The sequence below is a fragment of the Desmodus rotundus genome, chromosome 8 (genome assembly GCF_022682495.2).
Source record: "Desmodus rotundus isolate HL8 chromosome 8, HLdesRot8A.1, whole genome shotgun sequence".
Lineage (NCBI taxonomy): Eukaryota > Metazoa > Chordata > Mammalia > Chiroptera > Phyllostomidae > Desmodus > Desmodus rotundus.
In genome coordinates, this window is record NC_071394.1 from 14069686 (window position 1) to 14141774 (window position 72089).

Below are 72089 nucleotides of genomic sequence, written 5' to 3' on the forward strand. Positions count from 1 at the left end.
CAGGCATTAATGTAACACCCATTTTGTTATAGACATTACGCCAGGTGCCGGAAACAGAAAGTGGACGAGACACCCGGCCTCTGGCTTTGTAGAACTTACATTTTTGTGGTGGGAAGACACTAACCACAGTTCAGAGGCAAATACACAAATGACTTCAAGTCATAACAAATGCCAGAAGGAGAATACCTGTCCCGTTCTGGGTAGAGTGGTTAGGAAGGGCATCTCTGAGGACACTACAAATAGGGGGGACACTTTGGTGGGAGAGGGAATAATTACTGTATAACGACCCTAAACCTGGAAGTATTCTGTCTTCTCGGTGACTTTTGTCATAGATGGAATGTTTGTGTCCTCCCCCCGACATTCGTATGTTGAATCCTAACCCTCAGTGTCATCATGTTGGGGAGCAGGGCCTCGGTGAGGTGACTGGTCATGAGGATGGAGCCCCAATGACTGGGGTCAGTGTTCTTATAAATGAGACCTCACAGAGCTCTCTTGTCCCTTCTGCCATGGGAGGACGCAGCAAAAGATGGGTGGCCATGACCAAGGAAATGGGTCTTCTACAGTCCCTGAGTCTGCTGGTGCCTCGATCTCGGACCTCCCAACCTCCAGAGTGTGAGAAATAAACATCTGTTGTTTCTGCGCTGCTCAGCTCGTGTGTTTTTGTTGCGACAGCCCCCCGCAGACTGAGACAGAATCCGTGGGGATAAGGCTGGCAGCGCATCAAAGGGCAGCAGAGAAGAAGCCTGAAATGGGAGGCAAAGCTTCATCATTCAGCGCATTATGAGAGGGGACCTCCAAATGCCCCAGGATTTGTTTATATAGACTTGCGTATTTATTCTCACATGTTTAAACTTCAGTCACCTTCAAAGTACACGTATCAAGGCCTTTTTACCATTACTCAAAACAGGTTTTGAACTTGTTGATTTGGATGCCTTTCAGTGCTTCTGCCGTTTTTGTTTCACTTCTTCCACAGCAGTAAAATGTTTCCCTTTGAGGACTTTTTTCATACGGGGAAACAACAAAAAAAAAGTTGCTCTGGGAGATATCGGGTGAATAAGGAGGGTGGGACACAGGGGTCATGCTGATTTTGGTCAAAAACTGCTAAACACTCAGCGCAGGGTGAGCAGGTGGCTCATAAATCAGCCCTTATGAAACAGGCAAACGCATTGAAAGAGTCTTCAAAATAATATTCAATGAAGCCAAACACAGCCTCTCACAACAACACCCGCTAGTGCAGTGATACAGATGGGTTCCTGGAACACTCACCTAGTGGGGGAAGCCTGTACTACAAGGGGCCCGCCCTCCAGAAGATAATTCCATTTTTTGAGGGAGGGTCTCTCCCTATAAAGGTTTAGCCAGGTTTAGAAATTTGAATTTTGTTCTAAAAGCAACAGGAAACCACCACAGGGCCTTGAAACAGAGGAATTAGGTGACTCTGGTGTACATTTTAAAAATACTTTTAATGTTGGATGGCTTCACAGTGGGCAAGAGCCAGCCAGCGTGGAGCTGCCTGGTTAGGACACTCTCGCAGTGATCCGGGAAAGTAGCAACGGTGGTCTGGTCTAAGGCGTGGCAGTGGAGGTGGAGAGCAGGACATGGGTTCCAGGTGTCGTTATGACAATGAAGAGGACGTGGGGGCAGTGGATGTGAGGGAATGAAGAGGAGAAAGTGGGAATCGTGACTGCATCCTTGGCTTGGGACTAATCCACTGGGTGGGGCAGAGCTGCCACTTCCAGAGTGAGGAGAGGATCGGAGGAGGGAGAGGGGCTGATCTGGGAAGTAAATCAAGCCAGCAGTTCTTTTTAAGACATGCTAAATTTGAGATGTCTATGAGATAATTAAGCACAAATACTCTGTCCCGGCGTGGGAACAAATCAGTGTTATTTTTTATTATTAATAACAGCCTTAATATCTTTAGTGAATTATTTTGCTTGGAGTGTTTCCTTAGGAATTCTTCACTGAGAACTTAAGATAATCATATGAGACTATTCAAAGATTTGGGGATTCTATTTTGGCTAAATATCATTTTATGAAGAATCAATCGAGTGTGCTACATGTCATAATCTGTTAATTCTTGAAAACCATGGTTTAAAAAACATACACACAGATAAAATATGAATATAAAATCTTGAGTGGCCAAATTGAAATGGAGGCCTCATTTTATTCAGTCAGTGAAATTATACAAATTTGAAAAGCAAATGATAGCACACCAGTTTTTATCTTAGTTAACATATACCAGAATTGAATTAAGCCAATGGATTTCTGTTAGGTTCTAAATTACATTAAACAGCAGCATTTTTGAAAAAGCAAATGATGTAACACCTTTCCCTTATGCCCTGAAACATTTCATCTAAATCAGTAGAGAGACAGATTCATTCATTCACACTGTCACTTAAAAATACAGATACAAGGCCCCAAAGTGAAATCATTCAAAGTTACTGTTCCCTCAGCAATTATAAACTGCGTTCAGCTGACATTTCTAGCCTGATCAGACTAGAGTGTGGTGCTGGAGGGATTGTAACTGAGACTAAATGATGTGAAGGCTTGCCTTTCTTTATTATATGAATAGTATAATGCATTGAATTTTCTTGTTACTGTTTCAAATAAAGAGACAAATAAAACTAAAACATGCTCTTTAACTACATCGTTACTTTGTCAAAAGCCCAGATTCTTGGTTTGAGCTGTAATGACTTCATGTTCATACACTATTCCCTACAAAGTGCTAGGAATACATGAGGCAACCAATGAGTAGTTTAACATTACACTTGAATCTGGTCACACGTGAGTTAAGTGGCCATCTATCCAAGCTTGCTTGGGACTGAAGGGCTTTGGGGCATATGACGTTTCAGTCTTAGAACTGTGACTTTTGGGGACAAATCTGGAGAAGATGTTCACCGTTTACCAAACTTGGTCAATTATGACTGTTGAGCTGGGGAAGCGTTGTCTTTATTTTTAAAATTTGTTAGTACCCTCCCTCAAAACTGATTCTGTTGATTATTTATTTACTTCCAGCTTTATTGAGTTGTAATTGATATATAACATTGTGTCAGTTTAAGGTGCATAATGTGAGCTATATAGAGAGATAGCAAATGGTTACCATAGTAATGTTAGTTAACACACCCATCTCCTCCCATCATCATTAGAACTTTCTGCGTGGTAAGAACTTTAAAAATCTACTCTTATAGCAAATTGCAAGTATACAATATGGTCTCGTTAACTACAGTCACCATGCCAGCACTTTTTAATCTATTGATTTTGAGATTTTTAAATCCGTAGATCTTTAAAAATATCTAATAGATTTTATTTGTCTATTTAGGGCACGCTTTAAGCTGGGACTGTGTCTTATGCCCCTGATATGCTTGGGATCTCGGAATAATGCTCGCAATAGGCACTTGATGCATAGAGGTTTAATGGGACGGCACTTTGTCAAGAAAAAGAAAGGGAGACCGACAGATACCACGATGTTGGAGATGTCTTTCTTTTCTCCAGGTCCCTGACTCTCATATATACATGGAAATGGAAAATTACTATAATCCATGCTTTGTAAAATTGATCTTGGGAATGAAAAATATGAGCAAGGTTTAGCTCCAAGACTAATGCACAAAGTTTTATGAACCAGGATGCAGTAGCTTGGTAATAAAAGTATGTTCTTAATCAGAGCCAGAGTTTGCTGTGTTGTTATAACAAAGCCAATTTTCAGCCCCTTTTCCCTTTCTTCTTCTCTATGGAATGAAATCTCTGTTCTTTAATGTATTTTTCAACACTTAACTGAAGCATTAGATATGTAGGTTTTAATAAAATCGAAACTGTTCCTTTTCATTAAATTTTTATAAATACATCAAACTAATCAAACCAGTTAGTCTACATTCTTGGCAAAGCATTCCCTGCTCCTTGACACAAGGAAGTAAAAATACATAATATATATAAAGTAGGGTTGGGTCAACACCAGGTACTGTATTATTTGTTGTCATTTGAGACCAAAGATCAGAAAACTCCTTTCAGCATACATATTCTTGTTGGCTGTGTTATTGATTCACTGAAGGTGACGCTAATTCTACAGACAAAGGTAAAGTTTTAGAGTCAGTGGGAAAGGAGCGATGCAGAAATATTAGTGGGTGGCCCTTCGTGTCGTTTAAGAGTGGGAACTGAGGAAAGCTGTTGCACAAGAGCATTAGGTGTGGGGCGCTGAGTGAACAGGTGTGGCTTTTATTGCCACGGCAGGACAGGCCTCTGCTGCTGCGTGGGTTTGTGTGAAGCACAGCGGAATGACGAGACAATTTTACCCCCATGGTAGTTGTGTCTCAATTTTTATAACATTGAACGAGTTTCATGGTGGCGGATACTCTCAGATGACTGGAACTATTTATGTCAATCATAGTTGTTTATTTTAATGCAAAAATGTATTCACTAGTAGTTTTTCATGCCTGCCTCCAAACAAATACACATCTTTTTTTTTTTTTTTTGCTCCTTTTATTTAAGAACTCTGCATTTAGAAGAAATGTCTGAATTAAGGTATCTGTTATTTGGGAATTATAGTTAAATTAACACTAATTTTGGTGGCAATTTGAAATGAGTTTAGAGAGGTTTTGATGTGTTGTGTCTACCCACTGGCTACTAGAATGATGTATTAATTTCCTACTGCTAATGCAATAAATTAAAATCGGTGGCATCAAGCAACACCTTACATGTAGTTCTGAAGACAGACGTAGTGAAAGCGTATGTCCCTGAAACACACACAAATATGATCAGAGAAGGTCTTTTCATAATTGCCCCAAACTGCAAATGCCGCAAACACACAACGGCACATGAGAGGATAAACCAAGTGTGACAGTGCCTAACGTTGCAAACTACTGACACGCGCAACCGCACGGAGGAGTCTCCGAACATTACGCCCATCAAACGAGGCAGCACAGAAAAGAGTACACGCTGTGTGCTTCCGTTTATATGCAGCTGTGGAACAGGCGAACTAACCCAGCCACAGAAATCAAACTGGGCTTTCACAGACCGCAGGGCTGAGTGGGAACGGACCCCGAGGCCTGTCTGCGGTAGCGGGTGTTCCTTGTCGCGATGAGGGTTGGGCGCATGGGACACGCATTTGCCACAGCTCATGGAGCCACGTTTGTAAAGCGTGTGAATTTTAGTGTATACTAATTTTTCCTTACTAAGCAAATAGAAATAACACAAATGAAATATATAGCATTGTTCTAATTTTGTTTTAAATCATATCAGTAAATTCTGTTTTCCACACATTACCAGAAGTACATAAATTGATTTATGAGCAAGATTTATCTTCAAATGGTAAAATCATCAATATTTTTGTTTCTTTATATTTTCAATATTTAAAAAATTCATATTTTATAATAGTTACTTCATAAATAGTACAATCACACAATTGTCCATTCTATGATATGAGCATTTGTAATTTTTGATATCCAATTTATATTTACTTATTTAATTTGTATGTTATTATTGACAGCATTCATTATATTAATTAATTTATCTTATTTTTATATTTATAACATTTTAATTTTGTTTATTGTGTATTTTAGTTATATTTTATTTTTTATTTATATGTTAATATTATTTACTTTTTGAAATTACACTTATTTATCATTTTATCCCCATAAGGTTTATTGGAATCCAAACATAACTTATTAGTATAAGAGTTGTGTAATAATTAACACCAATAGTGAAGAGTGTCCTGAAGAAACCAAGCCTTGGTCTTGGGAAGCATAGCAGAGCTTTGTAAACGCTGGGTATTTCTAGGGCTCGTCTCCTTGCCTCCCTATCTTTTTTTCCACTCTATGTACACTTTCAAGTACATAATTAGTTAGTTAAATTCATTAATTTCTTTTTCCTTCCTTTCCCCAGTCTCCGTCCTTTTCCTCCCCCCCTCCTCCCTTCCTTCCTATATAGCAAGAGAGCCAGCTATGCATTTTTGAGTTTTTGTAAGGTAACAATCATTATTTCAACAAGCCTTTTTTGAGCATCTTCTTTGTGAAGTTAGACTAGGTGTGAGTGAGAGACAAAGATGAACAAAACTGGTCCCGTCTTCAAAGCTTTCACGATTATTATCTAAAGATCATTCTCTAAAGAGCACAAATTATGTTAGTCATTGTTTTCCCTCAAATGCATTACAATTTCATGGCCAAAAGCTCTTAGTTCGTGTACTTTGGAAGTGCCATAGAATATAGTGTGGGTCAAATATTTCTCCAAATCATTTTCAGTCTTGACATTGAAATTTGTTCGTAGGTGAAATTTCAGAATTTGAATTTCATTAGTGGCATCAGTCTAAAATTTCTGTATCAAAGTCTTTGTCAGGATTTCTTTCCTACTCTCATTCTGTTTGCTGCATCTCCAAGTATCTAAATACAGCTATAATTTCCTGTTGTTAAATAGTAAATGAATAACCTCCTCCCTTTTTTATACTGTATGATTTACACCTTTTACTACCTGTGCCTGACAGATCACACACACCTAGTATATATTTCAACATCAAACTCATGGCTGCCTTTGTGTGCAGGGCACAGAGAGGTGCACAAAAATGAGCAAGAGTAAATGAGAGAGAGAGAGAGACGGAAAGAAAGAATATGAGAATGATGATGAATTACGTTTGCTGAGAGTCTAAAGCAGAGGGCAAATAGCATACCTTAGAAAACCAATGAGCTTTACGACACAGTGGCTTTAAGCTTTCACTCAGTAATCCCAGTCTACAGACGATTCCTCTTCCGAAGCAAATAAAGGAACCAAAGAAATTAAGGAAGACACAAACAAATGGAAGCATGTACCATGCTCATGGATTGGAAGAATTGACATCATCAAAAGGGCCATACTACCCAAAGTGATTTATAGATTCAATGCAATCCCTATTAAAGTACCCATGACATATTTCACAGACATAGAACAAACACTTCAGAAATTTGTATGGAACCATAAACGACCCCAAATAACTGCAGCAATTTTGAGAAAGAAGAACAAAGCAGGAGAGATCACAATACCTGATATCAAAATGTATTAGAAGGCCACTGTAATCAAAACAGCCTGGTACTGGCATAAAAACAGGCACATAGACCAATGGAACAGAACAGAGAGCCCAGAAATAAACTCAAGTCTTTACAGTCAATTAATATTTGACAAAGGAGGCAGGAGCATAAAATGGAGCAAAAACAGTTCTTCAAAAAATGGTGTTGGGATATCTGGACAGCTACGTGCAAAAAAAATGAAACTCGATCACCAGCTTACGCCATACACAAAAATAAATTCAAGATGGATAAGAGTTAAATATAAGTCGTGATACCATAAAAGTCCTAGAGGAAAACATTGGCAGAAAAATCTCAGACATTCCATGCAGCAACATCCTCACAGACACATCCCCTAAAGCAAGGACATAAAGGAAAGAATAAACAAATGGGACCTCATCAAAATAAAAAGCTTCTGCATGGCTAAAGAAAACAGCATTAAAATAAAAAGAGAACGAACAGTATGGGAAAACATATTTGCCAATGATACCTCAGACAAGGGCCTGATCTCCAAAATATATAAAGAACTCACACGACTGGACACCAGGAAGACAAACAATGCAATTAAAAAATTGGCAAAGGACTTGAACAGACACTTCTCCAAGGAAGACATACAGAGGGCCCAGAGACATATGAAAAGATGCTCAGCATCACTAGCCATCAGAGAGATGCAAATTAAAACCACAATGAGGTGCCATCTCACACCGGTCAGAGTGGCCAACATAAACAAATCAACAAACAAATGTTGGAGAGGATGTGGAGAAAAGGGAACCCTAGTGCACTGTTGGTGGGAATGCAGACTGGTGAGGCCACTGTGGAAAACAGTATGGAATTTCCTCAGAAAACTACAAATGGAACTGCCTTTTGACCCAGCAATTCTGCTGCTGGGATTATACCCTAAGAACCCTGAAACACCAATCCAAAAGAATCTGTGCACCCCAATGTTCATAGCAGCACAATTTACAATAGCCAAGTACTGGAAGCAGCCTGGGTGCCCATCAGCAAATGAGTGGATCCAAAAACTATGGTATATTTACACAATGGAATTCTATGCAGCAGAGAGAAAGGAGGAGCTTATACCCTTTGCAACAGCATGGATGGAACTGGAGTGCATTAGGCTAAGTGAAATAAGCCAGGTGGTGAGGGACAAATACCATATGATCTCACCTTTAATTGGAACATAATCAACAAAAGAAAAAAGCAAACAAAATATAACCAGAGACATTGAAGTTAAGAACAATCTAACAATAGCCAGAAGGGGGTGGGGAGGGAACAGTGGGTAGAGGGGATTACAGGAACTACTATAAAGGACACATGGAGAAAATCAAGTGGGAGGATGGAAGCGGGGGAGGAAGGTGGGTTTGGATGGGATGGGGTGGAGGGATGAGGAGAAAATGCAGACAACTGTAATTGAATAACAATAAAAATTAAATTAAAAAAAATGCCATGACCAGCCATTGAGATAGTTAAGGGAGTCAAACAATGATGCACAGAGGTAAGTGGCAACTCAATAGGAAGGAAGTTAAGGAAGTAAGTAAGTAAATAAGTAGGTAAATAAATAATAAATAAAGTTTAGTCACCAAAAGACATCTACATCAGTAAAAATCTCTAAATGCCTTAAAAGTCCCCAAGGCAATATTTTCTAATACAAGACCATAATTCATATTCATAATAACCACTTCAACTATCAAAAATGTTTTTACATTTAGATCTTCTTTTGAAGAAGGAATGCAATTATAATAATTTAGTGTATATATTTTTCCTCCCAAATAGTTAACAGTTTAAGAATTTGATCACTGAACAGGGAAAATTCCATCAATCCAGCCAGACTTCTGTGAAATACTTTACTTTCTAATAACTGTAAATAACATAGTGACTCGCTTTTCCTGGGGTCTAGTTGTATGCATTTCTTTCTTTCTGGATCTCGTCCATTTAATTGCTTCCTCCTATTAATGAGATTTCCTTAGTTAAAGGCACTGGTCTAAGTACCAGTACTCAGAAAGATTAGCCTTTACTGTGTATTGGGGAATTGCTTTAAGTTTACCATAGTTTGTCATCTTTAGTGACAGTCCTTAGAAGCCCTTATGATAAATATTGGATTCTCAAAGTTACTTCACAGTCAAGAATATGAGTTGTTCATATGATCTTCCACTTGCAATGTTCAGTTTCAACCACTCACTTGAAGTTTTTTTCATTAATTCATCCAATTTTTCTGAATTATAGCATTTCTTGGCTACTGATACCATCAGTGCTTCTGAAACTCTGAAATGTAAAAGCACAGGGCTTTATAAGTCTTTAAAAATATTACCTGTTGTCTGTTTTCCCTATTATAATTCTTTAGAAAAGCACCAAACTTGATCACAATTTGGTTTCCAATCCATATTTGGTGGCTTATTGTTTAGGGCTTTTCTTTTCTTTTTTCTTTTGTGTTTCCTTCTAGGTCATTCTAATTCATTCCTCTTTCTTCTGTTAGCCCCAGGGGTCCTTCCCTACGAATACAGTTTTTGTGGGATGCCCGTCAGGGTTCCCTGGCCTTCCTAAGCTAAGAGGTCTTTGAATGTCTCAAAGACCAATGTCTAAATTAGCAAAAATGAGTCATACAGGAATGTGGGGAGATTCTAGATTTTATGCTATCCACCAGAGTGAGGACTGGTAATAAAGTATTTTTTCTTTATGTACTACAATTAGGTGATTATCTTTGAGTTATTCCCATTGTCTTCTAGTGCAAATGGCTTCCTCCATGTGAGGAAGGAAGCTGTCTGTGACAGCTGCAGAGTCCACCCTCTTTGTTGTATATATTCCTAGAGGGGACAGACACAAAATCCCTTCCATTGTGCATATAGTAAGCCTTAAAAAAAGTGTTTGGTCTTGTGCTTGAGTCCCACCATCATTCTTGAACCAATCACAGAGTTTGGAGGAAAGAAGCTTATCTGATTGGCCAGCCTAGAGCATACCCCACCAATGGAAGGAGAGAGGCAGAGTAGCATGTTTGCCTACCCTCTCACAGCTGCATGGTGGAAGAAAGTGTGGAGCTGATTGCCAGTGTCCATTATAGGGAGTATTTTAGGGTTCTATGTTAGTATAAACCTGGCTTTATTTGTAGTATTGACCATATAAATTCTACATTTAAAAAGTGCTATATTGTGTCAAGTGCCCATCACTTAGACCTGTAACTTGGTAACAAATGTCTTTCTTTTCTAAATGGAACATGGTAACTTGTCACCCTGATTGTAGATTGACTTTAAAAAAACAAACAAACACAAGTCCGTTCATAGTGCCTGACAACTACAAGTAACAACACATAAACAAGGAACATGAAAAATCAAGATCACATAAGAACAGAATCATTTGAACAGTAGTGAAATCTATTCTAAATCCATTAGCAAAGCTCCAGTAGGTACCAGTAATGAGTTTTACAGCACCTAGGTCGGACACACCAAACAAGCTGCTAGTTCACCGCACAGGATTCATTAATCATTTATGTTGCCTGCAAAACTGGTCTGATAAATGGGCCACGCCGGTAGTGGAGGAGACGCTGACCCGTGGGATTCTCAGACCCGAGAACCAGACAGATGTTAACCACCAGTGGCTGCGGTAAGAAACTGAGGAGCGTTGGTACAAAAAGAAGGAAAGGTTAGGAAAAATGACTGAATAGTTCTAGTCAAACACATGTTTCTCCACTTAAGGTACCTAGAGAAATGGCCAGATGCTTAGCCTAAACCTTCCCTGGAAGCTTTCTTCTCTGCCTTGTAAATCTCCTGTGCTGGGCTCGCCAGGTACTTCAGCACTTGGTAAGCCACAGCGACCCTTTCCACTGGCCACAGGGTCTTGCAGAGAGCGGGCATTTGGGTTATCCCTGCGCGCTTCACCCGCCACCCGTTGGTGTAAGCGCTTACCTAGCGTCAGACGGGCTCTCCTCCACGTTCTTCTCCCTTGGATACCTTCTGGTGCCCCCGTCAGATTTACTCTCTGTTTCCTTTCCTATCCTCTCCCGCTCTTCAGGGAGGTGAAGTATAAACAGTTACTTGTCGAAGGGCCTCCTTGCTTTCCAGCTTTTCCTGGTTTCAGCTAGTGAGAATCACTGGCAGGAGATCAAAGGGAAGGACGTGTTGAGTAGTACAGTCCCAGTTCCTTCCCTGCGGGATCACGTTTGGGCATCCTATGCCCCAAATTCTTTCTCTGATGTGTAGTCTTCTCGTTGACTTCTGATAACCACACCCCGTCTTTGCTTTCAGAGCAATGGGTATTAACGGCGCTCAGTTGCTGTCAGTCCCTAGTGTGTTACATTCTATCTGTGTTTCCCCCACTTTGCCCACATTTTTGTTCATAGACCCTGTAAAGAACTTGCCTTATCCATTTTCTGGGCACCAGCTGTTTCCTGCCAGCACCCTGACCAACATGCTGGGGAAATAAATGGAGTGTGGGTGCCAGCAGGGGACAGTCCTGGATGCAAATCTTGACTCCATCATTTTCTGTGCTAAGAGGAGAAAGCCAAGTATCTATGTTTTCAAATCCCAATTTCTTCTTTATAAAAATGTGGGTAATAATAAATTCTCCTTGATAGACACACAATCTGCTTCTACTGCCACAGGGAGAATCAATTATTTATAGCTTTTCTGTTTAACGCAGAGCCTGGCACATACTTAATGCTTATTATGTTTCGGTAAATGAATACATTATTTTATGAGAGACAATATTTTCTCATACTGATGCACTTCCTGGTAGATTTGGCAGTCATTAATCAGATGAGGCCTCTACAGCCTTTAGGAAGAATATTTGTTGAGTGAGAACCAGCTGAGCCCCATCCGAGGAACTTTCCCTGGTGCCCCATTCCATGGGTTCAGCACGCACCCTAAACTCTCAGTCATGCAGAACTGAACTGAGCGCAAATGAAAGGTCACAAAACGGGGTGATGGGATGTGCAGGTGTGCAGTATTTTGGTCTTAGAGCCAGGTAGGCTAGGGTTTAGAGACTACCTGACTTCCTAGTCAATCAGACTTACTGTAAAGTGGCACATTTGCTAATTACTCTGCTGTGCTCCATGGTGACATTTCAAATTTGCTACGTAACAGTTATATAACTTTATATCACACTTACTGTATACCAGGCTGGTTCTAATTGCCATATATATATATATTTATATATGTCGACCCATTATGCTCTGATGTAGTTACCCTTTCATTAGCCCCATTTTCTGGAGAAGGAAACTGAAGCACACAGAGGGTGAGTTACTTGTTTAATGTTCCATGGCCAATACACGGTGACATCAGAACCTGTGTAACTACCAGCTTGCTGTGCCTGTAGCAGAGACAATGTTATGTGTTCACTGTAGCTTTTCCTTTTCCAGATCACAGACAAAGGCTACATTTCCTAGGTTGCTCTGCAGCTAGATAGGGCCCAAGGACTGAGTTCTGGCCAGAATAAAGTAGGCAACCATGAAGTAACTCCTCCCCCTTCAAGTCTTGGCTTGTAAAGGCCTCCTGTGCAGTCTTCCAGCTCCCTCTTTGTCTTCTGTGGCAACCTAGAAAGCCAGGGGTCCCACATGGGACCACTCTGAGAGGGAGAGTCTGCCCAACCCATTTCCAACCATGAGGGGAATGAGAAATTAACTTTTATTGCATTAAACCACTGTGATGTGAGGATACGTTTACTTGAGCATACCTTGGTCTATCCTGACTAATAAAGAGATTGGTATTTTGCATTAAATTGCTTTAAAATAAAGCTATAATATATGGCACTGGCTGCATTGTTAGGTAACAAGATAGTCAACTTCAGAGGCTGGGATATATGAGAACCTAGTTATCCATTTTATACTTTGGAAAAGCAATTGGAAAAACTGTTGCCTGTAGTATGCAGTTGGGAGACAAAGTGCCTTCAACTTGCAGTTTTAGAGGAAATGCATGAATATGATAAAAATACTAGTGTCTATTGGTTATTACTGACTGCCTTTAGCAAGGTTATTTACAAAAATTAGGAAAGAACTGGCCAATATATAAGTAGAATTGAAAGAAAGTAGATAGAGTCCAGAAATTGGGGCATTGCTATGTTAAAAGATATGAAGTAGTTAGAGATGAGATATTAGAAAGCATTTAAAAATACTAATAAAATTTCTCAGTTGGATGAAGTGAGCTGGGATAAAGATTAGATGAAGAATTTAGGCTTCCCACCTGTGGTTCCAGAGAACCCTAAAGAAATGGCCATTTATTTAAGAGATGGGGTAGGGCAGGCACAGAGCAAAGAAGTAGAGGAATATATCAAGTTTGAGAATTCTTCCTATCAGAGAATTTTTGTGTGGTTGCTGGCACGTGGGACCAAAGGCGAGATCAGAAGCGTAGTAATTTTCAAAGAGATTGCACTGCTAAAGAAACCACAACTCCAGTTTAGAAAAACATTTTGACTGTATGAGACCTAAAACAATCCCTGGGGCCCAGACTTTTGAGGAAAAGAGTCAGGCTTCAAAGGCTGTTCAACCCCCAAAGGAGCCACAGTGTCTAACACCCGCATCAGACATGGCCAAGGAGAACAATGAAAATGGCTGATGGCCTCGTCAAATTGCCAGGTACAATGTGTCAATTCAACAGCAATATGTTACTTTAAATGATAAAAAAAGCCCTTTTCACCTCAAAAATGTCAATCTGATAAAAAAATAGACAATAAAATCACCCTGGATATTGCAACAATTTAAAATACCTCGTGGCAGTTGCTTCTTGGAAAATGAGGATGGAGAGTTCCTGACTCAGATAGTGTCTAGTAATTGTCCAAACACTGAGGGAAATGGAAATTTCTGGCAATATGCAAGTGACACGGGAACAATAGGACTGATTTCTGGCCAGCACTGTATCCCCATGGTCTCACCCAGGGTTGGTTTCAGTCAGCACGGCCTCGCTGATTGGACCGGGGTATTCAGCGCAGCGTGCCCAGGAGCAGAGTGCACAGGAGAAATACTGTCTGCATTTCTCTACTCCCAGTCTTGCTTAGACGCCTGGTAGACACAATGTTTTATATTAAAATAAACATATTACAGTGTGATTTGATTGTGACATTTAGATGAATTTTTGAGATAAGTTAATGGAACTGCCAATATATTTATTTTCGCAGCATTGACGTACTTCAGCTGCCCCGGGCTGAATCACTTGGCAGGAACGAGTTTGTGAGTCTAAATGAACTGAGCAAGTGGGAGAGGAGCGGGAACAGAAGGAAGGAAGGGGTGTGGGAGGCAGCTTGCAATTTCATTAGATGGGTATTGCTAGCTCCTGATGCTTATATGGAAAATCCCGCTAGTCTTTGGTCACTGGGCAGGACAAAATTCAGGCCTGGGACGTCTAAGAATGTGTGTTCCAAGTAATTGTGACGTATGAGGCCTCCTGGGCAGGATGAAGGGGGGTGACAATGGCCCACTATGCCCTTTAGAGGGTATATATAATATATAAGTATATAATTATTAATAATGCATTATTAAGAATTATGTGACATTAATAATTATATTAATTATAACATTTTATTTTACGGATCTCACAGGAGGTTCCTCAAAGACCTTCGATGCCAGGACATGTGAAGATGAGGCCCGCACTCTTGAATTACTCCCGGCCCCCTTTGCTTTAGCAATTTAGAAAGCTCCTACAGTTAGGAGTCACACCTCAGTCCTCTCTTGGTATCTGCCAGAACCATCTCTGAAGACCTGGAAGCTCCTTCTTTGCCTAGGAGGAAGTGTGTAGGTATTTTATGAAAAGTCCCTACAACCAACTCAGTTGTCAAAGTTTCTCCTTCTGTTTTTCCCACCTTCTATTTTTTAGTAAAACTCTCCTGGGTCTAATTCTGGGTTCGTGTTCCAGTGCCTCATATATAGTTTTCACCATTCTGCCTGGTTTCTTACTCTGAGGCTTTAATAGGACTCCCCATACTAATCCTGGATGTCCAAAACTTGCTGCCTTTCTAATTCTGAAGCTCTTCCAACTTCCTTGTCTATCCTCCTTCCCCAAAGCCCTAGTATGGCAGCATCACCTCTGCTTGCTGAAGAAGGGCTTTGGATTTCAGTCCCAGTGCTGCGCATTGTGCGCCCTTCAATTCCATCTCTGTCTGGCTCCACTACGTTCAGGGACTCAGGAGGCTGAATTTTATTGCCTACAGCGAGTGGTTCCATTACTCGGTGGATTCTGGCTGAGACTGGCCAATGGGAAGCACTAGTGGGAAAACAGAAGGTTAGTGGAGGCAGGAGTCAGCTAATGATCCCTTGGCTTCCGTCCCTGGCTGGTACAAGGTTGTTCTCTTACTTCTAAGGCCATAGCTGCTGTCAGGGAGCTCTCACGTGTAGCTCTCTCCAGGTCTGGTAACCCACCCCTCCCACTGGCCCTCCATGCCCTACTGTTATTGCCACCCCCCCCACCATGTTTCATCACTCCTTAACTCTGCCTACACCTTTGTAAAAAGTTTCTCTTTTTGACTTTTCTCAATTACCTCATGTACATGGGCCATCTCTTTCCTGCAAAGACCCTGCCTAAAACACACCCAGTTCCTAGAACGCTGCCCTGCACATGGTAGGACTAGGGGGCACGAGGCAACCTTGAATTTTCTTCCCGGATTCACCATTTGTCCGGTAGTTACCGAGAAACATGCCCTGGTTGTCTACCATGTCCTGGACACTTTGCCTTGGCCTTCGTGCTGCAAACATGAATATGTCTGGTCCTTGTCCTCAAGAGAAAATGACAGGACAGGGACATGTAGAGCTGTGTTGAGACAGAGTCATGGAAGAACCCCCTGAGGATCTTTGGGGAGCTGAGAGGTGTGAGCTGTGTTCCATTGGATGAGTGACAGGTTTCTACGCAGACAGCATGGAACCATATGTGAAGGCAACATACACAAACCAGAAAGATGAACCTGTTGTGGAAAGTTCTAGTACATGTGTAGATGTGGAGGTGTATACCTGGAAGGGGACGGCAAATGCTGAAAATGTGGGTAGAAGCCATTGTACAAAGATGCATATTCATTCATCAAATATCAAGGTTTTGTGGTGTGTTACGTTATGAATTTGTAGCTTTGTGCTGGACCATAGGAGTAAGACACAGGATTGGAGCTAAGAGTTCTGTGACTGTGTAACTGTAAAAGTTAGACATTTATTGTCATCGTGGAACAAGTGATATTTTATTCTTAAATCAAATAAAAACAGCATATTCTGTCACAGATATCACAGAAGTAAGTGGGAAAGAAAGGAGTCATTTAAAATTGCCAGGGACTCGTTTTCCAGCCTCAAATACCATTTCTGTGGCGCAGGGACCTGAGTGCTTTCAGAACCCCAAACAAAGGACTTTCCATGCTCTCCAGTGGGACCCCAGGCCATGCTTCTGTCCAGCAGTCCTCATGTGCCCTTCAGGAGGAGAGCCCCACACTTTCCATCTTCCCATCACACGTCACACTCCAGCCCAGGGTCACTTCGCTCCAGCCCAGGGGACCCCATTATGTCATTTTTCCTGCTCTCAGCCAGAGCAGGTGCTTCTCAAGGTTCCTTTTAAAACCTTCATCATGTTGACTTTTAGTATTTTCACACAGAGCCCCAAACACTGTCTCTACTAGAATCATTTCCTTGCTGTGAAGCTGTATTTTTCCTTGACTTCTGAGGGGCAGGGGGAAAAAAAGGGTAGACTCCAGAATTTTTGAAATATCTCTTTGTTCTCTTTGAGAAATGGACGAAATCTTCCTAAATCTAAAATGTATCCCTGACCGCTGGAGGTGCTGTGAAACAGCAATGTTTTTACACAGTTTTTCATCGTTTACATCCATCCACCAATGTGTGTGTTGTACACACAGCTAGTAACCCAGGGAAGTTGGGTTGTGAGAGGTCACATAGAACACGAGTGGCAAGTCAGAGCAGAAACTCAGGAACTTCCAATAGCCCATCACAATGTGGTGTGACCGGACGGTGCAGTGGTTAGCTACGCAGGCACTGGGCTGGCCGGACTGCCCGGAGTCCCAGCAGGCTGACTTCAGGGATGTTACTTAATCGCTGTGCCTTGGTGTGCTCATAGGCAAAATGGAGATCAAAGTCATATATGCCCCATAGGGTTGATTTGGGGATGACATCAAAACCACCTATAAAATGCTTGCTTAGCATAGCACTTAAATTGTATCAGTTATTATTGTAGTTTTGATTGACAATACCCCAACTCCATTCTTGATCTTCTTGTTTCAACTCTCCTTTGAGGGCATGCTTCCTGAAGAGAACCTACTTCTGGGAATATAACCTAAGAATTGTGAAGCACCAATCTGAAAGAATCTGTGCACTTGTACGTTTACAGCAGCATCATTTACAGTGGCCAAGTTCCGGAAGCAGCCCAAGTGCCCACCAGGAGATGAGTGGATAAAAAAGCTGCGGCACCATGTGGTGAATTGTGGAGCAATGGAATACCATGTGGCCACAAAAAAGAAGAAAATCCTACCTTTCATGACAGTATGGATGGACTTGGAGATTATTATGCTATGTGAAATAAGCCAGTCAGAGAAAAGACAAATACCATATGATCTTGCTTATGAGTGGAGCCTAATGAATGAGATAAACTGATGAGCAGAATAGAAACAGAGGCACGGATACACAGAGCTGTTGGGGGGAGGGGGAGGGGGCTGGATGAAGGGAGGTGAAGGGATGAGGTAGAGAACATACATGCATGACCCGCAGACACAGACAACAGTGTGGTGACAGCCAGAGGGAAGGGGGAGCAGGGGCTGGGAGGAGGGGGGGCAATGGAGGGGAAATTGGGGACATTTGCCATAGTGTCAACAATAAAAATAAAGGAAAAAATATTATCTATATGTGCCATCTCTCTTTCTACTGCAGCCCTTCTCCCCATCAACCCAGCTCTACTTCATTTTCATTACAAAAGTGACAATCTATAGCAAATCTGGGCTTCACTGAGCATCAGGTATAGGTCACCAAGAAAAAATAAGGCAAGAGAACATTTGCCAGGTGTCAAAGCTCACGCATGCACAAGCACAAGAATATACTCTTTCTTGTGAGGCAGTGGAGTGGGTGAGTGTGCGCAGTGATACAGGAACATTTTGCCACATCACGATGAGTCAGCCAAAATGGACGTATATAGGCACTTCAAGAGATGCATCCACGTTCCTCGTCAGGAAAGGGCAATGAGGTACTTTACAAAAAATTCCCTTGTCCAACTCATTTCAGTGTATCTTTGAAGAGCTGTTGTGTTAAAGAGGAAGGAGGTGTAAAAACAGAATAGCTTTATAGATCTCATCCTCCATAATAGATCAAATCTCGGGTCTCAGTGCGGGAGACATGATATTCAATGAACCCAAGGGGAGTCCTGCCCATGAGGCCAGAAACCTGATCTGTCTTCCTTTCCACTGTGTCTCCAGCCCGCATCACGCTGTCTTTTAGCCCTTGTTAAATTCTCCACAAACGTACCTGATAAACTAATGAGTTAATGAACTCTACTACCCACCTGTGCCAGGTGTTCACCCTACAGGTTTCACGCACCTGGACTCTGATTTTGACTTCACTGTCCCACTGGCCCTGGACACCTGCCCTGAACCCTCTCAGTGGGGCTCACCAAACCATCTGCCTCTTAACAGCCTCCTCCTCTGGGGCTTGAGACTTGACTTTGACTTTGAATACAATTCACACTCTACATCTGTGCCTCTCATGCCTTTATCAACTTAAAATTTGGATTCAGGGGATGTGGGCCATACCATTCAGGTTTAGTGAAGTGGGTGTAACAGGACAGCCTCCTAGGGAACCAGCCCCATAGTGAGGATGGTGCTCCCTAGCCCATTTTTCCCTTTATTAAAGTTATCAATAGCAAAAGGCAGGGCAATGTGTAGAAACTGAAGAGAAGCTCACTCTAAGGAAAAACCTTCTAATGAGGTTAGCAAATTACCTAAAACACAAACTTCAAATAGGGACCGCGTTACCACCTGTGATGGGTATAATAAGAGAATGCCCAATATTTATGAAAAGATTTGTGTGTACAAAATCCATGGCAAATTTCTTCCTTCCCTTAAATCTCCATTTGAAATGACATGACTTTTCCCTTCTCAGATTTTAATGGATTTAGCTTGACTCTGAAGACCTTACAATCTCAAGGTAATACAAGTCAATGATTTTTATTTTGAAACTTAAAAATGTTTCCTTTATGTAATAAACATGGGTTCGGATGAACTGCATCTTTGAACAAGATGGTTAGAGAATCGACTGAATTCAGCTATGGACCTCAGCTTAATTCACTTCAGCAGCACAACATTCGGCAGTTTATTTACTGCCCTGAAAATTTTCTAGATGAAATTTTATCTAGAAAAGAAGATAAAAATACACCTTTTTACATTTCCACACACATACATATAACATCTACATATGTGTGCATATATATAATATCTATATACTGTGTACATGTTTTTTATTTGGGCAATTTTTTATATATATTAAAATATGGCTTGTTTCTTTTCAACATGTAGCTGGTAGTGATGTCTGCTTTATTGTATCCATATACTGTGTCAGGCCTCATTACATATTACCTCCTTAAAATGTCACAACACCTTGTGAGGAGGAACTATACGGAGTAGGAAAACAAGGTTAGATTGTGGAAAATATTTCCCTCCGAGGGCTGGTAGGTGGCACAGTTGGCACTGAAATTCAAGGCATCGTGACACCAGACCTAGACTCTGAATTTCAAAGTGGAGCACTCAGACCCGTGTTACCCTGCATGGAATCCAACCGCAACTCCCCACAAACCTTTTGTCTCGGTCTGTGGTGGATGCACGGGTGCAACTGCTAGGGTAACCTTTCCTATTCCACAGATATTTTATTATCGCAAGAAATGCAATCCAGAGAGCTGAAAATTAATTTGTTAATAATCAAAGCAACTCATATTTGGGTAACACAGATCCAGGTAGATATGAAAAAATACATTACAAAAAATTCCAGCCATTTTTATGGGTGAGTTGTCCAAAGTCTAATCCATGATTGTGATATTGCTCTCAACACAGAATGTACATCTTTCCAAAGTGGTTGGGCTACGACTCTGGACATAAGCTATTTCCTCTTGTCTGGCTATTGAATATGCTGCTTTGATATGTCAATGTGGTGAGACTGTAAACATATATATTTTAAATTTTGTTCCCCTGGAAACGTTAAGTCATCCTTGGGAAGCACCTAGATATGTTCCTAAAAAGTTGAGTATAAAAGTTCAACTTTCGAGAATAAAATCAATTTTAAATGCTACTTACTTAAGAGAATTCTCTAGTAAATTTTTTTATGGGGCAAAAAATTACGTGCTTAATTTTATTTAGGCCAACTGTTGATTTTTATATATCTGCTTTGCTTTCCCTGCATCCGTAGTTACCTGCAAAATTATAGCGAGGCTGCACTAAGCTCCCCAACACCAATGCTGTATACAGACATTAGTGAATAAAAAAGTAAGCCAGTGACACCATATTTGTAAGGCAAGTTTCAGAATCCCCAACGTTTCTGTTAATGGGCCCTAATCTTTAACTTTGGAAGGTAATCAAGAGACATTATTGGAGCCTCTGCTACCACGAGGGAATTGTGCATGAACTTCCATTCAGTATAAGAACAATAAACAGAAACTGGAGAAAACACTGGCTTGGCAGTTTCAGTCAGCAGGCTGGAGTCCCACTTTTCCCTCAAATGACCTAATTTTGGTAAATTGCGTAGCTTCCTCGGGCCTCAATTATCTTCATTGGGAAAACGGCAGTAAAAATGTCTGCCCTTCGTACTTCCCAAAGTTTATCAAAATCACATGAAATATAACATGTGAAGGTATTTATTTTGTAAAGCACAATGCAGGGTTCATAATAAATCTAATTAAGTGTGTGGTGCCCTCAACCTTTCTTCCAAGCAAGGCGGAAGGATGAATCCTCCTCTTTGAAGCTCTGTCGTCTTCTCTTGGAAGCATTGGCAGAAAAGAAGAGCCATGGATAGAAATGTTTTTGTTATTATTATAACAGTCATAATAGAAATAATAACAGCACTTACAATACACACCACAAATGGTCATGTTTGGGGGTCTCTGAACAAATTAGAACGCAGCTCCCAATAGAGATCCTAGACCAGGTTTCCTGTCCATTCCTTCTCTCCTCTCTTCTTTTCCCTTTCTTTCCCCTGACGTGTTTCTAGATTCTTGTTCCTCATGTTCTTGGCTGGCATTCTACCCAAAGATAAAAGTTTTGATACAGTGTTCTCTTTGTAATTTTTATTAGTGTCCTGGCTTCAACATTCATGTGCCACAGTCTCAGAAGTCTGAATAAATAACTAGCTTACTAACTTGATGAGTGGCAGACGTTGAAGGCATTCCTGTGATTGAGCACAAATGAATGAGGTTATTAATGGGAGGTCTTCACTTTGGTGTTATTGTGTCCTAATGACATTCAATAGGGTTAGAACCTTTAGCACTTTCCCCAAGAAGTGAGAAATAGAAAGGTCATGATTTCACTTTGGGTTAAAAATCGATTCGATGCCAACTTTTAAAAACATAAAGATATCTTCTAAGGTTCCAGCTCTCTGATATCTGTTGAAATATCAGAACATACAGTGACATTGGGTCCTTCGTGGCAAAAATAGCAGCCACTGAGGAGCAGCTGGTTACTTTAGATGGGCAAGCTGTTTTCAGAGCACCGGGATCCCCACCTGTCCCACCTCAGTTATTTATGTCATCTGTACAGCCCCTATAATACTTGAGTGTGTGACCCTCGTTAAACTCACAGAAATAACCTAATTAAATCCTGCCTCATAACCGGTTAGTCATGGGTGAAATCATGAACAGATGGTTTAAGGTGAACATATGTTGTTGATCTGTTTCTCTAAGTTCATTAACTGCTTTGCCAGCATTTTAAACAGTCTAATCATATGCCTCAAACTATAACTGGAGCTGAAGTTTAAAAGGGAATAATCTAGAGTTTTTGTTGAACTGTTTATTTTTAGATTCCAAATGAAAGCTGCTTAGGGGTTTGATCTGTAGTTCAAAGTACAATGACACCAGCTCAGCGAATGTGAGTCCTAGGCATGTTCCAAACCCCGCACTTGACACATTCCCGTGATGTCAGAGTACTAGAAAGGGAATCTTTGCTGTGGGGTTTTTACAACATACAGTTTTGAAAAGTAAATGTCCTCCCCACAAATGTCACTGCATATTAGAAGTAGAGAGAAGGGGACTTAAAGACTTGATGTTGGTAGTGCCTGGAAGCTTCTAGAGTTTTCTGAAGGCTTCGCAAACCCCATTCATCATTTCCCATGCCCAAGGGAGGAAAGTTGATATAAGTCAACCTAAGACAAGGAAAAATGGAGCCATATTAATAGGAGGGAGCAATTTAGTAGGAGGATTATAAATAATACTGTTTGGGAAAAGTTCCCTTTTCCTCAGATGAGAGAGTTAATTATCTGAGGGTCTGGGATTAAGTTGCGGGCTCACAGAAAGGGAGCCAAGACAATGGCTGGACATTCTTCAGTGACGATTATAGACCAGAAGCACAGACAGGGTCTATGTGATTCCATATGGTCTGGAACAGGTCACTGGGCTAGACGTTCGTGGTATAGATGTTGGGGTTGAATCGTTTCTGTTTGTGTGAATGACAGGACATTGAATGTGTGTGTGTGGCTATGATGAATGGCCAAGAACTGGAGATCTCAGACTCAAAGACACATAATGTCTTGGGATTTCTAGAAAACAGAAGACCCTCTTGTCTGACTTTGGGCAAGGGCAGATTGTCCTAATCTTCACCAACCAACTGTCCAGTCACTCACTGGGCGAGGTAGAGAGTGGCTTAGGGTTCTAGGGAGAAGGGGCAGAGCAAATGCCAAGAGAACAATTTATTTGAGGTGTAAGCAACCACCTATTGCCCAGCCAATAAATCAAACTCTCTCTTGAGACCCATGTAAGTTAGCAATCTGTTGGCTCAATAATAAACCATGTATGAAAATGTTTAAAATTGTCACTGAAGAACACAACAATGGAGATTCCAAAACCTCAATTAGCATTTCCCACCTGTCCTGAGTCCGAACAAATTTAGTGTAACTAGGAAGAAAAGGATGGATAAAAAGAACAGCAGTGGTAGTCACAGGGAATGACCAGCGTGTAGAACAAGGGAAGTTACTTTTTCTTCTTGACAAACTCACAGACAAAGTACATGGTAAGGTGGCACTCTGTGTCATTCCATCTGCCTGAGCTCAGCATTTCCACACAGTCCTCTTGACCATAGGGGTCGCTGGGCTCCCCCTCCTTCCAGTTGCTGTAGTTCTGCAGAGGAGTGTTGTCCGTGAACACGTACTGCCCCTCCCTCTCTAGGTCATTCACCCCAATGAAGACCCGGAAGAAGCCACTCTTGGCGACATAGTCGGCGATGAGTGAGTTGGCGGCTTCGTCCTTGGGCATGGCTAGCATGCCTCCCCGGATCCTGCAGTGGGTCAGGGATTCCCTGTAGCTCTTCTCCTCTTGCACAATGTAGTAGAATTTCTCATCCGTTTCCCTAATCCCTGCTATGACTTTGCAGAGAGGAAGAGTGAAATTATGTGTCTCAAAAAGAGAAAAGGCAATTATGTAATATTTCTGGATTTAAATTCATTTTCTCAAGATTCTACAATTATTTCGCAAGACCCTATGATGAGGTTGGCACTGGTTTAATATTGTCTCCACCCTCCTAGTTATCAAGTGGAGAAAGAACTCCCACCGCTTGTCCTTTCTAACTTCCCACATGACTTTGAAGCAGAGAGCTATTTTGACACAGACTTGTTACATGAACTGCCACCCAGCTCGTCTCAGACTATTTTCCCATCCTAGTTTATGCTCTTGCCAAACTTACCGTCCCATGAGCGTGCCCTCCTCTCTTTCATTTCCATGCTTTTCATGCCTCAAAATCCTTCTCACTGCTTGTCTAGCTGGGACACTCCTACTTGTCCTTGAGAGCTCAGTGGCAGTGTTTTATCCCATAGGAGCCTTTCCCTGAACAGACACCCAGGACTCCTCTCCCCCATGTCTGCACTTCATAGTACTCAACACAGTCTAGTCTAATTGTCTGTGTGTCTCTGCTACCAAACAGCGAACATCTTGAGGACACTGCCCATGTCTTTGCCACTCTGTAGCCTTGGTGCTTCCAACATTGCAAGGATGGTAGAAGCTCACTGAACTGATATGGGGATAATTCAGAAGTTTCTCCACTTCGGGACAAATTCCTGGGCTGTGAACACATGCATCTACTGAGATTGCTTACACTTCACTCCAGCTACCCGAAGTAGACTGAGCCACTGACAGAATTAGGGACTCAGAATCATTCTGAGCTCCTAGGGTGGTAGAAATGTTTTGGACTTCAGGGGCATCAACATATACTTTTTAGGGTTCACAAATTAAAATTCACAAAGAAATCTGTGACCACGCAAATGTTAAGAACTATTGCTGTGTGCTGAACCTCTCAGGCTTGGTTTCTTCACGAGGGTCCAAGTCAGGTCAGAGACAGTGCCTTGTGTGCAGGTTATAAGCAGAACTATAATTGGGGTCATTAGTTAACACTGAGCATTCCTGGTGCCCCTCGTAATACAAGATGAGGGTGACCACGAGATGGCATCTGTGTGCTTCCCATAATGTGCAACCAGTAGAGCTGGGTTGCAATAAATGAAAGCACAACAAAATGAAGCCGATTGTAACACTAACAACAGTAGTTCTCACATTCATACTGTCTCAGAAGAGAACATAAGCCCCACTTTAAAGGCTTAACTACTAACTATAATGGGGGAATGGACAGGATTAATAAAAATGACTAATATAAAAAATTGTGACATTTAAAGAAACACAATATGTCCCTGTTGATTTGTATTCAAATCCCTGCTCCACAGTTCATCAGCTCTGTATCTACGGGCCAGGTCGTCTTTCTAAGCTTCGCCTTAATCATAGCACTTCCCTCATAATTATTAATATTCCAAGTACTCAAGAAAACAGCTATTGTTTTTATTATTCCATGTTTTGAGATGGTAGTTCTGTCTGAATCTTGCTGTCCCTTTTTATTCTGAAGGCATGGCTTGCCAACTCTGAATGTTTCACCATCCCTCTCTCCAGAAATTAACTTTTTCTACCCATAGTTAAAGCAGTTTGCACAAATATGTGTAGCGGACTTGAAGTGTCCTGGAGCTGGAGTGGACTACTAGAATTTTGAGAGACCTTTAAACTGGTGGATCTGTCTCAGTAGCACTTTGCCCAACCCAAGGTATTTCTTGCTAGAAATAATGGAATTGCAAAGCTGAAAGAGGTTAAATCAATAAACAGCACAAAGCAAGAGAGAATATGCTCACCATTTTTGACGAACTTCATAGATGTCTTGAGGCGAGCGACACTAATGTCCAGTTGTCCAACAACTTTCCGGTATCTTCCACAGTCACAGACAGTCCCTTTTAAATGACAGAAATTGTGAATTCATGTTGAAACCCGTGCATATCCGTTGAGAGAGGCCATATATTACTCTCTCTTTCTAGTCTTTCTAGTCTATGTTTCTCTGTGAGTAGCTATACTTTTAAAGTTTTATTTTAAAAAAGGTTTCTGGTTTACACTGCCTTTAGGAATTCAGAATACATCTTTGAACATATGTTGAATGAGTTAACACACAGGTCTAAACCATCTTTTTGAAAAGAGGAGTAAACACGGCCAACCACTGCAGACACATTGTGGACCATTTGGCATTTTGTTGAACATAGGGCACAACGCTCCAATTTCAGAATAAAATCTTTACAGCTTTCTTAATACATTCGCCTAGCCAGTCTTCTTTTCTGGGACTGCATCGTTCACTCACTGGCACAACTCTCCACGGACAGAAGAAACCGTTCACGGTGAAATCAAATGCAGATTCTGATGATCCACTGGAGTAGAGCCTGAATGTTTTGAGGACTAAGTTTAAATCTTGTGAATAGTTCCAACCTATTTCAAGAACCAGTTGTTGCACTTGTGGGTTAGTTATGATTTTAATTTCTGCCATTCATTCTCCTTTGCTCATTTACCTTTTCAATCACCCACTGATACTGTGGCAGAGAGGGATTGTAAGGGAAATAATGTGAAATTCAAGTGAGTCTATTCTTTTTTATGTACTGGCTGCTTCATATAAACATTTCTGTTTACTTTTTTTGGAGGTGGTTGAAAAAGAAAAAGTGTATTGGCCAAAGCGGGGGAATCTGTCGCTTTATTTCTCCCTATTGTCAGTTAAATAAAAGGAATTAAAAAGAGTTCTTGGAATCAGTCCTTACTATACCCCTGTTGACAGAAACAACTGAAGCCCCCAAACAGTTTGCTTTCTTTCCCTGCATATAGCACTGGAAATAAAGCTCTCAGTCCTTGGGGAGAAGGTCCACGGCCATTGAAGGCATGTCCTATAACCACGGGGCCTTTCCGGGTTAGGCCAATTCGCTTCCAGCCAACTGCTGGCCAGTGTTTGGTTGAGATGCTGGTGGAATGCGAGGCATGCTGGTGTGGCCCAGGGTTGAGGCCACTGTGCATTTTCCCCTTGGTCCGGGAGAACGAGGCTGCTTCCTGAGGCATTGGTTTGGCTCCCCCACAGCAAGCGTGATGGGATGGAATGTGCCATCATCCCCTTCCCCAGGGCTTGGAAAGTCACCAGCAAGAGAGAGGAAAGTTCCCTTCTTCTCCTTCCTTTCCTCTGAATAAAATCAAGTCAGGTACCCTGAAAATATTCTTGTTTTCTCCTAAAAATGGAATCTATACTTTCTGAGATGAGTACCTTTGGAATAGTGCCAGAAGTCAAGGAGAAAGACCAGCAATCATACCTGCTTTGCCTTTTCCTCCAGGAATCCCGGGCAAACCCTTCTCCCCTTTGTCACCTGAATAGAAACAATAACCCCGAAAGGACAATGAAAACAATGAATCATTTTGGACAGACATTCTCTTATGTAGCTACAATCAGAGAAAACCGTTTTTACATTTAATTTGCAATACATCCCACCAGGATTCCTTGGTTTTATATAAATAATTTGATTTCGAGTTGGCTGCACAGGTACAACTAATCAAACAAGTCATAATTGATTTATATTGAATATAGAATTCCAGTAGTATGTGTAAGAAACATTTAAATTTGTCTTGGCTATCCTACAAACATGTGTTTATAATGTGGCCTTCTAAGCAAGGCTAATACAATTCTCTGAATGTTTTTAATTTTAGAAGTACCGTTGTTTTGTGTGTATATGGATCAATTGATTAACACATTGCAGTTTCTACTTATTATGCACTGAAGTTCTGCCACAAGGCTTTGCCCTTGAATTTTCAAAAACATGTGTTGTGCTTTTTCAAATTAATTCAACAAAAATTTACTAGTTACTTACTCTGTTCAAGACACAAAATGCTTGGTCCTTTGAGAAGATATAAAGAGGCAAAATTAAACTTCTAACTTGAAAGAGTTTACACATTTTTAGAAGAGATGGGATGTATGAAAATATCTATAGATAGTGTCAAATATGTTATACTGAAATATGAACCTTGATAATTTTCCATTCTGCTCTCCTTTGCATGTGACCATTTTCTTATTCAGTCAGAGGCATCCACATAATAATTCTCAGAGCATCAGGATGAGTAAAGCAGAGAGGAAAAAAAATGTTGATTTTATTTTTTTACTTCAAAATAAGCTCTTAAGGCCACATCAGACACAATAATTAAAAGCAAACACTCTTGATTTTCAAGAGGAAATGTCTGGCTGAACTCCTTGAAAAGTAAGAGAGAAGACCCTGATCGGAGTAAAATAGTGTTTATGCTTCAATGGTGATATGGAGACAGAGGAAGAAAGGGCCCGGGAGGGATGAATACAGGATAAAGGTCACCTGGGCTAGAAAAGAGTGTGTGGCTTACCCTGTAGGCATTTGGTGTGGGCAGGAAATTGGGTACATGATCGAACAGGCAATGTGAGGGGAACAAAGCCAACACTGAGGCTCCGTCTAGCCCCGTCCTTTCCTGTTAAAAGGGGAAAAAATGGGAGCCTTTCCAAAACCCATAGGGTGTCCTGTGTTCCCCGCTTATTAGCTATTCTCTTCATCACTGTTTGCTTGGTGCTTTAAAAAATTTAAATAATATATGTTATTCAACCCATATATCCAAAATATTGTCATTTTAACATATAATCAATATGAAAGTATTATTGGTATATTTTGCATTTTTTTGGTGTTCAGTCTTCAAAATTTGATATATATTTTACACTTAAAGCACACCGCAGTTTAGACGAGCCGTATTTCGAGTGCTCAAAAATCACATGTCGCTAGTCACTGCAGCATTGGACACTTTAGCTCAGTGCTCTTTATTCACAGTCCTGTGCCTATTGACTGTTGATCATGCAGAAAGGCACACGTGCTGGGGCCCCAAGGGTTTGCTGAGTCTTTCCACGTTGACCCCTGTGGGCACTTTTCTCTACAGTGATGCCAGTCATCTAGGAGCTCGCCAAGTGGAAGGAGGTGGTCTTTGAAACCCAGAATGCAGTGTAAGTGTGTGGGAGGACACCTCAGTTGCTTGCACTTGGAAAAGATGAAAGACGGTGGCACATATGACAAAAGAATGCTGTTAGTATTGTAAGAAAGACCTTGCACGGAGATCGCACCCGGGAGAGAGCTAGGCGAGACAGTGCTCCGGCCGGAAGGAGGGAGGAAGGCCCTCCTGACCAGATGGCACTGGAGCTTGGTTATGAAACTTCAGCAGGTGAGTAGTGAGTACGGGAGCAAGAGAGGGGATAATGCCCAGCAGAGGCACGGGTGGGAAAACAGTATGGAAATGTGCCAGCACCCTGACGAGGAAGATTCATCTGCTCCCCTCGAAGCTGTGTCCTGCAAGTTCTGCATTTTTTACATGTTACTTGGAAAGAGAAAAACAGATTTTGAGAACATATTAATGAACGAAAGGAAAGATAGATTTGCTAAGGGCCAATCATTTGTCAAGTACTGTTCTGGATGTACCGTATAGATGTAATCCTATCAAATCCAGTGAGCCAGGTCCTATATCATATTCTCTCTTTTCCCATTGCAGAGGTTGAGGATCCAAGAGGCAAATGAAGTTGCTCAAGGACATCCAGCTATTCAGTGACACTTCTGGAGTCGCAGCCCAGTCGTTTCTGACTCCCCAGTTTGTAGCGCTTCTCAATGAGTTAACCAATGTTTTCATGAAGAAATTAAAGTATTTGGAAAATGTGATCAAAAACTGAAAGGAATACCAGTCTTTAGCACCACCGAAAACAATGTAGGCTTGAAAGATCATATGAATATGGTTTAATATTTAATTATTTTAAAATGGTGCATTTTCTTTATATGTAAATCCCTTTCAATTTAACAGGCTGAAAATTGATCCTATATCTGGGCTCAGCCCAATGATGGGACATGAAAGAAGCATAAACACAATATTTTCTTTGGAAAAATGATGTTTTTTGAAGGAAAACAAAGCAGCCATCAGGGACCAAGGACATGGCACAGTATCACTATCACGTACTAACAGAGTACGATGAAGAAAGTGCCTGGTAGGTATTTGGAAAAAGAAGGCAAGATGGCTGTGGGTCAGGGTCGAGAAGGCTTTGCTGAAGCAATAGCTTGTAGCTAAATCTTAATGGTGTGGGAAGCAATTCCTGAATTGATAATTCACTTTTTGTTTCTGAGAAGATGTAAGCACTGTGGCTACTTTTCAGTATTTTTACACGAACTCCTTTCCTTTTTTACCCATGGAAAAGGCAAAGTAGAGTGGTGGAGTGAAAGACTACGCAAGTCTGAACACTGAGGACTTGAACCTTGGCTCTGTCATTTACTAGCCAACTGTGGACAGGTTACTTAATTTCTTTAAGCTGCTATTTCTTATTTTTAAAGTGGAAATAAGCATACCTAATACCTAAGATCATTAAAGAGGACAGATTATATAATGTTATTTTATCATGGGCTTATCTCTGTGCTGGACTCACAGAAGATGCTCAAGCAATCTTAGCTTCTGCCTCCCAAATCAGAGTAATGGTACAGGTAAATATAGCAAGTACCAGGCACCTGATGGAGGATGTGAACTTTTCATGCCTATCGCCTGCAAACAAACTCTGGTATAAAGCCATACACAAAGCCTAATTTTGGTCTATGAGTGGAAACGTGTTTGTAATAACTGTCTTAAAATTGAAGAGTTAGATGTTGCATTTAAACAAATAAAAAATCATAATGCTTTCACTGTAAAAGGACTATTGACCTTAAGTAAAAACATTTATTTTGCTATGAGATTTAATTTACCTATAATAAATTATTCCTTCTCATTCGTGACATGAAATATTGACATCCAGAAACCTACCTGTCCATGCAAGTGACATTAAGGTCAGTCCAGAAAGTTGAGATTAATCTGAGTCAGTGAAAAATTTAGAAGGGCCATTGACAAAATGAGGACCATAAATTTCAAAGTACAGATTAAAAATGAAATTAATCCCGGTGAGCCAGAACACTGAACCTCCATTTTTTTGAAATTTCAGGACATGCTCATAAATTTTGATGGCATATCTCTGGAGAAGAAAGAAATCTTAGTCAGTGGTGGAAATTGATGCTAAAGGGAAGTGGTCCTTAAAAAAATAAAGGGTAGAAAAGAGAGCTACATTATAAGAAATAATATATTTAGCATTCATTTTTTCATTCTTAATGAAACTAATATTTAAAAAGTTCCTATCATATAATAAGCATCAGGATAAAATGATTGAAAAGTAGGGTACCCACATACAGCTTATTTTTATGTAAGCAAATCGACCCACTAAATCTTTCATTCATTTGTTCCCTCTAGAAGTTCACAGAGGCAGGGCTAAATGGACAAGCTAATAAGGCACGGCAATGAGAACAGCGATAGAGGAACGCACTGGGGTTCACACACCTGAGTGTGAACGAAGAATTGTCCTGAAGGAGATACGGTTAGTTTATCATTTCCAGGCTTACTTTTCCAAAATTTGTGGAAGTTCATCCACTTTGACACCCAGAAAATTATGCTAAAACTCTGGACCCTTCCTTGTCTCTGTCATCTACTGCCCTCCCAGGTTACCTAGTCTTAATCTATGACAGGATTAAGACTTGGCTCAAGACTGTTAACTCCTTTTCTCTTAGTTGGAGTCTCATCTAGATTTGACACATTTAAATCTAGGATCATGCAACATCTTGAATAACTCATTGAAAAAGGAAGTTCTGGTGTTCTGGGTGTGTGCACGGCAGTGAATACCCTCCTCTTCCACTTTTGCCGACTCCAGGACAATACTTGGGATCTTAACATCATCTAACAGGGACGCATCTCAGAAATCTTGAAGTCCAACATTGCACTATTTGGTGACATCTTTCCATCCCTTTCACCAGTTGTTCAATGAAGCTGCTGCAGTCAGGAACATATCCACGATGAATTTTATCTAAAGCTTTGAGGAGCCCTCCTTAGGAGAAATAGTACCAAATTACAATTGGAAAAGTGGTTATACAAATGTGTACGTATAGAAAAAGAAATAAAAACAAATCGCTAAATTTTAAAAGCAGACAACCCACTACAAAGTACACTAAAAATCGTAATATTTTAACTAATAAATGAATTTTGTGCCGCTGTAATTCTTTTTTATTTCATACATCATGGGCCGCATGCGTTTGGCTGCATTCATGAATATCCAGTTGACCTAGCACTATTGATTGAGAGGCTCATCATTTTCCACCGCAAAGTAATGTCAGCTTGGCGTAAATCAAGTTTGGGAGTCCGTTTCTGCATGCTCTAATCCTTTCCATTGATCTATTTGTCTCTGCACTAAATCAATACTATCTTCATAGTTGTAGCCTTATAATAAATGTTTAAACTCAGTGATTTAAGTCATCCAACTTTGTCTTTCTTCTTCAAGAGTTTCTTTGGGTATTCTTGATTCTTTCCATTTCCACACAAAGTTTGCATGGGCGTATTAAATTTTGAAAGAACTACTTCGGGGACGTTGGTTGAGATAGCATTGAAGCTATAGATTATCTAGGGAGAACTGACATCTTCACAATACTGCGTCTTCCTATCTGTGAATGTAGTTTTACCTCCATTTCCTTAGACATTCTTTAATTTCTCTCATTGTCGTTATGTAGCATTTGTTGTACAGGGCTTACATGGCTTTTTAAATTTATTTGTATAAGTTTGATAACTTTGTTGCTATATATAATAAATGGCATCTTTTTAATTTCATTTAAAAATTGTTTCTGGTATGTAGAAACAAAATTTATTTTTGTATGTTAATCTATCTAAGAAACTTAATCCAAATAGCTGATCTCTAGATTCTTCTGTATTTTCTGGCTATGCAATCATGTCATCTGCAAATAATGACCCTTTTATTCCTTAATTTCCAATTATTATGATTTTCATCACTTGTTCTTGCATTTTTGGTCTGGCTAGAATTTGTTCTTTAATGTTTATTGGAATTAGTGACTCCAATCACTAATTGGAGGCTGTGCCCACCATCTCCAATCTTAGGAGAGAAGTGTTCAATGTTTTATCATTAAATATAGTTTTCAAATAGTCTCCTGTTGATGTTCCTTTAAGTATGAAATCTGTGACCCTCTATCCCTAGTTTCCTGAGATTTTTGAAACATGAATGAGTATATGCTTAATGACATGTTTTTCAGAATTTTCTGGAGTTCTAACTGGAAATTTCCATTTTTGAAATAAAAAGGAGCAGCATTTCCTAAGGCCAGTTTTCTCTGGCCGCCTGGAATGCACCCTGGGCAACTCTCCACTCCAGGCTCTCAGACTCCTCCTGCTTCCTCACTTACAGACTGGACCGGTGAACGACGTTGGAAGGGAAGCAGTAGGTATAGAACGCACGGCTTACCTTAGAGCGGTTCCCTTCTCCTCCAGATTTTGGACCCTGAAGTCCAATTCAGTTTAGCAGCCTACTCATGCCTTTAAATATGTTTGGGGCTATTTTTTTTTTTTGACACAGCTAGTCATTCTTCACAGAAAGATTAATGCAGGCAATTTTCTCATGGCCTGTAGTAGAAACCTGAATTTTGTGTCTATTGTTAATAGTGTAAGAAGTTTCTTTTATCTTTACAACTTGTTATTGGTAATGTAGGTAAACTAAGAGTATTGTCAAATATAGGAATACTTCTATAAGGTCTTTTTTCATTTATAAGCTGTTAGATTTGGACAATTTTCTACACACTAGCTCTTGCCCTATACATTTCACAACTTGTTTCTTTTCCACAATCCATACATTTCTTGTGCCAGATGGCCCAGGGCATGTTCATAGCATGATCTGATCTCTGCCCCTGCCCCCCACGCCCACCCTGGAACTTTTTCCTCATGACTTTGGAGAGATCTGCTCAGTCCATGGTGGGCATAGCCTTGGGAGCTATTCCTTCATTGGAATTGTTAGCTGTATGTGAAAGTAACTGCAAACTACATAACTAAGTTCAAAATAAATATTTCTCTCACTCAAGTTCTTCTTAGCTAGCTCCCCAAATACTTGACATCCACTCTAAAACCCAGCTACTACAAGGAGGAGTACGACGGAGAGACGTGGAAGCAAAAGGAGACAGTAATGTGAACCTACGCATTCTCAGTGGGGACAATGGCACCTCAAGCATGCAGCAGTCAGTTCTTAAGGGGAAATAAAACCTGACTCTAACCGCAGTCCGTAACAAATATATTGCCTGTGGGTGATGGTAAAATGTCATAGGTGGGGGGGAATTAGGAAAAATGCCTAAAAATCTTGTCAGGGGGCAATATGTCTAAAAAATTTTGTTGGGGGGCATTAGCTTTCAAAAATATTGAGAGGCAGTATCTTAACCAGCTGACGTTAAAATGTCTTGCTTTTCAACTTTACCAAGACATATGCAACTATTGCTAAGAATCCTCTCCGGGTCTTCGGAAAGACCCAAGCAAGGGCGGGGCTCTGAAGCCAAAGCTTCCTTAGCGTCATGGTAACACTGCCGCCATCAGCTCTGCTGCCGGAGTCTTGAACTCTTCTTTCCAGTGCACTGCCCTCCATCCCTGCCCTCCAATGCAGATCCAAGGAAAGTTCTTGAAGGAATGAGTTGAAAGAGAGTAAGGAGAGAAGTACTGGACTACAAGGAGCCAGGAGAGGGGGCACATCCTCCGCTTAGACCCCATCTATCAGCCCGCTCATCGGCACACACCACCGGCCACTGTGAGGCACGTGTTTAATTACACAGCTGCACAAGCACGTGTGGAAGCCAGGGAGGGTACGACCAGGCTGCAGAATTCTATCGCCTGCGGTACCGAGTTTCCCCTGCCCTGTGCCTTTGCACAACTGCCTCCTGTATCGCCCCCAAATGCCTTTCCTCATTTCCATAAAGGTCTTCCTGTTCTTTAAGACCTGGGTCAATTCTTCACATCAGTCCCGTCTACTCTCCCAGATGGTTCCTCAGGCAGTCACAGAGTTAATTCAGTATTTTAATTCTTTCTGAAAAAAGTCCTATATTTCTAGATAGTCTGTGAGTTTCTTGCAAGAAAATTTTAATTCGCATTCAGCTTTGTATCTTCAAAGAAAGTGGAACAATGCCTGCCCGTATGAATCACTGAATATCAGAAGCAATTAGAACCTTCTGCCATTGTGGGGCTTTATGAGAAGATAGGAAAAGAGTACTTAGGTAAGAAAAAGAAGGCTATTACCTCTATTTTTGTGAAGTCGCACTGAAGCAGTAATTATGCACAGGGTCAGGTCAGGACTGAAAACAAAAAGATGGTCCTATCCTGATACTAGATCTCTACGTGGAATTGTAATTATTCCACTCAAATTAAGAAATAAAATTACACTGTCCTTTGCTACCTTGAGGTTTATGAATAATTATTTTCTACTACTGAACAGCCAAGATACAAAGAAAAAACCCCTCATATTTTAGAAGAAAAGAAAGAGATCATTTTTATGCTACAGAACCTTTTAAGCATATCAAGGGTATGCTCAATTTGCTTGAAATCGCCACTGGAGGATAGGAAAATGCAGCTTACCCTTCTTGCCAATGGGCCCGGTCTTGCCAATGTTGCCCTGGTCTCCCATGTCACCCAGGTCTCCCTTAGTCCCTGAAAAGCAAAGTGTGTCATCTTTATATCCTCACGTTTTATATTCCCTGTGAAGATGTGGACCACTTGAAGGAAACGGCAGAAAGTGCATTCTCTATCTGGCATATTTATATATCCTGTGCCGTATTATCTATCTTAATAGCATTAGAATGTATGTATTAAAATTAAATGTGGAGAGTTAGGGCAATCCTGAACCTGGTGATACTAAAATTCTTATTGATGCGATATTTCTAAAAGGACTACAGCGGGGGATGTTTAATCTAAAGGTCAGATAAGAGGCCGAGTGAAAGAATTCTTGCATTTTATTCTAATTCTGTGCCTTGCTAGATCCATTTCAGCTTCACTTTGGGAATCTATTTCTGCTGTGCTTTACAACCAGATTTGAAAAAGGGGAGGGAATGTACGACCATAAAACCTAGTCCCCAAAGGAACACTGAAGATTGTCCCACTGAGTTTTTGTCGAAAAAAACAAGAAAGGGATCACTAAGTTCTTCCAGAGTTGTTAGTATTTTTTTCTATGGTAGTCTAAACAATATTTGCCAATTATAAAGCTATATTTTTTGTGATAAAAATTTTGGAATTTATTTTCATAGTTATGGAATAGTATACATATTTTAGTATAAAAAAAGATTTTAGATCAGAATTTCTCAAAATGAGGTCTCAGAGGCCTGTGAGTGTTTTCCTTTCTTTAAATTATAAAGACTTTAAAATCAGTAGTCTAGAGCCAGCACTTTGCAACAGCTGGCAGGGAATATTTCTAGCGCTCAGAAGACATACGCTTGTACATCTCAATCCAGAAGCTTTTGGTCTTGGGAGTAAAAACGTTCTTGAACAACCTTGGTGTTGTTATTCTCATCTTCTTTTTTCCTACTCCTTCCATACCCTGCCAGATGCTGGAGAAAGGTCCGTAAATCAAAGGACCAAACAACTTTCTGCTCCTTCTTATTTTCCTCCTGAAGCTCTAAGCCAGCCAAAAAGAGTCGCTGTTGCTGAGCAGTGGCCTCTAAGGGGAGACACAGCTACAAATACAGCTGTGTTTCCAAAATTCATAGTTTCTTAGATATTCTCAGAGACTCCCGCTCCCTGGGGCTCCCAGAGTGTCCCACTCCAGGCAGTTTTGTGGATGACGTTTGAGAATGTGTCTGCGTCTTGTTGACAGGCAATCTCATTAGGACTCTCCGGTGGTGAGAGAATTGGTATCTGAATTACATTTCGAGCATCTTTGGAGCAGAGGTTGTTATGGAAGCTGCTAATTCCTAGGGCAAGTCCAGGAAAGAGAGAAGAGTGATTGTAACGTTACAGTGTCAAGTTCATACTGTTTTACGTACCTTTCGGCCCCATGCGTCCCACTTTGCCAAGCTTCCCCTCCTCTCCAGGATCTCCTTTTTCACCGTCATCTCCTTATGAAATGGAGAACGAATGAGTGAAGCAGCTCACATAGTAACAGAAGCACATACTCCCCATGGTAGGGTGAACATTGTTGGAATCCATCTCTTAGCTCAGAGCTTGCCTACCACCTCCATGTGAGTCTCATATGAATGTTACATATATAATGTGTAATGTATATTATATATATATATATATATATATATATATATATATATATATATATATCCACCTGGACTGGACACCCAGGGGAAGAGAAGACACTCCCAGTATGTTTTCTTTTTTACTTTTCTCCACGTCCAACTCTACATTAAAAGAAATACACTGCTGGTAAATCTTGGATGAGTTTGTTTGAATTGACAAGCCTATGTTCTTGCTGAAGAATCTGGCAATGCTGGAAGCATTTACATGTTTAAACATTAAAAACATGTAGTATATAGAGGTATGTCTTATATATAAAGATATGTGTTTATATGTTATACATGTATTCATATATTATTCATGTTTTGCCCTATATAACATATGTAATATATAATATAGATTCACATATAAATTATATAATATATAAAATATAATGTTACACACAATATATTATTTCAATATAAATATTCAATATAATATTTATATTGAAATAATATATAAAATAAAATAAATAATCTACAATACAATTATATTGCAATGTAATTATAATGTTATTATTATTACTCTATTAATATACAATAGAACATTATATATAATATATTATCTTAGTATATTATTTAATAAAGTAATATAAAATATACAAAATAATATAAATGATGTTATCTTAAATTATAGAAATACAGGCACATTAAGTTTGTTACTTTTTGACTGAATGCCTGGAAACCCCAAAGTTAGAGGCAGGAACCGGGAAGCTGCGAACAGGCGGCCACCTGGGAAGGGGACAGACACCGGGGGCCTCTGTGAGCAGCGGCTGCCTGAGGCACAGGGGGTCCAGCTCCTTCACCTCACCCGGTCGAGAAGGACTGAATGAGCGGTTTACTGCAAGTGCCCTAGACAGTGAGTCAGGAGTTCCGGATTTTAATGTCATGGTGGTCACCGATGAGTTGAGCAAATCTTTGAGTTCGTGATTGAACTTCCTAGCTTCCGAGTACGACGGATCTGGACTTGAGATTCTGCTTTGCTGTTTACTATTTGGAGAAAGTTCAATACCTGACTTCCCTTTCTGGGTCTCATTTTCCTCTCCTGCAAAATGCACTGCCAACACCTATTAGAAAGGGCTCTCAAAAAGTTAAAGTACGGTAATATACACAAAAGACCTGGAACTTATCAGTGCTTAGCCATGGTGACTATTTTTATTCCCTCCTTTTTACTTAAGTTTCCTCGTCCTTAACCTCGCTCAGTTGTTTGAGGATCAACAAGGTAAGCGTGTGAATGTGCTTTGAAAATAAAGAGCACGACGCACACCGTATTATGAGCAGCTGCCTCACCACCACACCATCCTCAGTACTTGAGGAGTCCGGCCCATCACCTGTAAATGGAAGATTTCTAAAGACAAAAATCGAATTCAGGGATTAGACACTTCGAGAGAAAGTTGAGATGTTCATTTATTTATGCAGAAAAAACATGACCAAACCTTCCTCTGTTTTTCTTTCTTCCTGAGAACAGAATGTTAATAATTTAAATGAAAGCATAAGCAAACTATGGAAAAGTTGGATTTCCAGGTAGTGAGATTGGTCAAGCATTGCAACATTTCGCACATGAAGCTCTAGAATCCACTGGGACAGGCTTTCAAAATACAGGACAGGCTTTCAAAATACAATGCACAGAGGATTTGTGTGACCAGAACAGAGGGGTGAAGTGCGTGCACTAGGTGGCATTTTTCTAAACTTAATAGTACAAGTTTATCGAGCAATTAGTATGTGCACCATGTACTGTGCTAATGTAAACATCATGGCGATTTGAGGAGATGGAAATTATTATTGCTCCATTTTATGAATGGAAAAAGTGAGACTCAATGAGGTTAAGTCACTTGCCTACTGGCACAGAACTTATGAGTGGTAGAACTAAGATTCAACCCTATGTATGTCTCTACCCCCCAGATCCCTACAAGTAAATGATTGCTGTCCCACGCTCCCCACAAATCTAAGCTTCTAGAACTCTTAGCAGATTATGGATTTTAGAGAACTCGTCTCCGTGTGAAATTTTTCAGAGAGAAAAGGGGAGATGCAGAAGAATGATAGTTTCCTTTTAAATAGGAGAGATAATGGGGGGAAAAAACAACAGGTATTATTTCAATGACTTAATTCACAGAGAACATACCCTTGAGGTAGTTCAGTATAATTGAGACCTGACTTTACCACTCAGCAGCTGAAGGAACTTGGGAAATTCTTGACCTTCTTTGAGGCTTGTTTCACTCACTTGTAGACTGGACAAAAATAATATCTTTTTTTCCAGAGAGTTTTAGTAAAAGTAAAGTCAGAATAGTATGGTCCTTTGGAAGCCCCTTCCAACACTCACAGGCCAGGCTAAATTCTCCCTCTCATTACCTCCCTCCATAGAACCAGAGGCATGGAAGCAAAGAACAGACTAACAGGGATGAGAGGGGAGGGGGAAGGGCAATAGAGGAGGAAAGAAGGGGATGGGTCTAGTTAAAAAACAAGTACAGATGACCGGTGGACTTGGACAACAGGGTGGGGACTGACTGTGGGATGGTGGGGGTAGGGGTGGGCGGGGCAGGGAAGACTAATGGGGGAAAATTGGGACAACTGTAGTAGAACGATAAAAAAATAATAAAATAAAATATCACTGTACACTGAGGCTGTCCATGTATCTGTGGTACCCCTGTGCCCTGTGCGACGGCTGTGGTCATGAGTGATTTGTTCTGGTGTCCCCAGGATTGAGCACCGTATTTGGCTCTGGTGCTAAATAAGTACGGTTGAACTGAACGTGTTTTGTGAGCCATAAAGTGCTTTCTAAATATAATGATAGTATTTACTGTAGACTGTACGCCAGAGGGTTCCCAGTAGTGGACATGCATCCTAACAACAACCTCTGCAATGGGTACTCTTCTTAGCCCCATTTTACAGATGAGAAAATGGGGTCAAAGAGAGGTTGTTAAGGAATTTCCCAGGGGCACATAGCTCATAAGTAATCAGGCCAGGATTCAGACTGCGGCATTTGTTATCAAAGCTCATGTTCTGAACAAGCTCTGTGACTGGGAATAAATTCCTGTGGAAGTATTTCTGGGTTTGGGATTGCTATTCTGTACAATGGGACCAAAGCTGCTCAGCAAAAGGCAAGATCAAAGGCAGGCATGTATGTGAAGCACTTTGTGAATCTGGAAACCACAGGAATGGGAATTATTGGTGCCATTATTATTTCCGATCCTCCTCCCCCTTCCTATGAGCTTTCCCTTTCATTGTCAAGCAAGTATGTAACTGGAGGCAATCAGATGAGTGACTTGGTCATCTGCTGCTCCCTGGTGGCTCCTGATTGGAGACCTGGGAGGTAAAAATAGGATTATCGTTCTTCTGACTCGTGTGCCTGCACCCCAGCCTGGTGGTGAGTGGATTGCTGGCAGAGATGAAGCAGGCAACTTATGCCCTTTCCTTTAGCTTGAGTCCCCGGTTCATTTGATCTTTGGGACTTGCTTTAATGAGAACAGAAGAGAGGTATAAAAGCCAGCTTTGGGAAAGATCCCCACATGGCTCACAGTTTTCTGCTTTTATCCTCTTGGCAATATTTCATTGGATTAGTACAGCAATTTCAACTTCCTTTTCTTCTTTTAAAAATAGCTACTTACATTTTAAAATCAAATAAAAATCTATCAGCTAAAATGAACTAATTTCAATTTTACAGAAATGGTTGGTTGCAGCCCCTTCAGGCTACCAGCTTGCTGTGATAATCTCTCCAGCAGAATTCCAGCAGAGAACACAGTTGACCAATTTTTCTAGGTTGGAATATTTTTTCCCCCTCAACAAGCACAAAGTCTCAACATTAAATTCTAGTTTGAAATCTAATGGGTGAACCGAGGTCAGTACCCATGCTCAAAGACAGTAATTATTAAAAATTAGTGAATTGGTTTTGGAAATGCTAAAGAAAATTCACTGGAAGCTATTCTCTTCCCACTGTCAGAATAATCTTATGGACTGAAGGAAGTTGTTAGCAATTATTCTTCTAATCAGCCTTAGAATTGAGTGAGATATGTAGTGTCCTTTGTTAATGAGGCCAGACTCCTGCTTAAAATACATCCTTCCCATCGATACTTACATCCTTATCCACATATGCCAATTGCATCCTCATTGTTGGAAATTTCAATAGTCATCAATTATTCCTCTGACTCTCAGGTATACCAGATACACTGGTACAGTCTCCAAGTGGGCCACCTCCCAGTCCTTTCTTGGCCCCAGTCACAACCTCATCATTTCCCTGAAATATTTAGGCCTCCCTGGAACCTGCTATGGTTGCCTTTTCTCCGTTCATCAAGTTTATCTGTCCCTCTGTGCCCTCCCCTGCCTCCCCATCCATCCTGGATTCTTTCAGTTTGGTCACTGCCTCATAGCTCTCCCTCTGGCAAAAGAAGTGGAATTGGTGAAGACAGCTGTGGAGCAAGTGACTTCATTTCTCCGAGTCTCCTTGTATTCATAAGATGGAGAAAATCGTCCTACTTCATAGGATCGGCGTGGACTAAAAGAGACAATGAGTGTTCAGCACAGTGGCTGGCACTGCATAATCTCATCTGTTCTTGTTTTAATAGGATTATCATCATCATCATCATATCACCAGAAATGACATCTTTTTTTAAACTTCTCTTGTATTCAGTACCTCATTCTTTATCCTATATTCATTGCTTCCCTTTTTTACTTGACTGTGTTTTTAATATTTACTATAATACTTACTGTGAACATTTTACATAATTAACAACACATAGAGATAAGTATGCATATATTACTAATATTTAACAATTAACCTATTGTCCTTCCCTCATATATTTATTTTTACTGATTTTTTAAAAAGTAAATTATAGATACCATGACAAACCGTCTTTAATATTTCAGTCTGTAAAGGGTAGGAACACTCTCCAATGTAAACGTAATGTCATTTTAGCAATTGTACTTTTTAATGGTCTACAGTGTTTGCCAGAGGCACTTTCATGGAGTTCTGTAACCTGTTGCATCTGGGGCTCTACTGCTGTGCTACGTATCTAATGAAACGAGCTGAGCACTGAGAAAGAGAAGCAGACATTCAGAGGAGTAAGCCTAGGTTCTCTGAGAACAAATAATGACAAATAATCCCCTTTTCTCTTCTGAAAGGACTACTAATGCATCAAGAAACTGCCAAGACCAGAGTTGTTGGAAGAAGACAGATTTCCATCGGTCATTCACAGGAGACGGTAGTTGTTGGTGATCTGAGATGATATATTGATGAAGACCTTGGGCTCCACTCCTAATACATTGCTTTCTAACTTTGCAAACTTAGGTGTGATGTTTAACCTCCTAAGTCTCTGTTTTAGCTATAACTAGGAATAAGTAGACTATTTACCGTTCTGAAATCTCCCAAACTGAGAGTCGTTTCCTTATGCTAAGACCCATGACACTTTGATTTCATTTTAATAGTTTTGTGATGAAAATTGCAGGTAGTAGAGACATCAGTACAGAGGTTTCTCACTTCCTTTATTTACTGTCAAACACATTGCCAAGTAAAGGCCATTGTTACCTTACTGCTCCTGCCCACTGTCTGAAGGTGGGTTCTTTACTGTCTAAATAGCCCTATACCGAGAACGGGCACTGACCACTTGGTCAACGGCAGCCAGCAGGAGAAGGTGACCTGGAATTTAGAACCAGGCCTCTGTGAGCATGGGTCACTGGCCCCCAGAGGCAGCACAGGGTGTACACTGTAGATAGATTACACGCCCATGGTGACACCCTATCACAGCCCTCTTTCCTCATTTAGGAACCCAGGGGCAATTTTCTGCATATTTCTTTTAATAAAAGAATGAAAAGCAAGCAAGCATAGATCTAAATGAAGAATGAGTTAGTGTACCATCTTCATTGCCTGAGGCAGCTTCTCTGTGGACAAGGGAGATCTGGGCCTTAGCCTAACTGGTTTAAAAACAATAAACAATATGCTTCTCATGAACAGAAAAAGTAGTTACCCATCCACAAAATGTTATTTATTCTGAATGTTGTTTATTCTGTTCCTGCAGTAGTGATATGGTTACACACACACGCGCAAGTTCATCTTAGTCCATAGGGCACCGCATGCCTTTAAGGAGAAAGGCTGTCTCAGGAATAAGCTTGCGCAGAAGAGAGCAGCTCTTAACCAGGGTGCGATTTGCCGAGAGTCTCAGCCTTCAGAACCCCAGGCCTATCCACCTTGAGTGAGTGACAGGGCACTCATTCACACTCCGTCCAGAAGCTTGTTGCCATGGACAGAACAGTTTTATAGTCTGTTATGGGCTAAATTATGTCCTCTCCCCCCAAATCCATATGTTGAAGCCCTAACCCCCAGTACTTCAGAATATGACTATACTTAAAGATAAGGCCTTTAAAGAGGTGACTAGATTCAACTTTGGCTGTTGGGGCTGTTCTAATTCAGTCTGACTGGTGTCCCTATGAGAAGAGCAAACTTGGGTGCACAAAGAGACACAAGAGATGCGTGCACACATCCCTGAAAGGGCCATGTGAGGACACAGTGTGAAGGCAACTATCTGCAAGCCAAGAGAGAGGTCTTAGCTAAGACAGACCAAATCTGCCAACTTCTTGACCTTGGACTTCCAGATTCCAGAACTGTAAGGCAATCTTTGTTGTTTCAGCCACCCACTTTGTGGTATTTTGCTGTGACAGTCCTAGCAGACTAATTTACAGTTACAGCTCTTTTATTTTATACTAAATAATTTCCCTCTGTGCTTCTGTTTCCTATTCTGGAAAATTGAGATAGTTATACTTTTCTCATGGAGTTACCTGGTGATTAAGTGCTATGGATGGTGAAGTTCATTGGGGAGTATTCCCTTGCTGATCTACTGAATTTGGAGTGTACAGTGGGCACCTATTACTTGTGTCTATCTGGTATTCTCTACCTGGTACCAGCACCACAATTTCCCATAGGAAACCACACTTGCTTATCCTCAATCCATGTGGTTTGAACCTTAGCCACAATAATTGGTCCAATAAGAGCCAATAAGAGTCAATAAGTCTCAATTTGCAGGTAAGCCTCCTCAGGAACTCAAGTAGTCATAACTTTTAAAAATGGAGACTTGCTCTCTCTGCATGGGTGGCAGAAAGGAGAGACTGTTATTGAAATACCCGAATCACTACAAAGGGCGAACCTTTGCTAACGTGAAGTCTTTATAGGGAAAAGCAGAACCACAGTGTGAAGACTGAGTCCTCAGCACATCACTTGAACCTCCATGGAGCTCAGCTCGAATCCCTCCCTATCACGTGAGTCTATTATTCCCCTTCTCTCCTTGGTTTGCTTGATAACCAGTTTAGGTTTGGTTAGTGTTTTCTTTCTTTCACTTGCAAATACAAGTTTCCTTACTAATACAACTAGTAGACACTGAGCAGGAGAATAAGGGCCTTGCTATGAGGAGATCAAATTCTCATGAGAGGATGGGCCTGTGAGCCTGTAATTATTGTGGCAAATGCTGGAAGTGAAGTTATTATGGGAGCGTAAAGAAGGAAACACTTCATTCTACCTGCCCACACCTAAAACTCTCCCCGATTCTTTCTCAGGAAGAAGTAAATGGGATCTCTGGTACTGAGCTCCATGATCAGGTAAGTGAAGAAGAAAATAAGCTCAAACACCAATTTGTCATTCTATTTGGGCAGGCTGGTACTAAAACACCCTCATCAATAAAAGTCCCTGTGGCTTTTTTATCTTCTATTGATTTCCATGCCCCCTGTAGGTTCAACCCCTGAGTCGCTCCTCTACCCAAGAATCTTCTCAGCGTAGACTTTCCTGCCCCCATCTCGCTCTTCGAGAGTCAGGACTATTCTCATCTTCTGAAGGGAACTCCCCTCGCACTTCACAGAGACCACCACATTGTGCCATAGTTGATGGGACCGATCAGGGATGACACATGATCTTTTCTGTGTCCCCAGCACTTAGCATGGGCTCTGAGATGCAATAGGGGCTTTCTCAGTAAAGGTTTTCTAAATAAAAGGAATAATATCCTTAAAGACAAGATGGAGAAATGTGAGCTTAATGACAATAGTCAAATAAATTAGCAATTGATTGAAATGTCATTCTCAATAATGGCTGATTAATGAATTGACTTTAGTCTGCTAGGATGTCTGTGGTGATGGCTTAGAATCTAGGAAGACAGCACAGGCAAACTCACAAGCCTCTGTCTCTCCTGCTCCGTCCACCGCAAATATTTTGCTTCCTCTTCTAATTTGCTCATGTCTACGGAAAGAACTGCCATGGTCTCTAATCTCTCAGGCTCAATTCCCAAATTGCCTTTGATTGTTCCTCTTTCCTCGCTCCCCTCTTGGTTCTCATTTTTTTCTCATGTCCATCTTTCCTTTTTCCTCCCATCCTTGCCGCCTTTATTCCATACTTTCACCTCTGTTCCTTGCAGGTGATCCCTAAATGGTCTCAGTGATGTTTCATCCACTGGTGACTCCAAGTGCCTAGAATAATGTCCGTTCAATGAATAGTTGCTGAAATATTGGCTTCCTTGGATCTGAATTTCACTTTTTCGAACCATCTTTCACACTAATCTTTATAAAATCACATTTTCATTATAAAACCGCCCCATTCAAAATGTTTCAGCAGTTCCTCTGTGCCGACAGGCCAAGTCCAAGTCCAAGCTACTTAGTCTAGCACGTGACCCTCAGTGGGGTTGTCTGGCATTATTTTCTGACAGTGACCTGCGTAACCTTCCATTCTTACCCAACGTGTTTATTCGGTGTTCATTAAAACGTCTTCATATTTGTGCCTCCATTGAGAAAATTTATCTCCTCACAGGAAAAAACCCAGAAGTCATAAAAGAAAAGATAGACACATACGACCATATGAGAGGTGAAGTTTTTTACATGATAAAAGATACCACATAAACATACAGGGCAAAGGTAGGTGTACAGTTGTATGTGAAACACAGAGTTTATCCTTGTACTATTATTTATTAATTATTGTATTCTTTTCCATACGAATAACTGTAAACCTACTTTTATTCCACCCTATATAAAGTTTATAAACAAATATATGATAAAGAAAAAAATCAAACACTAAGACATAAAAATGATCAATATTCTTAATGTGAAGAGTTTTTGGAAGTCACTTTGCAGAAAGACAATAAATGAAAAAACAGGTGCAATATAAACAATGAGAGATGAAATTGCTCAGACCCATTATTAGTCAGAAAAGTAGGTACATATGCCATGTCTGTCATAGTTTGCCATCAGATTTAGTAATGATTTTAACAGACTAATTGTACCCAGATATGCCATCTATAGAGAAAGCACCTGGTCATTATGAAACAGAACCCCCTGTGCGTCTATTACTGTATGGTTGTCTTTGCCTGCCACTGATAAGAACCGTGGCTCTCAATGCCAGAGTTTGGTGAAAAGGAAAGGAACTATTTATTCAAAAGTTATACAAGTTCAGAATAATGGTGGAATGTCACTGTTAAATCCCAAAGTCCCTTTAACAACACTCACACACACACATACACAGTCCTGCCTCCCCTTGCCAAGCCAGACTGGGCAGGGGTACCATATCTCAGGAAAAGAAAATAGAAGTCTGTAGCTCAGCTAGGCTCTCATTCCTAATCCAAAACCACATCCTCACGGTGGGCCTGGGAATCCTTCTGCATTCTTTCAAACCGCATGGCCCAGACCCTGTACTGCTGTACATGGTCAAGAGGCTTCTCTGTCCCAGCCTCATGGTCAAGAGCCTCGTACAGCCGCTACATCCTGCTTTTCTGCTTCTTTCTAAGCTGTGTGGTCAAGAGAGAGACTCTCTCCACTCCAAACTGCATGGTTAAGCCCCAGCATGGCTGCTGTACCTGGGTTTAAATCCCATCATGGATCTTCTTCCGCATAACCCCATTTCTGGCTCCTCCCACACCGGGTTACACCTGCCAGTAGTCTGGTTTCTTCTGCCTTTCTCAGCTGCCATTGTTAGTCTGGGAGAGCTTGACCTTGTGCTGCAGAAGCTGCCTCCAAGCCGTTCTCGCAGGTGCAGGAAACCCCTCTGGGGTTAGAGTAACACCCATCTCCCTGGCTCAGAGCAGGCACAGCTTTGAACATTAGTAAAATGCGGGGCAAGTTCTTCAGTTATGCAAACAGCTCTCAATGGCCCTGCTCACCTCCCTCATCTCCCAAGCTATAGCTGTGGGGGCTTTGGGATTTGGGAGGGACTCTAGCTCAGCATGCTGTTACAATTGTTTTTAGCAATGTAAATGGTACAATATTTCCGGAAAATAATCTGTCAATAATGATTAAAGTGCAAATCCACACACTATTTTACCTTAGGGAACCTGTTTTATGTGAATAATTGCAAGAGCAAATGTATAAATAAGAATATTTGTTTGTAGTGGCAAAAAATAAAAACCATAAACAACCTTGAAGTTTGCCATCATGGGACTGATAAAAATGCAAGGGGGATATTATGCAGCACTAACGTTAATGACATGAGTTAGAGAAAAAAATCTTTGGATGGAGAGTGAGCTCTGTGTTACACGATGTAAAAGAACGTCTCGCAGAATGGCATGCATCTGATCCCATTTAGAACAAAGAATAAATACGCACAATATATATAGAAATAAATGTTAATAACAGGCTATTAATGATGATTATGTGGAAGAAGTGTGCCTGGAAAAGGAAGGGTGTCCAGTGAAAAGAGAGATCCTTAGCTTTGTCTTTGTATATATTTTGTACATATTTATAAATGATATGTTATAACAAGCATGAAATGCTCCTGCAATTAAATAAACTATATAAGGGAACTGTGGCTTTCTTTCCCCTTATAAATACTACCCATGAGTCTTGTCTGAAATTAAATTCTAAATTCTCTGAATTCATTGATGGAATTATTTTCTTGGTAAGTCACCATATGGGTCCTTGTTGCTGCTTCCTAATTGCTGTTCTAAAGCATTATTTAAAAATGCATTGTTATATAATTTTTTGTGCTAATGACAACCAGTTAGAGTATAAGTTCTTTGTGATAAGGGCAGATATTCTGCACATTATTCTCAGGAGCTGTCCCAAACCTCACAGTTTGCTCACTCATTCATTCCTTGAACAGATATTTATTGAGTTTCTACTAGCTATTAAGTCCTGGCTGGGTCCTAGGGACATGGCACTGTATCCCATAAGACATGATCTAAGCCTAAAAGTTTGCAGGAAGGAAGCACCAAACAAGACCTTACCAGCATTGTGGGTGTTACAAAAGGGATATTGCCACGTGCTTTGTCGGTATCTACAAGGTGAGCCTTTGGAAATATCAGTGGATGTGGGGCTGAAAAGACTAGGCTTTTACATACATCTCCTCAGATGACAAGATAACATCAAATAAGGAGATAAAATGAAAATGCTTCTTCAATATTAATGTACTAAACAAATGCAAGAAAATACAATCTGTTAGGAGATATATTGTGATTAATTTTTCTAACAGTAATATCACTGACAATAATGATAACAGCTATATTTGTTAGGTGCTCACTATGGCCCATGCCAGGTCATTCATATGCAGGACCATGACGTCAACCAATTCCTCATTTGTGTCCATTCAATTCCAGGGACCCATAACTTCTCCTTGTACAACCTAGGGGGAAAAAAGTGTAGGTTTCAAGAATCCTACAGTCTTTCCTACTTAAATTACAAAGCACCTGCTCTTTGTCTTCAGGCTTATTTGGTTTGAAAAGAATTACTACTTTGGGCCTGCAAGTCTTTTGCAGTCACTGCCTGTCTGTGTAACAGGGAAGAGAAAAAAACCAACAACTAACATTGTACTTAATGAAAAATACAACACTAAATTTTGTTGGGCAGATTTTCTTCTGCCTTTACATATCATTCATTATTAAGAGGCATTCACAGCCAAGTCAGTAGAAACAAATGCAAGGAAAAATCCATCCATCCAGGAGTAAGTGGCGTGCTTCTGCAATACAATGCAGTGGTTAGGAGAATGGGATCTGGGATTGAGCGCGGAGCTCAAGGCCTGGCTCCATCACTCACTGGCTGCGAGACTTTAATAACCTATTCAAATTCTTTAAGCCTGGGGTTCTTCATTAAGAGTTCAGAATAGTGAAATATCTCCCCCAGGGTACTGTGGAGAGGAGCAAGTGTGACCGTGCAGATGGAGAGCTGAACGGTGCCCGGCACACAGTGCACACTCAAGAAATATTGCATTATGACAGAGCCATCCAATAGGCTACCTAAAATTTCTAGCCAATCAAAATTAAAGGGATACAAAGAAGAAGCCAATGGGGAGCCACGCCTCTTCTAGCCCATACCCTGGCTGCATAGATCTGCAACTTCCTGGCTGATGTTTAGTTTTGCTTCCAGAGATTTGTGCTTCTGGCATTGAAATGTTTACGACACTCTAAATGTGTGGCATACAATATTTTGTCTAAAATTTCTTTTAGTCCAGAGTGGGGTGAAAACAATTTTTTAAAAAAGAGGAGTATTGTTATTAAATATAAGTGATAACTATGCTATTATGTAGACTAATATCCCAATCCATGGTAATCCCAAAACTCAATGGGAAGAGAAGTATCCTGACTGATGACTGTCACAAAGTAGAAAAACTATGGGTCAAGACTAGCGGTTGTGTGATTAGCTTTTGTAGAGAAGAAATGCCTGAAAAATATTTGTGGTACCTATTTCTAACTGTCTATGGATTTTTCTAGTTGAATGTCCACAGGCAGCTCAAACAAGATTTAGAAATCATTATAACCAGACAGTTTTCCTTTTGAAATGTCCCTCTAATATACTCCCCCCTTCTCCCTATCTTAACAGCCCTCATTCATCTCTTGTTTTTAATTCATGTCCTACCAGGAGCTTCTCACATCCTTCAGTGTATCTTCAACTCTGCCAAGAGATTATCTGCCAGAAAAACAATCTAATTATTTCATTCTTTTACTCAAAAACTTTATTTGGCTTCTTTGGTTTAAACTATCATTTGGTTGGTCAAATCCAATACAACCCCACAACTTCTACAAAACATCCATGAAAACTGAAAAGAAGAAGGAAAAGGAGAATGAGAAAGGGAAGAGGAAGAGGAGGAAGAAGAAGAACGAGGAGGAGGAAAAACAAAGAAGAAGAAGGAGATGAAGAAGAAAAAGAAGAAAAGAAAACCCAAGGTACAATGAAAACTGGGTAAACAGGATGTATTCAGTTTCTGTTTACATTAAAGCCATTGGAGCTGGAATAGGGAATCTAATTCTGTGCTAAAAGATCTACTAAAAGATCAATTCTATTTACTTAAAAGGAGGTAGAATAACAGTTCCTCTTCCATGGGACTCAGATGGGACTTAAATCTCAGCTTTAAGATTCGGTCTACAATGACCAGATGATTGAGTCAATAACTTTGTTGCCTTAATGATGGTTTTTGACATTGCAGAATACTGTGTCCTAACCTCCCACCACGCCCATATTTCTGATTCCAAAAAGTAAGGCAGGAAGAGATACAGGAAAACAGGCAGTGATAAGAGGCATTTGGGGGAGATTCATTTCCCACTAGTAAAGCCCCATAGGCAGGTACAGGAATACCTTGGCAGCAGCGAATGCTGGGAATTTTTGTTTTGCATATACTCATCTGTTCAGACTTAAAATATTATGGAATCAGAAAGAGGGAGCAAGAGGAAGTTGCATGTAGTTGGGCCACGTTAGAATAATAACAGCATGGCTTTCTTGATCATGAAAAGATTATATACATATATAAAGTTAACCAAAATTTTGAGTCCATTTTACTTTGAAAAATAAACCGTCACCTTAGGTGTGCTCCAATCTAGGACAGCAGGTCATATCTCTTACCTTACCATGCTCTGTATGAGCTTCATTCCAGTGTACCTGGCCTGTGTCTGGCGTCTAGTATGCGCTTTGCCCCGTGATCCTTGGTGGCACTGTCCAGCCTTGCCCTTAACTGCTAGGGTAGCACTGATAAACCATTTTGATATCATCCATTCCAAAGACCCTCCTCTAAGGTATATCAAAGTCTTTCAGTCTCTTTGGGGGCTTGCATTTTGGTCTGAAGCATATTGTCACACTGGCTACCACACACCATTTCCAAACTTTTCACTGGACTTACGGGCCTTGTCCTTTTTGTTATCCTGTCATTTGGTCCCTGAGCATGTGGTCTGATGGAGAAAGATGACATCCTTACCAACTTTTGGCTATGAATATCAATTTTTTCTGGATATTTGTCACCTGAGGCCAGGCAAAACAACGTCACATAAACTATTTCTGACTGCACCCAGTACTCTTAATGTCTTGCACATACACGTCTCCCTGGGGGAGGTCAAACAAATGGCCCTCGGAATCCAGAAGTTCTTCAAGTGCAGAGAACAGTAAGAGTCACCTCTTCAAGGAATATGGTTTTATCAGTACGTCTAACCTGTCTTGTTAAGACATGGCTCATTGTGCCTGAATAAATGCCTTAGCTCATCTCATTGGCTGAGTTGGATTAGGGTTATTCCTCCATGGTTAGGGAGGTAGAAACAGAAGAGGGTGTATCCTCAGAATGCTTGCTTGTAGCTGTGCAGTCACCTCACATGCAAGAGCGACTCCCTGTAGTTTCTTTCTCTTTAAACAGGGATAATAATTCCCATAATATGTCTGTGGAGCTAAAGCAAAATAATGGATAAACCCTTTGTAAATTCTAAAGATGCTTACTTGTATAATTTGTTTAACAGATAAAAGTATTGTCAAGTGGCCACAAGAGACCTGAAACGATGCTACCAGAGTTTTCAAATCAGGAACAATCATGATAAATAATATGAAAACAATGAAGTTATTTAGATACTACTTCACTTGAGTCTCTGAGTGTCAGATTTTTACTGTACATATTTACAGCTCTTTTATAAAAGAGCCAAGGAAGTTATAAAATACAATTTAAAGAATTCTGTAAAATGATAGGGTATTCCAAATCAAATATGTGGTGTAAAAAAACAGACAGACTGGTTACGGGTTGGAATATCCTGAAAAGATGAAGGGAGACCAAATAAAATCATTTCTAACAGAACTGAGAAAGTTTCCAGAAGAAGAATTTTATAAACACACATTACAAGAGTGAGAGGCATCTACACCTATTGTTAATAACCCAAGGCCAATAGAACTGTCTGCCTGGGGCACGGACAGTACCTAAGGGAAATATTCCTTAAAGGAAGAAACAGAACAACAACAACAACAAACCCAGGGAAAAATATTCTCCTTCTCCCATGGATTTTGCTAATGTATGGTTTGCTAATATTGACAGACTTGGTGACAATGTGTTAAGAACAGTGTTTGGTGCTTTATGCGGCTTAAAGGCATACATGGAGAGCATGTTCAAGGAAGTATATGAATAGGTCAGAGCCAGGGGCTAAAGTGTTGGGGGATCTTTGATAATTAGGGTTCATTCATTTAACCAAAAATATTTATTGAGCACCTGCTATGTGTCAGCAACTCTTCTAGGCAGTAGGAAAACACACTCGGCAAGGTGGACAGGGTCCCTACATTCCAGAAGCTTACATTCTAGGAGTGGCTATAAATACATAAATACACAATAGATTTTCATTGAGTAATAAGTCCCTGAAAATACTAAACTGTCTTGGGAACTATGACAGAGAGGGAAGAGGTAGTCAGGCAGCACGTCACCAGGCCAATAGCATTTCAGCTAAAACCTGAGTGAATGAAGACGATCTATCCTTTGGAAGACCTGTGGTAAGATTAGGCCAGACAGAGGGAACATCAAGGGCAAAGTTCCTGGGTCAGAAATGAGAGACAAAGCAAGAATGCTGAGAGCAAACTGTAAATGGGAAAGGGGTTTGAAATGACCTGGAAGAAGTAGGGAGAAGCAAGATGGATTGCAAAGGCCACACAAATGTCATTGAAAGGAAGAGCTCCTCAACGAAGAAGCTAGCGAAAGCCAAAATAAGCAAGAGGGTAAACTATCATGAATTTGCAAATAAACTGATATAATTGTGGAGTTAATTATCAGAGGAGGCACGTCATCACTTTTAGCATGTTGGGTACCTAGTACAATGTTGGGCTGGAGGGTTACATGAACTCCATGTTCTTAGGTGCTGCCTTATCCATTTCTTATCAAAAAAGGGTCAATGGGCAGTGTTTTGAAACTTGGTTCTCACAGAAACCAGTGGATGTCATGGAATGACACTGGACCCAGGGCCAGAAGGCTAGGGGTAAAGTTCAAGTTGCATGACTGTGCTGTATCTACTTAAAGACCTTGAGCACTCCACTTGGCCTCATTAATACTGTTTCCTTATCTTTAAGTTTAAAGTGATTTCTAATAGGTAGGGCAGTTGTGAAAACTAAACAAGATAGTGTATTTCAAAGGTCATTAGAAATTGTTCAGCATCATCTCAACGTTTCTTATTGGTTTTATTTATTTATTCGTTTTAAAATTTTTTATTATTATTCAATTACTGGTGAGGCCATTGTGGAAAATAGTATGGAATTGCTCAGAAACTAAAAATGGAACTGCCCTTTGACCTAGCAATTCCGCTGCTGGGCTTATACACTAAGGACCCTGAAACACCAATCCGAAAGAACCTATGCACCCCAATGTTCATAGCAGCACAATTTACAATAGCCAAGTACTGGAAGCAACCTAAGTGCCCATCAGCAAATGAGTGGATCCAAAAACTATGGTACATTTACACAGTGGAATTCTACGCAGCAGAGAGAAAGAAGGAGCTTATACCCTTTGCAACAGCATGGATGGAACTGGAGAGCATTATGCTAAGTGAAATAAGCCAGGTGGTGAGGGACAAATATCATATGATCTCACCTTCTTATTGGTTTTAAAATTCTTTTTAACACATCTTGTTAAAATTTCTTGTTATTGTTGTTTTTGAGTAAAACCACTAGAGGTCAGAATTTCACATAAATTGTTTAAAGAAACAATTTCCTAAAGGTAAAGGAAAAAAATGTTTTCCTACTAAGCACAATAAAATAACAAATTTAAGGCAAAGAAAGAAAAAAATGAAGATAGCTTTATACAAAGAAGTTTTGATAACTGGAATAATGCTTATTGTTGAAATTTTTACCCAACAGACCTAGATAGGGAGAGGAAGGAAAGATAAATAGAATTTAAGTACTTATTGTGATGTCGACACAGCCTAAAATTTAAACTGATTACCTTATATTATTTCCAAAACAGGTCTGTGATTAAGTCCCATTTTACAAAAAAATAAATAATACAAAAACCACTGATGCATAAATAGATGTAATAACATTCTGAAGATCAAACAGATTTAATCTAATGTCTTTCTACTAAGTCATGCTTGGGAAACAATTCAATGAAATACGTTGTCTATGCATCGGACAACATATTATATGATAGCTTAGAATAACTGGTTTTGCACCTGCAACTCTAAATAATTTATTTAGTTCCCAGTCTCCAAGATGAATCTAAGGAAAACTCTTTGTATTGTCTATTTCTCAGAGTATCTAGAAGTTTCCAAGCAAAGTGCTAGTAAATATGATATTGTGATAATCAGCCATGGAGAAAAGCATAGACCAGCATCATCTTTGGGGGAAAAATATTGAACAGAAGTAACAGCTTTTTAAAATATTTACTTGGCCATCAGGCTTTGTCTTTTTGTTTTTCTCATTTTGTGAAGCTAAATAAACAAATCTGCCTTGTTCAGGAGTGGGAAGGGGCTGCCACCACACTAACGAAGGAATTAGGGAGGGTTGAGAGCAGCTTATATCTTGAGAGACGACACACGGTATCTTGTTTTTCATTGTACGCACACTGAGCACCGTGCCCGGGGCAGAGGCAGGGCCGTGGTGAATGTGCTTATGTTGCACCCCAGGGCAATTTGTAAAGAAAAACAGAACGAGCCAACTGGGCCCTCCCCCAGGAGTTTGCCATCTAATCCCCAGCTGGAAATGCAGACATAAATTCTAGGACAGAATCGTCCTTAGCTGGAAACCTTTCCCATCTCACAGGCTGCTTGGGAGTTAGCAGGGAGTCAGTACATTCCAGAGCCATGGCATCTCTTTAGTGAGAAAGGAACTTAGAATCCACTGCGTGCCCAGTCCCCAGGCTCTGGGGGAAGAGGAAGCAATCACAGGAGATTCATAACAGACTTAGTTCAGGAACCCAGGGTTCTCGAGAACTCCCCAGCCTTTCTTCCCCAGGAGCACTCCTTCACTCCGTCACCTTTCTGGCTTGTAAGCATCTCATGATGTCTACCCAGGCTCAGGAAGAGAGTTAAAGACGTTTCCATTGTTTGGAGTCTTAATAGGGTTTCCAGCAGGAAGGGAAAAGGTTTTTTGTTAAGCAAAGAAACGAGGGCAGGAAGACTCATGGTGGACACCCTCCTGGCATCTAATGCATACCCAATGCCCTTTGTTTTCCCTCCTAAATCATTTTTGTCTCCATTGTTCACGCCACTTATATATAGGGCCCGGCACAAATAACGCCCCTTTTAAATTATAATCTTTCATTACAAAATCATAAGCATGTCATTCCATAACACAACAATATCACATTCAAACACACCCTATGACATTGTAGGTGAAATGTGCAAATTCAAACTATAAATTATTACACCCATATTATTACCCTACCAACCACACTCAAGCAGGTGTTACTCCTGTAGGACCCTGTATATTATTTAACGCATATCTTGTGCCTACAACAGCACTTGGCATTTAGGAGGCATTTGGGATATCGTCACTGAATTGGAATGGATTAGAATTGTTGAACATTATATTTTGGACATTATTTTAACAATGCATTGTCCATTATTCTTCCAGTTTGAAAATTACAGTTTTTCCACAAGAAAAATTGTTTAACAGTGCTATTTTCAAATGGACTCTCCTATTTGTGGGAATGGGGAAAATTTTAATTTTCAGCATTCTCTGTAATACCCTAGAAATAATACAAAGCTTCCTATACTTTATGGAGAATCCAGTAATGGTTTTAAGTAAACACTTTATTTCTCCTGAAAACTTTCTTTTCTAAACATTTGCCCTCACATTATTCATTTATTCACCCAAGAAATTATTAGGAAACCCCAAGGTCTCATGGTTCTGCCTGCATTTATTTTGTGGTATCAAAGGTTAAAGCTTGAATTGCAATCTTATGAAGAAATTAATTCACTGATTAAGAAAAATGCACTTTAAGCAATAAACATTTAAATAACTGACAAGCATAAGGTGATATATTTCTAGGGTTTTTTTTTTTTGAAAGACCCCTTTTCTACTTAAAATTTGAAGCAGCTGTAATTCTTCCACCCCATAGCCTGGAGAGCCACAGCATGAATTACTAATGAGGGAGCACCAATTTGGACTGCAGTGACCGCTTTCAGAACAAAGGGGTCAGAGCCGAAACCAGGAAAACAGCAGCATTTTTTATCAGCCAGTTGCTTGAAGCACATTTAGACCTTGGCTCCACTTGAAAAATTTTTGCAGTGTTCTATTAGCCTTCAGCTAAAGGCACTTGGCACAAAGACTTCCCTTTCAAATAAAGAAATGTGCATCCATATACTACCTCCAGTCCTTAACAAAACTTTTCTTCTGCATTGGCACCCAGCAGCCCAGCCATGCATGAAATCTACAGGAGGTTTAATATTTACTTATCTGAGCTTTGTCTAGTAGCTTTAGCAGGATCAGTATGGGAAAGGAGTTGGAATAAAAACAGCCCATGAGGCTTTAAACTTGCAGGGGTGTCCAACCTTTCAGTGTTTCTGGGCCACACTGGAAGAATAAGAGCTGGCTTGGGCCACACATGAAATACACAAACACTGATGAAAACAAACAAACAAAAATCTCATAATGTTTTAAGGAAATTTATGATGCTGTGTTGGGCTGCATTCATAGCCAATGTTGGCTGCATGCGGCTCATGGGCCGTGGGTAGGACACCCCTGAAAGGAAAGGATTCCTGAAGACTAATGTTTTGTTTGGGTGTCTTTCTCTAGAGCAGTGTGGAAGAGGAGATTTCCCCCTGCCCTGGATCTCTTCCATCGCATCCCTTCTCCGGGCTTCCATCCCCTCCTAAAGTTCCCTCAGGTCACATCAAAGGCGATTTAAAAATAAGTGATAAGCCATTGATTTTCCAAAACAGAAGCAAAGTGGGAGGAACTATGGAGGGGAGCAGAGAAAGTCACTGAGAGCTAACAAGGGGTTGAGAGATGACAGGAGAGAGCTTACTGATGAGAGATGAAAATTGTGCCTTTCTTTCCTCACCTTTGGGCCCGGGAGAAATCGTGTGTGTGGCACAGACTTCAGAGGGAGGATGGTTCTCGGTGTCCAGACCCAGACTCTGAATCCGCAGAAGGAAGAGCAGCAGGAGAATGAGCTCGTGTGTTTGAAGTGAGACTCCGAAGCCACCCATCGCTGTGCTTCTTCGGGAGAAGGGTCGCCCAGAAGTGCCAAACAAACAGCTGTACTCGCGATCAAAATTTCTGCTCTGGGGAAGAAAGTCACGTCTCTGGAGCACACACTCCAAACAGGCCTGCAAAGATGAGAAGACGCATCCCAGCTTGTTTATTTTCCCAGTATTCCAAATGGACCATACATTGTCCAGGCTGTTTATTTTCAAGTGACAACAGTTTATTGAAAATGATCTCTGAACTTAACAATCAAGTGTGCAGGTCAGTGGAAACATTCCAGCGAACAGAGACGACAGAGATGCCTTCTGTTCAGTAAATGAGCTGACAATTTAATACCCTATGTTGCATTTCAGTGTTGGGGTTCCAGAAAGATTAAGCCAGCAATTTCTTGAATGGCCTCCATGTTATATAAGCGGTATGCTTGGCTTTGAGTTTTTCATGAGGAAATATTCATTACTTGTTTGTGGCAGTAAAAAAGCAAAACTCCCATTGCTCTCCATGACCTTATTTCCTTCTCTTGCTACAGATCATTTTCTTGGGATTTAACCCCAAAGGAAAGGACACCAGTTTTACTGCCAGACAATTTGGCAATAAGTACCAAGAACATTAAAAATGTTTATAGCCTTTGGCCTAGTAATTGTCCTTCTGGTACACCACGTTAAAAAAAAAATTCTGAATTGTGGAAAAAGCCTTATTTGAAAAGATATGACAAAAAGAGGAAGGAGCATTGATTGCCTAAAAATACAGTAATGATAGGAAAATCTTAGTATGTACAAACATAGGAGAGTATGATATGACCAGTTATTGAAATAATGTTTGTAGCAAGTTTTTGGTAAAATGGGAAAAAAAGCTTGTGGTATTATGCTTATTAAAAAGCATGGTATATATAGATAAGATAGCTACAGATATAGGAGATATATATGTATATATACACATATATATGTATATATATGATAGAAGTAGAGATTTTTCTCTCTCCATCCATCCATCCATCCATCCATCCATCCATCCATCCATCCATCTGCATCCTTATCTATTCCATCCACACATGACCTGTATAAATAGCTGAAACATATAAGATATTGAAAAACTAGAACCATAATTACATATAGCAGGGAGATGCCTTACCTTCTCAATTCTTGAAGAGGCATGCTAACAAGGAGTTGGGCCAGAGAGGTTTTGGACTTACTTTCCCAAGTGTAGGACCTTACAGGTCATGGTAAGTCCTAGTAAAGAATTATCCCTAACACACATAATGCTCCATCTAAGAAATGCAGGTGTATTTGTTTCCTAGGGCTTCTGTAACAAAGGACCACACACTGAGTGGCTTAAACAATGACTTATCATCTCACACCCTGGAGTCTAGAAGTGTTGGCAGGGCCTTGCTTCTTCTGAAGGTGCTAGCACTGTGAAACAGACAGCCATCCCCCCAATTTCCAGACCAAGTACCCAAGGCTCATCAAAGTTATGTAATTGACTTAAGGCCACTGTCATGGCTAATTTTATGTCAACCTGACTGAATCACAAGGTGCCAGGTATTTGTTTAGCTAAACATTATTTCTGAGCATGTCTGTGAAGGTGTTTCCAGATGAGATTAGCGTTTGAATTGGTGCACCAAGTAAAGCACAGTGGCCTCTCCAGTGTGGGTGGGCCTCCTCCAATCTTCTGAAGGCCTGAGTAGAACAAAGAGGCGGAAGAAGGAAAGATTTGCTCTCTGCCTGACTATGGAGCTGGGACTTCGGTGTTCTCAGGCCCCTGAAATGGAGCTGACAGCCTCATCTTCCCTGGATTAGGGGCTTTTGAACTTGGACCAGGACTCACGCTATGCCTCGCTTTATTTCAGGCCTTCAAGCTCAAACTGAAAGTGTGCCACCGGCTTTCCTTGGTTCCGGTTTGCAGATCCTGGGCCTTCAGAAGGGGCTTCCCAGCCTCTGTTATCATGTGAGCTAAGTCCTTATAATAAATCTTTCTCTCTCTAGGTAGATACATAGACACAGACATATAGAGACAGATATAAATATATATATGGATATGGATAAAGATATATCCTGTTAGTTCTGCTTCTCTGTAGAATCCTGACATAGTTACACATTGAAAAAGGGACAGAAAGAAATTTGAGTATAAGTTATTTCAAAAAATTCCTGCTTTAAAATGTTATTTGGTTCCCATAAAGGTCAGTATTCTCAAGTTTTGAGGATGCATTAATTTTCACACATGCTGAAACTGCCCAAAGTGGATGCGTTTATCATGTTAACAGTGATAGGAAAATGGTGAGAATTAGTAGAATGGTGTTAGAGGCTTCAAGTCCCCATCTGTCACAAGCAGGGACACAATCTAGAGCAAATCACTCCAGTTCAATTGCCACAAGATATATAAAGTGAGTTAGGACTTGATATTAATGGGCTTTTTGAATTCTATGATTCTTTGAAAATAGGTGTTCTTTCAGTTGTTTAGACTGTTCTAAATCTGTGTCACTTCTGTCATTTATTTTTTTAAGCATTCCTTGGCACATGGTGAAAAGATATCAATTACATTTTTTACATTGAAATCCACTGGTAACAGTTTGAAGCAAATAATCACCTTTAGTATTTTTCTTTGGGCTATCCTATTACTGTTTTTCTAAACCTCTTTTTTAAAAAAACTCAAAAATGGATATAAATAGCTTTCTAAATTAATAAGACCACTACACCAAAACTTAGATTGCTATAGATTATGCATCCCATATTTTATATTTAAAATATTACTCCATCAAACAATGCTCTATGTTGGGAATTTAAGATTTCTAATATTATTTTTTTATGCTTTCAAATAATTTATATTCATTTGCTAATTCAAAAATTAATTTCCAACAAGCGACAGTAAATTTCCATGTAGTTCTAAATTAGCATTGTGGAATACTGAACATATGTGTTTGCATTTTTTTAATTAAAAAAATTTTTTATTGTTATTCAATTACAGTTGTTTGCATTTTCTCCCCATCCCTCTACCCCACCCCAGCCAAACCCACCTTCCTCCCCCACCTCCACCCTCCCCCTTGATTTTGTCCATGTGTCCTTTATAGTAGTTCCTGTAATCCCCTCTCCCCACTATCCCCTCCCCACTCCCCTCTGGCTATTGTTAGATTATTCTTAATTTCTATGTCTCTGGTTATATTTTGTTTGCTTTTTTCTTTTGTTGATTATGTTCCAGTTAAAGTGAGATCATATGGCATTTGTCCCTCACCACCTGGCTTATTTCACTTAGCATAATGCTCTCCAGTTCCATCCATGCTGTTGCAAAGGGTATAAGCTCTTTCTTTCTCTCTGCTGCGTAGAATTCCATTGTGTAGATATACCATAGTTTTTTGATCCACTCATTTACTGATGGGCACTTAGGTTGCTTCCAGTACTTGGCTATTGTAAATTGTGCTGCTATGAACACTGGGGTGTGTAGGTTCTTTTGGATTGGTGTTTCAGATCATAATATTATTAATATAAATAAAACTGTGATGAACATCTTTAGAGGTCAATCTCTGTGCCCACTCTTTTGGAGCATTGAAGAAGACAAATGTATATTGTTTGGCAACTCACTGAATGTTGAGAGCAACAGATTAAAAAAAAAACCTTTGAAAAATAACTCAAATATTGTGGTCTCATCGTGCTCTCCTTTATCATGGAGACCATGGTGCCCAGGGTTGCTTTTTTTTCTCATCCGGCTTAGAAACTACGGTTCCCTTTCTTCCACACTGATGGGGAGTTTATAAATAGGTAGACAGACATTCAAAGGTGAGGACTTTCATAGACCAGAGAGGACTGCTTTACTTGGAGCTAAGATTTATGGAAAAATGTGATTTTAAAAATCACTTTTCAGCTTCAATCTGGATGACTAGAAAAATACCACTGCCAAAGAAGCAGCTCTGGTTCACGAAAAGACTAGCTTTGAGGGGGAAATAATAAGGCTGGGTGAATTTGAGGGTCAGGGAAATAACAGGATGGAGATTATAGTCGGGCAGATTGGAACGCAGGGCTTGATTCTAGGGGAGAATCTCCAAGCTGAGATTTCAATTTGGAAGTCATGGGAATGAAGATTATAGGTAAAAGTAGAACGTTGAGTGAGAAGGGAAGTTTAAGATTATCCATGTTGAGAGAGTCTATAAATGCGGGGGCCCAAAGGTCAAGGACGGGATAGCAAATAAATCAGAGAGCAAGCAAAAGGCTTTGGAAGCCAAAGTGTAACAGTGAAATGCTCCATCTCTCTTCTCTCCAACTCCGTCTTGCTCAAGTCTGCTCCATTCCCCTGGCCTTCAGGCTAATACCTTCTGCTTAGTCTTGCATATAGACATGCTAATCATTAGAGGAATTCAGCTTGCAGCTTGAGATAAGGGAAGTATCTCTTGTTTACCAAAGATTTGCAGAAACCTGGAGGCCAGACTCATAAGCCCAACACAATCTTCCTAGGAGCCCTGCTGGTACACAGAGGTCTGCCGTGGCCAATCACCTCTTGCCCCTCCCAATTCCCCTTCCATCACCATAAAAGAAGCCTGAACTTGTACTATGGTGAGATGGATTTGAAGATGAGGTTTCCCATCTTCTAAGTTAGTGCCTTCTCAATCACTAAACCTGAGCTTCCTCCGAACTCTGTTGAGTTTTTGCTTTTCGAAAGCATCGGGCACACCAACTTTGGACAGGTAACAAAAGGACAACAGAGTTTAAACATATAATGGGTGCCAATTAATCCATGGAAGCGTAAAATGAAGGCGAAGAACAAGTCATGGGGTTTAGGAGTCAATAGTTTTTAAAGAGAACCTTAAGAATGAAAGAGACCATTCAGGGGAGAGACTTCATAAAGGTAAGAGGAAAGGAGTGACAGAGAGTCCCATGTCCCCTGGGAAAGTCAGTATTGAACAGTCGTAATGACTTTAAAAAAGTTAACAATAACACACTGTTATTGACCCGAGTTTCTCTTACTTACTTACGATCAGGACCTATGGAGATGCACTATATTTCCTCTTAAGTGTTCAAACGAGGGTGCGGTTAAAATTGAATGGCATGGCAGGTGAGACAATGGAAACTAGACTAGTTTTTTAAGAAATATGTTGATGAAGAAAAGAAATATAAGGTGAAGGACATATTAATAGAACCCTCTCTGTGACTCATGGGAGGGGCGGTATGTTTAGATAAAAAGTGTGAGCTTGCTGCTGTTGTTTAAAAACTTTGTAGAGGTTCCTTGATATCCCGATGAATATGGATAGAACAAATAAATAACATACATTTTAAAATAGGAGAGATGATAGAATAAATAAAAGGAAGTTGTAAAATTATGTTAAATGCATACTTTTCAGCATATGAAAAACATTGAATGTCCACCAGAAAGATTTCTATTGAGATTTAAATGTTATCTAGAAAACGAAGTGATTGAGAACTACAGGTCGACTCTTTAAAGCATAGTTTTTAAATAGACAATAAGCCAGGCAAGTTTCCAGCTAGTGTGAAATTGGAAGAGGTTAATGGTAAATCTAAACAGATAAGAACCACTGGCTAGTTTATGAAATTGTCTCAGTAATTCCACATTTTTCTGAATTTTATTTTCCATTTCTAAGGCATTGACATTCCAAGCTTAGCTTTGCTTTTGTCCAATTCTGACAGGCCACTGAAGTGAACAACAAGTGACATTTTCCCCCTGTTACCCTTCCACCCATTTTTCATGTGTTGAGTGGTGGCCCCAGAAAAGATGCGCTTCCATTCTAATCACTGGAACCTGTGAATGTGATCATATTTGTCAAAAGGGTCTCTGCCGTTGTAATTCAGCTAAGGACCACAAGATGCAACAATCCTGGATCATATCAATGGCCCTAAATCTAATGACAAGTGTCCCTATAAGTGACACCCAAAGGAGAAACACAGGCACAACAGGGAAAGGCCATTTGAAGACAGATGCCGAAGGTGAAGTTCTGCAGCCACAAGCTAGGGGGCACCTGAAGCCACCAGAAACCAGAAGAGACAAGGAAGGATATTCCTTTGAGCCTTCTGCAGGAGCTCAGTCCTGCCGACACCTTGATTTGGTACTTATAGCCTTTAAAATTGTGAGATACTAAATTTCTGTTGTTTTTTAGCCACGAAATTTGTGATAATTTGTTATGACGGCCCTGGAAACTGATACACCATTCTTCTGCCACTCATGCACAGTTACTGGAAGCAGTGACACATCAAAAAACTTAGTGCCTGACAGAGGCTCAGCAACATCTGTTCTTGTGTGTTTTAATTATTATGCATCCAGCTTAGAAGATATCTGGAGGGAAATAAAATACAGGATATGAAACAAGCATATCCTAAGGCAAAAGTGTTTACTAGTTAAAACAGTATAGCAACAAAATGACAATCTCACCTCCTGGAGGAATTTCCTGACAAATTGGTATAACTCAGCCTTGGACTTGGTTTTGTCTTTGTCTGTTCGCATAAGTATTTTACTGGAATAAAGTTCTCTCTTGTGACTTAATTTAATTAAATGCAATTTGTAAAAACTAGAAATAAGTAGGATGGCTTTCAAAATGACACATATTTGAAAGCAACATGAGAACAAACACACTCATAAAATTCTTTTACTCTCGGTTTTAATGTTTATACTTATAAAGGATATTTTTTAAAAAATCAAATGGTCTTAATAGGCATGAGAGATTAAACAAAATCCTCCTGCTGTTCCCACCCGTTTTTTATTTTTACTCCCATAAGGAAACTATTTTAATAATTCCAGTGCTTCTTCTTTTATCTCTTCCACATTTTTACATAACAAATTTATACTGATGTTCTTGACTTTAACTTTTTCAGTTTAGATACGCATTGACTTCCGAACATGAATGATGATTATTTCCTTCTCTTTCATCCCTAGCCCTGCATTCCCCTCCTTACCCATTTCCTTTATTTCTCTTTATAATTTAATAATGTCATCATTTTAATACAGTGCTTAATGTTTATATTACAACGATGCTATAAGAAGAATTCATAGCTGACTCACATGTGCATTATAATTACATTTTGTTTCTTGTAATTATTTTGTTTTCCCAAGGTTTAATAATTGTATTGTTTTCTCTTGCATAGCTTTCTATGTACGAATCCCATTATAAATACTAATTCTTTGAGATGTGTCAGTTCTGTGGAAAACATAAAATGTTCCATTAGTTTCCATTGCTTTCCTTAGAAACACCTCTTCTGAAATCCTCAAGCTTCTTGCTCCAGCAAGATCTGGTATTTTTCAGGCTTCTGTGGAGATATTACCTTAGGACTTGTCTTTGTCATTGTCTGGGAATCTGGGTTAGGACTCTTTCCTGTAACCACATTTTTTTTTTTCTTTTCTTGGTTTCATCCCTCATTTTGTTATGGTACGTCCTCCACTAATTTCCTAAAAGACAGTGAAGCTACAGATACATTTTTCAGACATTGCATGTTTGAACATATAATAACTCTATCTCCAAACTATGTGATATTTTTGCTGTGTATAGAATCCCAGGTTAAAGGTAATTTTCACACTAAGATGTAAAATATTCTATTCTCTTCTAGATTCCAGTGCTGCTGTTGAGAAGCTCAATGTCATTCAAATTATCTACATTTTGTACAGAATATTTCTTTCCTCTCCCTGGAAGCTTTTAGGAGCATTCTTTATAGTGTATTTTCTGAAATTTTAGTAATGTACCCTTAATATTGGCTTTTTTTTTTTGCATTCACTGCATTGAATTATCTGTAGTTGCTTTTCTGTTGCTTTTTCTGTTCTCTCTGACATTGTGAATTATTATTTTATTTCATTATGTTATTTTGGTGATATTCTTGAGGGACCAGAGCATAAACATGTAGATTCAATCTGCCATGTGGACTCAGATATTCCAAAGATCAACTTTTACTATCGTTGTAAACAATTCCTATGTGTATGTGCGATAAGATGAAGATCAACACACCTATTTATTCCCCTAAATATGACTCTTGGGGCGGTAGCCCCAGGTATGGTGATATGAAGAGATCAGAGCATCCTCCCAACATAACATGAATAAAACTAAAAAAAAAAAATAAAAAATAACCAGGTCAGTATTCTGACAACTGACCAAAGCAGACAACAAGTTTAGCATATTTACTCTTGAAAGTTGCCATAGCTTTTTGTAAAAACAGTAAAAATATGAGGTCTTCATGCATGAAGCCAACACACTCCTCTCCCCATCTCGGTAGGTGAGAAGAGCAATTTTATCGGCACACGGATGGCCACAAAATCCAGCAGCTTTGCTGCCTTTGGCTGACTCCATATGTGGTGGGGTGTGAGAACACACTAACAGATTAATGTAACTGATTAATGAGCACTGAAATAAATCCTCACACTGATTTCTGACAAAGGCGTCAGGGCAATTCAGTGGGGGACATGGTAGACTTTTCAACAAGTGGCGCCGCTGGAAAACTGGATCACCATTTCGCTGGAAATGAAAACAACGAGCTCAGAACCGCCCATTACACACAGAAATTAACCCAGAACATATCAAAGATTAAAGAGACGCAATTATGAAACTGACAGAAGAATACGTAAGAGAAGATCTTGGTGACCTTGGGTTAGGCAAAAATTTCTTAGATATTATACCAAAGCCATGGTTTATAAAAAATTTGATCAATTATACTACTTCAAAATTTGAAACATTTCTGTTCCAAAAACAACAACAGCAACACACCATTAGAAAATAAACAGACAAGTCCCAGACTGGAAAAATATATTTGTAAATCATGTATCAATAAAGGACTTGTACCCAATTGAATAATAAAAACACAAATGACTAATAAAAAAATAAGCTAAATATTTGAACAGAGATATTTACAAAGACAAAATAGTTAATATATGTATAAGAAGGTGCCTAAGGTCATTATTCATTAAATTCCAGTGAGATACCGCTCCACACAGAGAAGACTCACCCTAATAATAAAGCATGTGACAGTAGCCAGTGTTGACGACAATGTGATCCACTGGAACCCTCATTCATTGCTGATATGGATGTAAAATGGTACAGTCACTTTAGAAAACAGTTGGCAGTTTCTTAAAAATTTAAATATAAACCTAAAATACAACCTAGTATTTCAATTCTTAGCCATCTACCCCAGAGAAATTAAGACATATGTTCACATAAATACTTGTACATAAATGTTCACAATATATTATTTATAATAGTCAAAAATTGAGAACAATGCAAATGTCCACTGAGCAATGAATGGATTTTGTCCACACAGTGGAACATGATTCGATTATAAAAGAAAAAACTCCTGATACATGCAACGTGGATGATATCTTCTCGCCAAACTATGCTAAATTAAAGAAACCAGAAACAAATGACTAAGATTGCACAATTCCTCTTACATGCAATTTCTAGAAAAGGCAAGACTCTAAAGACAGAAAGGAGGTGAGTGGCTGCCTGGGGCTGGGAGTGGAAGCAAGGACTGACTGCGCACGGGCACAATGGGACTTTGGGGTGACAGCTGTGTTATGAACCTGGATGACGGTGATGGATGCACAGCCATGTACATATACTAAAAAATCCAGGTCTGTACTTACAATTGGTTAATGGTATGGGATGTAATTTATATCTCCGTAAAACTGTACAAAAAACCTAACACTAAAATTGCATTCCAAAACTCTTGGAATATTTTAATTCTCTAGAAGGGTTTATAAGCCTGGAAATCATTAGACAAACTTGGTTTTGCCTCTACTTTGGAAAGCAGTCCTTGTAGATTCGGTAAGCCATTAATCTTGAGATTGTTTCCAGCTCAGTATGTATTGGTTTGGTATACCTAAAGAATGTCTTGATGTGGGGCTTTTTCAGTTAAAGCAATACATAGAAAATTACCAGAGAGAAGAAAAATATTAATATAGATACATAACTAAATGTTATTTTTAAAATCTAAGTATAAATTTAATTACAAAATTAATTACATTAAAGATCACAGGTATCCCCAAACTCTTTTACTTGCTAAGGGATCAATACCTTCTTCTGCCCCTAATGGAGTTAGAGGCAAATCCTTGATTTTCATTATTCTTGCTGTATGATTAATTACATATAGCAATCTTTTGAATAATATTGGATGAATTAGAATGGATAATAATACAGGTACAAAATGATGGGAGTTTGAGTTTAAATGATAGAAATGTGTGATGAAAATGCATTCATTCATCTACTCATTCAACAATTATATATTATTAATTATGTGGTACGATATCTGAAGTTGCATTAGTCCATTAGACATAGTCTTTTCTTTAAGGGATTTATGCCATCTTGTTGAGAAGACAGAAGTTTAAGAGTAGTTGCCATTACCCTTTTTTTCCTTCCTTCCTTCCCTCCCTCCTTCCCTCCTTTCCTCCTTCCTTCTTTCTTTCCTTCCTTCCTTCCTTGCTTCCTTTCTGCCATTCTAGTAGGAATACACACCAGATATCCAGTTCTCCTGGGATCTAGGGGAGAGGCACCTGACTCAGGAAAGGTTTCCTTGAGGAGATATTTCCTAGCAGGGTTTTGGAAAACCTGTTCAAATTAGCCAAATCACGTTGAAAAGGAATCAGATGAAGATAGTTCACAAAAACAGACCAGAAGCATACACAGTCTTGTTGAGAGAAAGAATGATGTGTGTGGGGAATGGAAAACAGTCCACTGAGGGTTCATTTGGAACTTGATGGGATAGATGCGGCCTCAGCTGAAGGTAAGGACTAGTTCTGAAGGGCATTGTCTGTGCTGCTTAGGAGTCAAAAAATATCTTAAGGGCAATGGGAACTCATGAAAGATTTTAAGAAAAGAGGAGGCCACTATTAGACTTGAACCAGAATATGGGAGAGGTATCAGAGATAAAAGTTAACTACCCTTGCAGAACAGAAACCCAGCAACAGTGACTTACTGGCTTCACAAAATAAGAAATGCTTAGTTTGTTTTTTGAGAAATCTAGAGGTAGAGAACCCTAACATAGTAGTACCATGTTATAATGAGTGGCCAAGACTTCCACTTTCTGGCTTCACCCTGTTTCACATGTGGCTTTTCTCCTCACTGTCACAAAAGGGTTGCTATAGTTTCAAACATTGCATCTATATACTAGATGGGATAAAGGAAGTGGTTATAAATAAAGGGCTAAGAAAACTAGACAGCTAAATTAGTCATCTTTTCAAAGAAACTTCCTAGAAAACTCCCAGGGTAAAACACATCTCCTTGGCCAGGATTATGTCCTCTGCTAGCAGCAAGGGAGGCTGAGATCATATATTTTGGTTAGTAAATCAGGGCTTGGAGGTGAGAATATTCAGTAAGCAACCTGAACTGCCTCACTCTATGAGTGCCCTGAACTTTAGCAGTGGCAGTGGAAATATAGGGAAGCAAATTACTTTTTTAAAAAGCGGAAATAATAAGACTTGATGATTGTTGGGGAATGGAGGGTAAGGGAAAGGAAGGAGCCAGGGTCACTCCCAGGTCCCTTTTACTGAGCACAAGGAATGCTAATTTGGGGGATAAGGTGATTAATTAAATTTGGGATATGTGAAGCTCAACATCCTTCTGGAATATTCAAGAGGAGGTATCTTGTGGCCTAAAAGAAGTCTCAGTTAAGGCACAGATTAGAAACTCATCTACTTACAGGTTGCAATTAGAGCTATTGGAATGGATGAGATCTTGAAAGAATAAAAAGTGTGAAGGAAGGAGTCAAGGTATTTTTAAAGGAAGAATGAATGGAGTTCGATGAGTCAAATCTGTGCAGAGAAAGAAAGTTCACATTTTATAACTGGGAGATTTTTTGATGCTTTTGGCAGCACCAAAAGGAAATTAATACTTTATAGCACTTTTCCCCCCCTCTTTTTGACAAGACATTTTTATCCTTTGTAGTCAGCTCAAATACATGATTTCTTTTAAATTGCTTTGTGCTTTCTAGGACAAATAGATGATTAAATTGAATATGTTTAATAGAAACTGTGTTAAACACTAGCCGTGACTTGACATTTAAGAGGCCTGAGTCCAACTTTCAATTCCATCACAGGTTTTGCCTCTGGGAAGATTATTTACTTATTCCACAGCTTGGCTCTTCGTTTTTCAAATGCGGAGACCAAGATTCATGCTTTGCTTGTGGAGAGGGGTCAAAAAAACAATTTGTGGTACCTGAGATCTGGGAGACAGGCACCAAACAGATACAGGCTGAGTTACTGAAGGGCATCTTGGCCTCTCTCCTTGCTTTGCCCAGAAGTCTGGAGTGAGTATTTCTTCAAGGTCATTTCTACTGCCCACTCTCCTTTACCCCTTCCTCTGAGAAGCCTGAAGCAGCAGGGTTTCCACACAGAAGGAGAGTGTGTGGTTGACTCTCCTGGTCTCACACCCAACCCAGAAGAGTTAAGAATGACTGTCAGGCATGGGTATAACTGATGAAACACAGAATACAACCCATTCCTGGGAAAATATTTCCTGTGCTGTGGGATAAATATTTACTCCAGCCCCGTTGGGAAGCACTGCCCAATAAACACTATGTTCTTCTTTTTAATGGTCTGTTTATGTTTTACACGTCACATCATGAAGTTTGGTTGCTTACACTATATATAATTCTCAAAACATAGTTTCATGAAATACTTTTGAAGAGATCTAGACTTAATTATCAAAAAATAACTTTCACTTTCTAAGTTTCTAAGTTCAAAAAATGATTCTAAAATTTCTACTTCATAAGATGTCTAGATAGTGACATCACTTTTAATCATATAACTACTTTTGCTTCCAAAAGATCAAGTTGCATCCTGGACATAAATTATTTGCAGTTCATTGACTAGATTAAGACAGGAGGAAAGAATAGATCCCACTCTGTAAGTTCAAGTGTGTGTAACTTGGAGGGACCTTTGCTTCATTTTTATTGCCTGAAATCCTGAGGGGCAGATACTATCTGCCCTTTACAAACAGGGGGACTTTAGAAAGGTTCAGCGACCTACCCAAGGTTTCAGGGACAAGTGGTGGAGTCAGGGTTCGAACCCTGACTGTTGGCTGCTAAGCGCCTGCTGGGCACAACTGCGCGCTGGCTCAAGCACAGTCTGTCCTACTGTGGGCATTAAATATGTAACCTGGAAGTCAGCCACCTGACTGTCGTCACATTTTCCTGCCTTGTTGGGGTCACGGTGCTCTTTATACTGAGATAAAATTGTCCTGAGCCTCCGTCTTGCAAACTCCGCCAGCCCATTGCCCTCAGTGAGATGGCTGAGAATTCCAGAGGACTTGGCTCTGCAGTCTTTCGTCACTCCAGTGACCCACTGCAGCTCTCTCTTTAAGCCTCTTGCCACCGGCCCCTGTAGCTGCAGCCCATTTCATCTCATATAGAACCTAGTGCTTTGATTTCCAACACAAGGTACTTCTATGCAGCATTTTTATACTGAAATGCCGAGCATAACAGAGGCTGATTATTTCAAGAGCACATCAAACAACTTAGAACCGAGTCTTAGGCATTCCTCTTCTTCCAAGATGTCCAGCCAATAACATACTAGGAATTTCCTCTTGCTGTCTTTTCTCAGGCCTTTCCTTCTCAACATGCTTCTCTAGAATTTTACCTCTGGCTCTCCTTTTTGATTCCGGGTGCCCTCAATCTCCCACTTCCATGGGCCACCAAAGGAGCTTCAAAATAATTTTTTGTTTTGTTTTCATTTTGTGGATATTTTTGCTGTGTGCCTTCCACTACATTTGCCCAATAATTTCTAAAGTCAAATATCTTTTCTTCCCTTAAAATACTCATTACCATCAGCAATATTCTTTCATTAAGTTAAAATGTAAATATACTTATTTTTCTCTCCTCTGAAAATGGAATGGGCACAAAAACACCACCAGCGAGTAGCCTTGGGAGACAGAATTGGCTTGCTTTACTACTTATAATTTGTCCCCAGAGCTATTATATTAATTGAAGATTCTCACTGACTGTGAGGAGACTCTGGGGCTTTAAGGAACATAACAAATTTGTGTCACTAATAAGTGAGTTCAAATCTTAGAAATGAAGGTCAGAATTCTGTGGTAGCTTTCAAATTAAATGAGATAATGCCTTGCCTAATGAAAGGGGTCGTCACTTTGGTCTATAAACACGTCAGCGAATCTGGGACACAATCAGTCAGATATGCTTCCACAGTTGTGGCAAACTCATATCAGTGACCAGGATATAGACTAATTTATTGGCCCTTTAATCTACAAAAGTATTTTTTCCACATGGGTCTTAGAATCATATGGTTATTTCATTTAATTTTGCATTGACTTAAAAGTTAGCAGCCTTATTAAAGTAAAATAAATTACCAAGCCAAAAAAATATGTTTTTCCTAAGAAAAAATATATAGACATTTAATCAGACTATACATGTGTATATATTGTTTCTTGCAGCTTCTAATGATTTATAAGACTCTCTTGGATAGAAACTAACTTCACTGAAAAGCTTCTGAAGGTATCTTATCACTTTAAGAATACCAGAAGATGATTTCAATAGGTAACTGTGAAAATCAGTTATTCTCTAGTTACTGTAAAAATTCTTCAAAGTTATACATGACAAGAGCTTTGAAATCAAATGCTTCACTTTTAGTAATCTCATAAAAAATAAAATAGCCAAGGCTTGTGAAGTGCTAGGGAACATTCACTTTTACAAGCGCTTTACGTATGTGAACAAGATTCTCACGCAAAGCCAAGTAGGCAGGTGCTCTTCTTACCAGGAAGCAGGTGTGTAGAAGAGGCTTCCACGGCTAGGGATGATGATCTGTCAAGAGCCTCAACTTGAGCCTTGAAAGTCGTACCGCATCTCTCGGCAAAAGCTAGTTCAGCCATACTAATAGTGTACTCTCTGAAAAATGGAGGAAATGGAATTTTTAGATCATTGAATCCTGAGATTATTGATGGGGACAGAGAGGAGCACTAGAAGTTAGAGTATGGTTCTTTTCCAAGTGCAATCAGTGTTGAGATGATTTTTTATTTCTTCTTCAAAACCAGTTATATGGTCTCCTATGATGAGTTTTAAAAGAAACTTCTTTGATTCAACAGGAGTTGACGAGCACCTACTCTGTTCCGTGTACTTAACCTAATCACAGGAGATAGTACAGGGAATGAGAGTTAGTCTTTAAATTCAATCTATGAGTCTGTTTCTATTTTGTTAGCTTATTTTGTTCATTAAATTATACATATAAGTGAAATTATACAGTATTTGTCTTTC

The 72089-nt window shown here is 39.9% G+C and overlaps 1 protein-coding gene and 1 long non-coding RNA gene across 2 annotated transcripts; one reads left to right on the forward strand and one right to left on the reverse strand.

Moving 5' to 3' along the window:
- Positions 1 to 3966: 3966 nt before the first annotated feature.
- On the forward strand, positions 3967 to 21138 carry LOC123477868 (uncharacterized). Its single transcript, XR_006652887.3, has 4 exons — positions 3967 to 4066; positions 14118 to 14169; positions 14538 to 14730; positions 17215 to 21138. It is a non-coding gene; the product is annotated as an uncharacterized lncRNA (long non-coding RNA).
- Positions 21139 to 22833: 1695 nt separating this feature from the next.
- Positions 22834 to 57263, reverse strand: COLEC10 (collectin subfamily member 10). Its single transcript, XM_024572511.4, has 6 exons — positions 56780 to 57263; positions 36376 to 36447; positions 34976 to 35047; positions 26797 to 26850; positions 25318 to 25413; positions 22834 to 23520 (listed from the first exon to the last, which is right to left on the reverse strand). Exons 1-6 carry the CDS (start codon positions 56925 to 56927, stop codon positions 23129 to 23131), a joined length of 834 nt encoding a protein of 277 aa, XP_024428279.2. The 5' UTR covers positions 56928 to 57263; the 3' UTR covers positions 22834 to 23128.
- Between the last annotated feature and the right edge of the window lie 14826 nt (positions 57264 to 72089).

Excerpts from the sequence above, each read along its gene's own strand:
- COLEC10 (XM_024572511.4), bottom strand. The coding sequence starts at position 56,927 with ATGGGTGGCTTCGGAGTCTCACTTCAAACACACGAGCTCATTCTCCTG. Across the intron at positions 35,048-36,375 it reads GGGACGCATGGGGCCGAAAG|GGACTAAGGGAGACCTGGGT; the intron begins GTACGTAAAACA and ends TTTGCTTTTCAG. Across the intron at positions 25,414-26,796 it reads TGGAGGAAAAGGCAAAGCAG|GGACTGTCTGTGACTGTGGA; the intron begins GTATGATTGCTG and ends GTCATTTAAAAG.